Source organism: Lithobates pipiens, unplaced genomic scaffold (assembly GCF_037356315.1).
Source record: "Lithobates pipiens isolate NorthernLeopardFrog02 unplaced genomic scaffold, aLitPip1_a1.2 Scaffold_162, whole genome shotgun sequence".
Classification (NCBI taxonomy): Eukaryota; Metazoa; Chordata; class Amphibia; order Anura; family Ranidae; genus Lithobates; species Lithobates pipiens.
Genome location: NW_027507750.1, coordinates 976,435 through 1,048,523, shown reverse-complemented (window position 1 = coordinate 1,048,523; position 72,089 = coordinate 976,435). Strand labels below are relative to the sequence as shown.

The 72,089-nt window shown below is 48.2% G+C and overlaps 1 protein-coding gene across 1 annotated transcript; it reads right to left on the bottom strand.

Moving 5' to 3' along the window:
- Positions 1-17,485: 17,485 nt before the first annotated feature.
- On the bottom strand, positions 17,486-50,230 carry LOC143986473 (uncharacterized). The gene is made up of 4 exons (XM_077484816.1): positions 50,049-50,230; positions 48,411-48,507; positions 45,517-47,453; positions 17,486-17,651 (listed from the first exon to the last, which is right to left on the bottom strand). Exons 1-4 carry the CDS (start codon positions 50,228-50,230, stop codon positions 17,486-17,488), a joined length of 2,382 nt encoding a protein of 793 aa, XP_077340942.1.
- Between the last annotated feature and the right edge of the window lie 21,859 nt (positions 50,231-72,089).

The following is a 72,089-nucleotide window of genomic DNA, read 5'->3' as shown; positions in this document are numbered from 1 at the left end:
ATAGTCTGGAACCAGAGACAGGAGCAGCAGAGTTCCTGGGTCCAGTTCTGCTGGAAGCGACCCCTGTGTAGGGGCTTTGCCCCTGGAGTAAAACTATTGGAAGTGCCCTAAGAAGACATTGAGATCCCAGCTAAAAGCCTTAGCCAGGGGGCTTTATTTCAAGCTGAGTCCTGGAGTCTGAGTCTGGAGAAGATCACTGGAGAGTGCCAGGAGGAGGTTGGGGGAAAGGCGTTCAGCTGTCCTAAGGTGGTGTGAGTCGGAATCTCTCTCACTAGGAATAGCCTGGTGGATATCACAAGGAGGCAACTGATGATCTTGTGGCAATGTGAGTAGACAACCCCAGTGCTGGAAAATATTTAATGTATGTAGGTTTTGGAGTTTTGAGGAGAAGTCAGAGTCGCCTCTCAGCATTGGAGATTCTGAGGGACATATTTTTTGTGCATTTTAAGCAAGCTATAAGAGTCCTCAAAGTGTTCACTTCATCAGTTTTGGGGTATCCCATACTCCATTCACGCCATCCAAGGTTGCCCTTTCAATAAAACCCTAAAAAACACCCCTAGACTGTTTCTTTGTTCCAGTGGAAGAGTGTGGAAAATTCAGCGTGCCTGGCTGTGTGTGTTTAAATAGCAAGAAATTAAACAAGATCACCAGTGGCTTCATAGGGGGTGTGCTACATACTGTAAGCAATTGTGCAATCATATAAGACAATAGATCCATCCAATCTTCTTCTCCAGCTCACAATTCCAGAGGAGATGATTAGACGACAGTGCTGTGCATGTGGTCATGGTTCTACACCATGCCAAGTCCACATTTGTAGGAAAATCAGAACCAGTTGTGATCGATTATCACATATCACAGGGGATGTGAGAGCGGAGTACAGAGGTGGGAGCCGAGTACTGATGTCAGAGCGGAGTACAGATGTCGGAGTGGAGTACAGATGTTGGAGCGGAGTACAAGGGGCAGAGCAGAGTACGGCGGCAGAGCAGAGTACTGATGTCAGAGCGGAATACAGATGCCGGAGCGGAGTACCAGCGGTAGAGCGGAGTACCGGCGGCAGAGCAGAGTACTGGCAGCAGAGCAGAGTACAGACGGCAGAGCGGAGTACAGACGGCAGAGAGGAGTACAGACGGCAGAGAGGAGTACCAGTGGCAGAGCGGAGTATAGGCAGCAGAGTGGAGTACTGGTGGCAGATAGGAGTACAGGCGACAGAGCGGAGTACAGGCAGCAGAGCGGAGTACCGATGGCAGAGTGGAGTACAGGCAGCAGAGCTGAGTACCGATGGCAGAGCGGAGTACAGGCGGCAGAGCGGAGTACAGGCAGCAGAGCGGAGTACCGATGGCAGAGCGGAGTACAGGCAGCAGAGCGGAGTACCGATGGCAGAGTGGAGTACAGGCAGCAGAGCTGAGTACCGATGGCAGAGCGGAGTACAGGCGGCAGAGCGGAGTACCAGTGGCAGAGTGGAATACAGGTGACAGAGGGGAGTACTGTTGTCAGAGTGGAGTACTGGCAGCAGAGCGGAGTACAGGCGGCCAAGCGGAGTACAGGCAGCAAAGCAGAGTACAGGCGGCAGAGCAGAGTACAGGCGGCAGAGCAGAGTACAGGCGGCAGAGCGTAGTACCGATGGCAGAGCGGAGTACAGGGGCAGAGCAGAGTACAGGCGGCAGAGCGGAGTACCAGTGGCAGAGTGGAATACAGGTGACAGAGGGGAGTACTGTTGTCAGAGCGGAGTACTGGCAGTAGAGCGGAGTACAGGCGGCCAAGCGGAGTACAGGCAGCAGAGCGGAGTACAGGCGGCAGAGCAGAGTACAGGCGGCAGAGCGGAGTACAGGCGGCAGAGCAGAGTACAGGCAGCAGAGCAGAGTACAGGCGACCAAGCGGAGTACAGGCAGCAGAGCGGAGTACAGGCGGCAGAGCAGAGTACAGGCAGCAGAGCAGAGTACAGGCGGCCAAGCGGAGTACAGGCAGCAGAGCGGAGTACAGGCGGCAGAGCAGAGTACAGGTGTCAGAGCGGAGTACAGGGGCAGAGCAGAGTACAGGCGGCAGAGCGGAGTACCAGTGGCAGAGTGGAATACAGGTGACAGAGGGGAGTACTGTCGTCAGAGCGGAGTACTGGCAGCAGAGCGGAGTACAGGCGGCAGAGCAGAGTACAGACGGCAGAACGGAGTATAGGTGGCAGAGCAGAGTACAGACGGCAGAACGGAGTACAGGTGGCAGAGCAGAGTACAGACGGCAGAGCGGAGTACAGGTGGCAGAGCAGAGTACAGACGGCAGAACGGAGTACAGGCGGCTGAGCGGAGTACAGGCAGCAGAGCGTAGTACTGATGGCAGAGCGGAGTACAGGCGGCAGAGCGGAGTACAGGCAGCAGAGCGGAGTACAGGCAGCAGAGCGGAGTACCGATGGCAGAGCGGAGTACAGGCAGCAGAGCGGAGTACCGATGGCAGAGTGGAGTACACGCAGCAGAGCTGAGTACCGATGGCAGAGCGGAGTACAGGCGGCAGAGCGGAGTACCAGTGGCAGAGTGGAATACAGGTGACAGAGGGGAGTACTGTTGTCAGAGTGGAGTACTGGCAGCAGAGCGGAGTACAGGCGGCCAAGCGGAGTACAGGCAGCAAAGCAGAGTACAGGCGGCAGAGCAGAGTACAGGCGGCAGAGCAGAGTACAGGCGGCAGAGCGTAGTACCGATGGCAGAGCGGAGTACAGGGGCAGAGCAGAGTACAGGCGGCAGAGCGGAGTACCAGTGGCAGAGTGGAATACAGGTGACAGAGGGGAGTACTGTTGTCAGAGCGGAGTACTGGCAGTAGAGCGGAGTACAGGCGGCCAAGCGGAGTACAGGCAGCAGAGCGGAGTACAGGCGGCAGAGCAGAGTACAGGCGGCAGAGCGGAGTACAGGCGGCAGAGCAGAGTACAGGCAGCAGAGCAGAGTACAGGCGACCAAGCGGAGTACAGGCAGCAGAGCGGAGTACAGGCGGCAGAGCAGAGTACAGGCAGCAGAGCAGAGTACAGGCGGCCAAGCGGAGTACAGGCAGCAGAGCGGAGTACAGGCGGCAGAGCAGAGTACAGGTGTCAGAGCGGAGTACAGGGGCAGAGCAGAGTACAGGCGGCAGAGCGGAGTACCAGTGGCAGAGTGGAATACAGGTGACAGAGGGGAGTACTGTCGTCAGAGCGGAGTACTGGCAGCAGAGCGGAGTACAGGCGGCAGAGCAGAGTACAGACGGCAGAACGGAGTATAGGTGGCAGAGCAGAGTACAGACGGCAGAACGGAGTACAGGTGGCAGAGCAGAGTACAGACGGCAGAGCGGAGTACAGGTGGCAGAGCAGAGTACAGACGGCAGAACGGAGTACAGGCGGCTGAGCGGAGTACAGGCAGCAGAGCGTAGTACTGATGGCAGAGCGGAGTACAGGCGGCAGAGCGGAGTACAGGCAGCAGAGCGGAGTACAGGCGGCAGAGCAGAGTACATGCGGCAGAGCGGAGTACAGGCGGCAGAGCAGAGTACATGCGGCAGAGCGGAGTACAGGTGGCAGAGCAGAGTACAGACGGCAGAACGGAGTACAGGCGGCTGAGCGGAGTACAGGCAGCAGAGCGTAGTACTGATGGCAGAGCGGAGTACAGGCGGCAGAGCAGAGTACTGGTGGCAGATAGGAGTACAGGCGACAGAGCGGAGTCCGGGCAGCAGGTGGCGGTCTGGCGTGTTCCGCACACAGCTGTCATATTAGTATATTTAGTTACTTTATTTCCCAGCAGTAAATAAATATGTAAGAATGTAAAATTAGGGATTGCAGATGTTGGCGCTCCTCTCCCCGGATTGCAAATAATTGAAGAACTCTAGCCGGCCGCACTCCAAGATAAATTCAAATGCCTTTTATTCGTGAAGCAGAATCACACAAAAGTGGGTCACAGCAAAGCAACAATATCTAACGCGTTTCACACTTCCAAGAGTGCTTACTCATAGCTAACAAACATGAAAACATATGACAAATAAATATAATTCATAGATAAACACACACTGAATTGGTTAATTGGTAAATTAGCTGATTCAACTAAGGAGCCGGCGTGACTCCATCAAACTCATAACTCTAACCCTCAACGTGCGTCACTGAAGACCCAACATTTGTTCCATGTCTGTATCATGTGTGTAAGCAAAAAAGTATATATATATATTTTAGATGCACATTGTTTTGTATATTTATATATATATACATGACATTATAATATGTGTACGGAAAACACTTATGCCGCGTACACACGTAGCCGACTATCCGGCGGACTCAGTCTGGCAGACTTTCCACCGGACTGTCCGCCGGACTTTCCGAAAGAGCTACCTGCCCACACACGGCACTTTTTCAGCAGACTAATACGGCGTACTAAGTCCGCCGAACTATCCGCCGTACTTTTGAAATGAACGGACTCGCCCACGCACGTGGAGAAAAGTCCGCTCATTTTGAGCGCGTCTCCAGGTAGCCGGGGCCAGCGAAGGAGGCGTCGCTGACCCCATCACCTGGTATGGACTTAAAGGAGAACCCCTACGCCGAAAAATCGGCATGGGGGTCCCCCCTAGGTCCATATCAGACCCTTATCCGAGCGCGCTACCCAGCCGGCCAGGAAAGGGGGTGGTCCTCTGGGTCTGTGACATCATAATGGGCGGGGACATCATCCGGTGATATCCCTATATAAGTCGCCGTGCGCCACGTCCCTGCCATTGTGAGCGGAGGATGCGGAGGCAGCGACGAGGCAACATCTGAAGAGAAGAATAGAAGACGGCTACAGCGGCGACAGAAGACCGGGCCACCGCTTGTAAAAGAGCTGGAAGAAGGCGCGGTGGCCCAGCAAGAAGAACCGAAGAAGGGGACAAGACCCCCGAAAGCGGATGAAGAGGGAGGCGGCGAAGAAGAAAGCCGGGCTCCTCCGCTAGCAAAAGAGCTAGAAGAAGATAGCGGAGGAGTCTGGCAAGAAGACCCCCCCAAGACGGAAGACCCCTGGAGCTGTGCAATAAACTATTTTAACCCTTGTGTGTTGTGTTTTTTTTACTTTTTTTTTACAGGTGAATGGGTAGGGGTACATTGTACCCCATACTCATTCACATAGGGTGGGGGGCCGGGATCCGAGGGCCCCCTTATTAAAGGGGGCTCCTGGATTCTGATAAGCCCCCTGCCCGCAGACCCCGACAACCAATGGCCAGGGTTGTCGGGAAGAGGCCCTTGTCCTCATCAACATGGGGACAAGGTGCTTTGGGGTGGGGGGGCCACGCGGCCCCCCCTTCCCCAAGGCACCCCCCATGTTGAGGGCATGCAGCCTGGTACGGCTCAGGAGGGGGGGACAAGGGTAAGGGTCTGATATGGACCTAGGGGGGACCTCCACGCTGATTTTTCGGCGTAGGGGTTCCCCTTTAATTCCATACCAGGTGACGGGGCCATCGACGCCTCCTTGGCTGGCCCCGGCTACCTGGAGACACGCTCAAATTGAGCGGACTTTTCTCTGGGCAGGAAAAGTCCATTCATTCCAAAAGTACGGCGGACTGGCACAACAACGGCCGGATTGTCCACCGAAATGCGAGTCCGGCAGACAGATTGGAGTGCAAAAATACTTTCTTAGTCCGCCGGACTTTTGGGTAAAAAAAGTCAGCCGGAGCCCACACACGGGGGGATTGTTCGGTGGACTTGAGTCCACCGGACTTTTCCACCGGATTGTTTGATCGTGTGTACGCGGCATCAGTGTAATCATACATGAGGTGACTGTGTATATGATCAAAGTAAAAATGATTACAAATCATATATAATGTGCAAAACAGTAAAAAAAATGTGCCTAATAATAAAAGTAAGATGAAAATAATATTTATATGTGTGGACCTTAAATGTATACATATGTAAATAAATAATATAGTGACTAATTAATTATATAAATATATATATAGGTGTATGACAGAATAAACTGTCAATCCGTAAAAATTACATCATTACAATATCATTAACCACTTTCAGCCCCGGACCATTTTGCTGGTCAAAGACCAGACCCCTTTTTGCGATTCGGCACTGCGTCGCTTTAACTGACAATTGCGCGGTCGTGCAACGTGGCTCCCAAACAAAATTGGCGTCCTTTTTTTTCCACAAATAAAGCTTTCTTTTGGTGGTATTTGATCACCTCTGCGGTTTTTATTTTTTGCGCTATAAACAAAAAAAGAGCGACAATTTTGAAAAAAACGCATTATTTTTTACTTTTTGTTATAATAAATATCCCCAAAAAATATATTTAAAAAACATTTTTTTCCCTCAGTTTAGGCCGATACGTATTCTTCTACATATTTTTGGTAAAAAAAATCGCAATAAGCATTTATTGATTGGTTTGTGCAAAGGTTATAACGTTTACAAAATAGGGGATAGTTTTATGGCATTTTTATTAATATATTTTTTTTTACTAGTAATGGCGGCGATCAGCGATTTTTATTGGGACTGCGACATTATGGCGGACACATCGGACATTTTTGACACATTTTTGGGACCATTGCCATTTATACAGCAATCAGTGCTATACAAATGCAGTGATTTCTGTGTAAATGACACTGGCAGTGAAAGGGTTAACCAGTGGGTGGCAGTGTAGGGGTTAAGTGTTCCTAGGGGTGTGTTACTAACTGTGGGGGGGTTGGGCTTTCATTTAGTGAACACTGATCTCTGTTCCAATCACATGGAGCAGGGATCAGCGTCACTAGTTGCTAGGCAGAACAGGGAGATGCTGTTTACAACGGCATTTCTCAGTTCAGCCGCCCCGTGAGACGATCGCGGGTATGCCCACGGCGATCGAGTCTGCAGGTCCCGCGACCGGACTTACGGGGGTCCCGACCGGCGCGCGAGTGCACCACCGGCGGTGCGCTCGCGATGGCAGGGCGGCATTAACCACTACAATACCGGGCACTTTCACCCCCTTCCTTCCCAGCCTAATTTTCAGCTTTCATCGCTCTAGCGCTTTCAGTGACAATTGCGCGGTCGTGCTTCACTGTACCCAAATGAAATTGTTATCATTTTGTTCGCACAAATAGAGCTTTCTTTTGGTGGTATTGATTCACGACTCCGTTTTTTTTTTTGCTATATAACCGCAAAAAAAGCGGAAATTTGGAAAAAAAACAATATTTTTCTTTTTTCTATTTTAAAAGAAATCCAATAAAATCAAATTTTGTCATAAATTTAAGCCAAAATGTATTCTGCTACATGCTTTTGGTAAAAAAAATTCCGTTAAGTGTATAATAATTGGTTTGTGTGATCACGGACATATGTACGCAAATGATCATGTACATATGTGTGCAGATAATCATTGGAACATGTGATTTTAGTGGGACATATGTGGGGGACATGTGTGTTTTGGGGACATGTGTGTTTTGGGGACATGTGTGTTTTGGGGACATGTGTGTTTTGGGGACATGTGTGTATTACACTAGACTGATGATCAGTGAGTAAAAAGCTGTACAAACAGCTCATACTCACTGATCATCAGCCGGCTGCAGCGATCTGCTCTCCTCTCCTCAGCGATGACTTCTGTGTGAGGAGAGGAGAGCCGATTGCCTAGCAACTGGCTGTTTGTTTACATCATATGACGGCCGTGATTGGACACGGCCGTCATGTGATCAGGAGGGCCAATCACAGAGCCCTCCTGCCGATCCAAGATGCGCTGTGTTCGGGAACGTCCAGTCAGAAGGAGGCGGCTCCCACCCGGCCGTATATGTACATTGGCCGGGTGGGAAGTGGTTAAAGATTGGACGTACCTGTACCCCAATATGTCTGCCCGTGCCATTCTGCCCACGTACATCGCCGTGCGCTGGTCGGGAACCGGTTAAGTGAACCACATGTATGCTAATGTAGCGGGGATATAATTGTGTATTAATGCAATTAATTTGAAGTACAATGTAAATCTATGGACAATGTTAATCGTTAGTATTGGATGCCATCTAGTGACCAAAACTGGAAATGGACTTTTGCTATTTTCCTTTTCTATGGTGTTGGAAAGATAACAGGAAGTGACTGTATTGACTTTGGTCATTTGACCTCATCTACCCAGGAGTCTGTGTGACCTACCCATGAACACTTTGATATGCAGTGCATGCCGGGTAGGGTATAAAGGGGACTGCAGCGGCCATATTTGGTCTCTTGGAACCACGTTGTTTGCCTGAGTGGAACTGTGTGTAAGGTTCTCGGACGCACCGGTAGATAGTCACCGCGGAGTGCAAACCGGACTGTTTGCTGGGTGGCTGGACGAAGCCAAGAGCTGGTGATCAGACCGACGGGGATCGGAGACGCTTTTTGGAGCAGCGGAGAGCCGGGTCCAGTCGGTGGAGTGACACGGAGAATCTGGCCTAGTCAGCGGAAGCAAGCTGCAGTTGTAGGACTCAAGCCATCATTCAGAACTCTGATCCGATTGGTGAGCGGGCTGCGGCTCACTGTTTAAGCTATTACACGTACTTAGACTTACTAATAGGCCTTGCTGGGACCTGTTGTTCCACGGAAGCGTAATTGAGCAACTGGCACTTAATAGGCTTGAGGCCTGTTTCACTTTAGTACCTAAGTGTGATTACAAGTTTCTGGAGTTATACCTGGTGTGTTCTAAGTTAACTTTCTCTACTTACCCCTTTGGATTACAATTATTTGAGGAACTATTTAAGCTAGTGAAGAAAGAAGATAAAGGAAGAAATACATTAAGCGAGGCCTCACGTTAGAGTTTAAATAAGGGGAGCTCCCAGGTCTAGATAGTAACATACTTGCATGTTATTTATTGTATTTGACTGTTGACTTATGTTGTGCTGACCTTCTACATTGGAACGACAGTGCAAACTCTGTAACCACCTATTTGCTATATTTTCAGTAAAAGTATTCTTGTTTTAGAGTACAAGTGTGTGGTCTACTGTCTTTCCCCACCAGGTGGAGCCAGAGGATCCTGAGGGATTACACACAGGTACATTATACTGTTTACACTGTATTGTATTATTATTGCACCACAGCTGTGCCAAGGGGACAGAGTCATACAGAAAGGGGGTTTCTCAGTAGAGTGCAGGCCCAATTCAAATCAGCAGCTCCTTCGGAGGTCAGTGCTACACTAACATATGGTGACGCGGGTCAGTGAAATAGAACTATGAAGATATAATATGTATAAATTGAGAAAATAGAGACAAGCGAGCGAACTTGAATATTACCATCTACTCATGGGGGGATAGAATAACAAACCCCCGCCTGAGGCTCTAACACTATGAACACCCGCCTGAGGCTCTAACACTCTGAACCCCCGCCTGAGGCTCTAACACTCTGAACCCCCGCCTGAGGCTCTAACACTCTGAACCCCCGCCTGAGGCTCTAACACTCTGAACCCCCGCCTGAGGCTCTAACACTATGAACACCCGCCTGAGGCTCTAACACTCTGAACCCCCGCCTGAGGCTCTAACACTATAAACACAGGCATGTAAAGTGCCCCGACTAAATTGCAATGCTGCCAGGTCCTATCCCTGTCTTACCATAAGGTACGGCTGAAGCCAATTATTGTGGTCGTCGAAGCGACAGGGAGTGCAAATCACAAGATCTAATCAGTTTGTATCCAAATGTGTGTGTGATAATAATAAAGCTTAGGAATCATTGTGTCGAAATTAAAAATGAAATGACACAAATCAGAGGCGCATGTGTAGCAAGCCTTGCGAGATAAAATCCTGGTGAAATCTATAAACTTTTATACGCAACCATCATGAAAATGCCTAATAAAATAAAAATAAATGAAAATTCTTCATCAGAATGATGTACAAAAAAATTATAGTGGCAAAAGTGCAAAAATATTGATCCATAAACTCCATAGAAGTGAAAAAATAAATAAAAACTATAAGCACAAATATTACTGAGCGGTCCCAATATCCATATCTATTGTTCGATGGATAAACCTGCAATATGGTATAAATTGTAAAGACTTCCATGTAACCAAAATAAATGACTCCTAAATATAATGTAAAAACAAAAAAATGATAGAGGTATCCGCTTACAAAAACTGGATCCAAATGAGTGCCGACTATACCGTCCCGAACCTCATAGGAGCCAGAAAGGTTAAAGGAGAACTCTGCTGAACGCCAGTGAATGTAGCATATAAGTGAATATAAATGAAGACATAAATGGAACAGCTAAGGGCGTAAAATTCAAGTGAAGTGTTATGGTTTACACCAGGGGTGCCCCACCTTTTGAAGAGCGAGGGCCACTTAAGCGACTTTGTAACCGGTCGCGGGCCGCAATGAGCGGAGCAGGCGGATGACAGCGGTCCGTGCAGAGCGGACACAGCCCACTCTATTCTATGGGTCCTCCGATCCGCCCTGACGGAAGGGGATTGATCCCGTCTGCTTTCTTGTGCAAATCAGATTGGAGGTAGGCGGGTGTAAAAGGATACAAATCTGTTTACATCTGCCGTGTCATAGAGGTGAATGGAGGGTCCGATTGAAATGGACCGATTGTGTGGGGCCTTTCACACTATTGCAGAGCGGTGCACCTGTGTCTATCCTGTGGGTTAGCCACACTTTGCCATAGACTTCTATTATATCCTGCAGGTTTGGTGCACTTTCTGAGAGCTCACCAAACCCGCAGGTAATAACAGAAGTCTATGGCTCAGTGCAGGTAACCTGGAGGTGCGCTACACCTGAGGATCAGTATGAAAGCAGCCCAGTAACCACTGTGCAGATATGCCCATATACACTGCAATTTTAGTCATAAGCTGACCTTTAATAACAGTCTTCCATTCAGGTATCGCCTGCTGTTGCTGTCCCCGGCAGAGCACATTTGGCATCACTCCGCCTGTGGCAAGAGACGGCGCTGTACAGGAAGCCTCGGCTTATACAGCTCTTCTCCACAGCTGCTTGCTTTGCCGGCTTCATATACAACACAGATGATCTGGGCTTGCCATCCCACAGAAGGAGGTCGCGGGCCACATCAGAGGGCTCCGTGGGCCACATCAGAGGGCTCCGCGGGCCACATCAGAGGGCTCCGCGGGCCGAAAAAAAGGACAGGCGGCAGAGAGGAGTACAGGCATCAGAGCAGAGTACAGGGGACAGACAGGAGTACAGGCGGCAGAGCGAAGTACAGGCGGCAGAGTGAAGTACAGGCGGCAGAGCGGAGTACAGGCGGAAGAGTGAAGTACAGGGGGCAGAGCGAAGTACAGGCATCAGAGCAGAGTACAGGCGGAAGAGTGAAGTACAGGGGGCAGAGCGAAGTACAGGCGGAAGAGTGAAGTACAGGGGGCAGAGCGAAGTACAGGCATCAGAGCAGAGTACAGGCGGAAGAGTGAAGTACAGGGGGCAGAGCGAAGTACAGGCATCAGAGCAGAGTACAGGCGGCAGAGTGGAGTACAGGCAGCAGAGAGGAGTACAGGTGGCAGAGCGAAGTACAGGTGGCAGAGAGGAGTACAGGCGGCCGACAAAGTACAGGCGGCAGAGAGGAGTACAGGTGGCAGAGAGGAGTACAGACAGCAGAGCGAAGTACAGGCATTAGAGCAGAGTACAGGGAACAGACAGGAGTACAGGCGGCAGAGAGGAGTACAGGCGGCAGAGCAGAGTACAGGCGGCAGAGCAGAGTACAGGGGACAGACAGGAGTACAGGCGGCAGAGTGAAGTACAGGCGGCAGAGCGGAGTACAGGCGGCAGAGAGGAGTACAGGCGGCAGAGAGGAGTACAGACAGCAGAGCGAAGTACAGGCATCAGAGCAGAGTACAGGGAACAGACAGGAGTACAGGCGGCAGAGAGGAGTACAGGCGGCAGAGCAGAGTACAGGCGGCAGAGCAGAGTACAGGGGACAGACAGGAGTACAGGCGGCAGAGTGAAGTACAGGCGGCAGAGCGGAGTACAGGCGGCAGAGAGGAGTACAGGCGGCAGAGAGGAGTACAGGCGGCAGAGCGGAGTACAGGCGGCAGAGTGAAGTACAGGCGGCAGAGTGAAGTACAGGGGGCAGAGTGAAGTACAGGCGGCAGAGAGGAGTACAGGCAGCAGAGAGGTGTACAGGTGGCAGAGAGGAGTATCAGTGGCAGAGCGGAGTACAGGCGGCAGAGCAGAGTACAGGCGGCAGAGTGAAGTACAGGCGGCAGAGTGAAGTATAGGCAGCAGAGAGGAGTACAGGTGGCAGAGAGGAGTATCAGTGGCAGAGCGGAGTACAGGCGGCAGAGCAGAGTACAGGCGGCAGAGAGGAGTACAGGTGGCAGAGAGGAGTACAGGCGGCAGAGAGGAGTACCAGTGGCAGAGCAGAGTACAGGTGGCAGAGCAGAGTACAGGCGGCAGAGAGGAGTACCAGTGGCAGAGCGGAGTACAGGCGGCAGAGTGGAGTACCGGCAGCAGAGTGAAGTACAGGTGGCAGAGAGGAGTACAGGTGGCAGAGAGGAGTACAGGCGGCAGAGAGGAGTACCAGTGGCAGAGCGGAGTACAGGCGGCAGAGTGGAGTACCGGCAGCAGAGCGAAGTACAGGTGGCAGAGAGGAGTACAGGTGGCAGAGAGGAGTACCAGTGGCAGACCGGAGTACAGGCGGCAGAGAGGAGTACAGGTGGCAGAGAGGAGTAAGGCGGCAGAGAGGAGTACAGGCGGCAGAGCGGAGTACAGGCAGAAGAGAGGAGTACAGGTGTCAGAGAGGAGTATCAGTGGCAGAGCGAAGTACAGGCGGCAGAGCAGAGTTCAGGCGGCAGAGAGGAGTACAGGTGGCAGAGAGGAGTACCAGTGGCAGAGCGGAGTACAGGCGGCAGAGTGGAGTACCGGCAGCAGAGCGAAGTACAGGTGGCAGAGAGGAGTACAGGTGGCAGAGAGGAGTACAGGCGGCAGAGAGGAGTACAGGTGGCAGAGAGGAGTAAGGCGGCAGAGAGGAGTACAGGCGGCAGAGCGGAGTACAGGCAGAAGAGAGGAGTACAGGTGTCAGAGAGGAGTATCAGTGGCAGAGCGGAGTACAGGCGGCAGAGCAGAGTTCAGGCGGCAGAGAGGAGTACAGGTGGCAGAGAGGAGTACCAGTGGCAGAGCGGAGTACAGGCGGCAGAGTGGAGTACCGGCAGCAGAGCGAAGTACAGGTGGCAGAGAGGAGTACAGGTGGCAGAGAGGAGTACAGGCGGCAGAGAGGAGTACAGGTGGCAGAGAGGAGTAAGGCGGCAGAGCGGAGTACAGATATCAGAGAGGAGTACAGGTGGCAGAGAGGAGTACAGACAGCAGAGCGAAGTACAGGCATCAGAGCAGAGTACAGGGGACAGACAGGAGTACAGGTGGCAGAGAGGAGTACAGGCGGCAGAGCAGAGTACAGGCGGCAGAGCAGAGTACAGGCCGCAGAGTGAAGTACAGGCGGCAGAGAGGAGTACAGGTGGCAGAGAGGAGTATCAGTGGCAGAGCGGAGTACAGGCGGCAGAGCAGAGTACAGGCGGCAGAGAGGAGTACAGGCGGCAGAGAGGAGTACCAGTGGCAGAGCGGAGTACAGGCGGCAGAGTGGAGTACCGGCAGCAGAGCGAAGTACAGGCGGCAAAGAGGAGTACAGGTGGCAGAGAGGAGTACAAGCGGCAGAGAGGAGTACCAGTGGCAGAGCAGAGTACAGGTGGCAGAGCAGAGTACAGGCGGCAGAGAGGAGTACAGGCGGCAGAGAGGAGTACCAGTGGCAGAGCGGAGTACAGGCGGCAGAGTGGAGTACCGGCAGCAGAGTGAAGTACAGGTGGCAGAGAGGAGTACAGGTGGCAGAGAGGAGTACAGGCGGCAGAGAGGAGTACCAGTGGCAGAGCGGAGTACAGGCGGCAGAGCGGAGTACCGGCAGCAGAGCGAAGTACAGATGGCAGAGAGGAGTACAGGTGGCAGAGAGGAGTACAGGCGGCAGAGAGGAGTACCAGTGGCAGACCGGAGTACAGGCGGCAGAGCGGAGTACAGGCGGCAGAGAGGAGTACAGGTGGCAGAGAGGAGTAAGGCGGCAGAGAGGAGTACAGGCAGCAGAGCGGAGTACAGGCAGAAGAGAGGAGTACAGGTGTTAGAGAGGAGTATCAGTGGCAGAGCGGAGTACAGGCGGCAGAGCAGAGTACAGGCGGCAGAGAGGAGTACAGATGGCAGAGAGGAGTACAGGCGGCAGAGAGGAGTACCAGTGGCAGAGCGGAGTACAGGTGGCAGAGTAGAGTACCGGCAGCAGAGCGAAGTACAGGTGGCAGAGAGGAGTACAGGTGGCAGACAGGAGTACAGGCGGCAGAGCGGAGTACAGGCGGCAGAGAGGAGTACAGGCGGCAGAGAGGAGTACAGGCGGCAGAGAGGAGTACAGGCGGCAGAGCGGAGTACAGATATCAGAGAGAAGTACAGGTGGCAGAGAGGAGTACAGGTGGCAGAGAGGAGTACAGGCGGCAGAGAGGAGTACAGGTGGCAGAGAGGAGTACAGATATCAGAGAGGAGTACAGGTGGCAGAGAGGAGTACAGGTGGCAGAGAGGAGTAAGGCGGCAGAGAGGAGTACAGGCGGCAGAGAGGAGTACCAGTGGCAGAGCGGAGTACAGGCGGCAGAGTAGAGTACCGGCAGCAGAGCGAAGTACAGGTGGCAGAGAGGAGTACAGGTGGCAGACAGGAGTACAGGCGGCAGAGAGGAGTACAGGCGGCAGAGAGGAGTACAGGCGGCAGAGCGGAGTACAGATATCAGAGAGAAGTACAGGTGGCAGAGAGGAGTACAGGTGGCAGAGAGGAGTACAGGCGGCAGAGAGGAGTACAGGTGGCAGAGAGGAGTACAGATATCAGAGAGGAGTACAGGTGGCAGAGAGGAGTACAGGTGGCAGAGAGGAGTAAGGCGGCAGAGAGGAGTACAGGCGGCAGAGAGGAGTAAGGCGGCAGAGAGGAGTACAGGTGGCAGAGAGGAGTAAGGCGGCAGAGAGGAGTACAGGTGGCAGAGAGGAGTACAGGCGGCAGAGCGGAGTACAGATATCAGAGAGGAGTACAGGCGGCAGAGAGGAGTACAGGCGGCAGAGCGAAGTACAGACATCAGAGCGGAGTACAGATATCAGAGAGGAGTACAGGTGGCAGAGAGGAGTACAGGCGGCAGAGAGGAGTACAGGCGGCAGAGAGGAGTACAGGCGGCAGAGAGGAGTAAGGCGGCAGAGCGGAGTACAGATATCAGAGCAGAGTCCGGGCGGCAGGCGGCGGTCCGGCGTGTTCCGCACACAGCTGTCATATTATCGGTTTATTTAGTTACTTTATTTCCCAGCAGTAAATAAATTATTTAGAATGTAAAATTAGAGATTGCAGATCTTGGCGCTCCTCTCCCCGGATATCAATGATTCGATATAATAATCACTTTTCTGATCTCCGCAGACATTTCGATTTGCAGATAATCGCACTCCTTACTATTATTAGAGGAGGAACTTGCGGCGGATCAGGGTCCCTTCATTCAGTAACACGGAGAGGACTCCGCTTTCTATTCCCCCCCCCCCCCCCCCATTGTACAGAACATTATTTTTCATGGTGGCAACATCAACAGACTTCAGCACTTGGGGGAGGGGAATTAAAATATGATGTAACTACAACTCAGTGCCCCAAGAACAATTCATATTCTGCCCCATTTTCACCCTTTTTTTGTGTTGTATTGAACTGCATGACGTTATACATTTTTTGTAGCATGCTGCCATGTAGTGGTGGTTTTAGGACATTGCAACTTGTGATTTTAGTATCTTTCCCTCCTGTTTAGTGCTATTTGGTTCAGTCCTAGCTAGACCCTCCCTGTTTCTTCCATGTTTTCTCAGTCAGTTTTAGTTATTCACAGGGACAGGGCTTCAGGAAAGACATCGGGTTGATTTAATAAAACTGCAACTTCTAACATCAGCTTGTTCAGAAATAAAGCCTGGAAGCTGATTGCTTTCTCTCCAGAGCACCACATTTTGCACTCTCCAGTTTTTCGTAAATCAATCCCAATTTCTTTTTACACTTCAAAAGACTGTAAGAACATCCTCTGTACAGCAATTATTTGAGGTGAAATTGTGTTGGACTCAACGTCTTATTGAAGAGATAAGCTGCCTGTGGATGGCGCTAAGTCAGCAGGTGACCACACTGTCTGGTCAGACTGGGTCTAAGGAAGGTATGTCAATAAATAAAGTGACATTTGAAACAGAACAACAAAGCTGTGCCCATTAGGGGGAGCTAGAGAGACCTAGGGGTACAGAGAGAGTTCCAGAAAACATCTTGAGAATGTCATGTTCAGAATCTCATATTCCTCGGGTATTTCTTGTGGCTTCCATGAAAGATTGGGGTGAAGAGAAAACCTCCAATTATAATATTGGCAAATAGCAAATCCTTTCAAACGCAGCTTCTGTACAGTAGAAATATACAAAATGGGTGGAGCCTTTTGATACAGAGGTGGGGCTTAGCTAGCCTGGATAGGTGGGGCAGAAAGAGGAACTCTTATGCCGTGTACACACGACCGGACTTTTCGACATCAAAGGTCCGATGGAACGTTTCCGGCAGACCATTCGATCGTGTGTGGGGCTGCAGCGGACTTTTGATTTACAAAAATCCGTCAGACTTTAGAAATGGAACATGTTTCAAATTTTTCCGCCGGAACTCTGCCGGACCCAATTCCTACCGAGAAATCCGCTCGTGTGTGTGCTAGTCCGACGGACAAAAACCGACGCGAGGGCAGCTATTGGCTACTGGCTATGAACTTCCTTATTCTAGTCCAGTCGTACGTCATCACGTTCCAATCCGTCGGACTTTGGTGTGATTGTGTGTGGCCAAGTCCGCTCATTCGGAAAGTCCGTCAGAACTCCGCCGAAAGTCTGTCAGACCTACTCCCTTGAAAAGTCCGGTCGTGTGTACGCGGCATTAATGTAAGCGTCCAAAATGTCTTAAAAAATGATCTCTCAAAAAGGTAGTTGTCTCTCATTATTACCGTATTTCTCTTCTTCATATAACTTCTTGTAAAAAGTCCAGTTATGCTCTATAACAAGAAGACCATAAAGAATGAGAAGACCAAAAAGAACGAGAAGATCATAAAGAACGAGAAGATCATGAAGAACAAGAAGACCATAAAGAATGAGAAGACCAAAAAGAACGAGAAGATCATGAAGAACGAGAAGATCATGAAGAACGAGAAGATCATGAAGAACGAGAAGACCATAAAGAACAAGAAGAACATAAAGAATGAGAAGACCAAAAAGAACGAGAAGATCATGAAGAACGAGAAGATCATGAAGAACGAGAAGATCATGAAGAACGAGAAGATCATGAAGAACGAGAAGACCATAAAGAACAAGAAGAACATAAAGAATGAAAAGACCATAAAGAACAAGAAATCCATTGCATGTTCAGAACTCTTACCAATAGTTCCCATGTACACTTGTCACAGGTATTGGCGCCAAACAGCCTATTGAAGCTGGATTGTGACATGGACAGATTGCTGGGTGGTCTTCTGCTAGTCTCTCCCCAATTTATTTGTGACCTGACCTACTATGCTTGTCTTCCTGTGTATGACCTACAGGCTTGCCATTGTCTACATATTGTGTAGTACTGTTTATCTCTTCTTCATTTAACTTCTTGCAAGAAAAGTTCTAGAACTAGAAGACCATAAAGAATGAGAAGATCATAAAAAATGAGAAGGCTGTAAAGAATGGGAAACCGGTAAAGAACGAGAAGACCGTAAAGAAGGAGAAGACCGTAAAGAAGGAGAAGACCATAAAGAGCGAGAAGACTGCAAAGAACGAGAAGACAGTGTGAGGATCAAGGTATAAGAATAAAAATGGTTGACAGTATGTTTCACTAAATGCTTATCTCGTCTGTTTTCAGTTGTTTTAAAAAGACACATCATCCTTAAAGGCCGGATGGGTGCAAGTCACGTACACATAAAGAGGAAACCATGTCGTAAGGGTCAACTGCCGCATCAGCTCTAAAAGCAGAAGACACTTAGAAATTGCCTTTTATAGAAGTTGTTTTGTTTCAACATTTTTAACGCCTGTCTTTTTTTTACTTTCAATAGATTTTTATTGAAATAACAATGAAATATATAACAACAGCAGATCTGTGCTCAAAGTGATAGCTGACAACAATGAGTTTCACATAGATAGAGAGTAAAGCATAAGGTTTGCTAAATAAAGTCTAGAATAGTTGAGATGACTAAGGTAGGCATACAAACTGGTATACAAAGAGTATCACGAGAGATATCTGCAGGGATACATAGCAACACTTGGGATTAAGAACCCATAATACTAACAGCTAAACAATAGTGAAAGATCACTCGTGTCCGACACCCCAAATGGGATCACACTGTGTCGGACACCTGAAGGTTCAGACCCCAAAAAAAAAAAGAAAAAAAGAATACCATAAGCCTGCAAATAACCTATCAACTGGTCTAGGTAGGAAAAAAAAAAAAACCCTTTTGCCTAAGCGAGTGAAAATAACTCGTATCAGATAATTAAAGAGCTGTTAGAGCTAACGAAAGGCAATTGCCCTGCGAAAGTCATGTAACACATTTAGCATGGTAATGTTGCACTCTTATAGAGTATAGAAACCCAATGTTGAACCTAGATACGGTATCAAAGAGAGCACTAGATATAGAAAAAACAGTAAAGAGAAAGAAAAGATGAAGAAAAGAGAGGAAAAGGAAAAGTAGAGATAGTAGGGAACAGTTGAGATAGAAGAAACTATCGAAATGGACCGCTCTCACCTGGCTCACGAACGTTGCTCAGGAGAATGAAGACACTTGGTGGTGTATCTGATCCACGGATCCCATGTCGCTGAGTGTTTATCTACCTTGTCAAGGAAGATGCTCACTATCTTTTCTTGAATCATGATCCATGATATTTTCCTTTTTACCAATCCCAAGGAAACAGTGGGCTGCTTCCAGGCCCTGGCAATGGTAAGTTTGGTACCAATGAGAATAAATCTAATGAGATGTTGTGTTAATTTCGGAACCCCCTGTAGAGGGAAATTTAGAAGGGCTATTTGAGGCGTTTTGTGGATAGGCAAGGTTGTGATCTTCCGGATAATATGGAATACCTTATTCCATAGGTTTCTAATTTTGGGGCACTCCCACCAAATGTGTAACATCGAGCCAATGTGACCACATTCGCGGAAACAGAGGGGAGAAGCGTGTGGGTATATTTTGGCTAGTCTCAGAGGAACCATATACCACCTCATAAGAACCTTTAAGTTAGCTTCAATAAGAGTTGTATTGAGTAAGCCTTTAGCTGCCGCACGAGTTGCCATGTGCCAATCGCCTAAAGACCATTGCTGCTGGAGATCATTTTCCCATTCCCGCATAAAAAGCGTTTTAGATTCTGTTTGGGCAAGCGCGCGATAAATCACAGAAATCCCCCCTCTCTGCTCCATGGCCTGGCCACCCCAAAGTTCATATTCAGTAATTGAGAGAGGAGAGCCTGAGGACAATCCTAGAGATTTGAGGAAATGAGAGATTTGTTGGAATCTGAATTTTTCCGAGACTGGCATGTGCAGTTTCCTCAGACAATGACTTAGAGAAAAAGGACCTGAGGGGGAGACTAGGTGGCCAATCCTATAAATGCCCTTGTCGAGCCACCAACGAAATGCCTTAATGTCCTGGCCCGGAGGAAATAGAGGGTTCCTAAAAACGTGAGAGAGGGGCTTCCAGTTGGAGGTAATATGTGGATTTGCTTTCGTGGAGTCCCAGAGAGCAATTGAGTGTGAGAGTGTAGGTGCTAGTATGGCTGGTCTGATCTTAGGTGCACACCAAAGAAGATAGTCAAGTGTAAAGTTGGGAACTGCCTGTCTTTCCATATTTACCCAATCCGGGTGAGCGATTTTTAAATAAACCGTTGATAATTGGGAGAGTTGTGCCGCCTTATAATACCAGAGAATGTTGGGGACTCCAAGACCCCCTTGATTTTTCATACGAAACATAGTTTCCTTCGATAGTCTGTGGCTTTTGGATCCCCAAATAAATTTCATAATTCTGGCCTGAAAGATACGGATACGATCCTTAGGTACCAGGATAGGTAGAGACCGAAAAAGATACAGGATACGTGGGAGAAGAGTCATTTTTACTGAATTCACCCTACCTAACCAAGATAATTTAAGTGAGTCCCAAAAGACGAGATCTTCCTCCAATTTGCGAAAAGTCGAGGGAAAGTTAGCATTGTATAATCTGTCAATGGAGGCCGTCAGGTGTATTCCTAAGTAAGGGAGGGAAGAGTCAGACCATGTGAACTTGAAGCTAGATTTTAGTCGGTAGACAAGTGATAATGGAAGGTTAATGTTAAGTGCAGAGGATTTCGCATAATTGACCTTAAGGCCCGAGAGTTCACCAAAATCATTGAGAAGTCTGCAGAGAACTGGGAGCGATGTGGTAGGATGAGTAATAAAAAGCAGAACGTCATCCGCAAACAAGGCACATTTATGAGTTTGAGGGCCACACCGTACACCTGTAATGTCTGGGTTCGCTCTAATCGCTACTGCCAGAGTCTCAATGATCATGGCAAAGAGCAGGGGCGATAAGGGGCATCCTTGTCTCGTGCCCCTGAGAATCGGGAAAGGGCTGGAATAGTAACCTTGCATCTTAATTTGGGCTTCTGGGTTTGAGTAGAGAGCATGAATGATATTCATAAATGACTCACCAAAACCCCATCTTTCCAGGGTAGAAAACAGGAAAGACCAGGAAACCGAGTCAAACGCTTTCATAAGATCAAGAGAAAGGAGGCAACCCTGTTGGGGGGGTCCCCCATCCCACTTCGATCCCAGGAGCGAAATTACGTCCACTGCCCTCCTAATCTGATCCGGTCCCTGTCTTCCCGGGATAAAGCCCACTTGGTCAGCGTGAATATAAAGATTGATGAAGTTAGAGAGTCGATTTGCTAGAAGTTTCGTTAGGATTTTAAGATCATTATTTATCAAGGATATCGGTCTATAATTAGCAACACAACTGGGATCTTTTCCCGGTTTAGGTATGACCGTAACGAAAGCTGAGTTCAGGGCTTTATCCAGGGAAGAACCAGACCGAAGGTGATTAAAGAAGCGTGCTAAGTAAGGGGCTAAGACATGAGAAAAGTGTTTATAGTAATGAACAGAGAACCCATCCGGCCCAGGAGCGGAGTTGGTCTTTAGATTTTTGATGACCCCTTCTATTTCCTCAGCCGAAATTGGCGCATCCATTTCATCCCTATGGCGACCTTTTAAATTAGGGATTTGTATCGATTGTAAAAAAGAGTGGACATCATCGGGAGATGAACAGTCAACCTTGCTACCGTAAAGAGAGAGATAAAAGTCGTGGAAAGCGGCCAAAACTTTACGGGGATTCTGAGAGGGAGACCCGTCTTTCAATCTTATCTTGGGAAGAGAAAACAGTCTGGTTTTGGGGGTTAGTCTTTTAGCAAGTAATGTGCCTAATCTGTTACTTTGATGATAGAAGCGTCCCCCTTCCCATCTGAGATCTTTTTCTGCTACAGCTGTTAGTGCAAGGTTTAGATTGGTGCGGGTAGCATTAAGCTGGTCAGCAGTGAGTTTAGAGGGATGAGCTTTATTTAATTTGCTTAAGGAGGAGAATTCCTTCTCAAGCCTATCTATGTCTACTTTGCGAGCCTTGCGAAGTCTAGTGGAGATTTGAATAAAGGTACCCCTAATGGTGGCCTTATGAGCCGCCCAGAGCGACGAAGGGGAGATGTCGTCCACGTCATTGAGGTGGAAATAATCCTGTATGTGTTTCTCTATCTCAGTCACATGAACCGGGTTACTAAGTATGGAAGCATTCAGTCTCCAATGAAATCCCGATCGCGGGAGTGAGCCACCCTGGAGAGAGAGAAGAACTGCGGAGTGATCCGACAAAGCAGAGTCTTTAATGATTGCCCTTTGAACCAGCGGAATATGTTGTTGGAGGACAAAAAAGTGATCAATTCTAGCGAAGGTTTGGTGAGGACTAGAATAATGAGTATAGTCCCGAGTTCTAGGATTAAGTTCCCTCCATATATCTACTAGACCATAATGAAACAGTTGTCTAGCAACTTTCAGACTCTGCTTGGTCGGACGGACCCTATCCTTTCCTGGGGGACGTGATTTGTCGACACCACAGTCGAACGCAAGGTTAGAGTCCCCACCATAAATGACAAAACCTTCTGTTATTGGGGTTAGGGTATTGAACATGGATTGAAAAAACTGCGCTTGTCCTTTATTCGGTGCATAGTAGGAAATAAGAGAATAAATTTGATCATCTATGAGAACCTTAACAAGTAGGAATCTGCCTCCAGGGTCTCTAAAAATGGAGACCTCCGAAAACTGAACCCCACGTGCAAAGAAAATACCCACCCCTTTCGTTTTATTGTCAGCGTTGGCTAAGAAAAATTTGGGAAATTTGGCAAGAATGAAAGATGGTTGGTACGATTTAGGGAAGTGTGTTTCTTGAAGGAATAAGATATCAATTTTTTGGCCGTAATATTGTTGGAAAATTTTTTTACGTTTGACCGGGGAATTAAGGCCTTGGGCGTTATGAGAAGCTAGGCGTAATGAAGTGCTATTACTGGGGGGATTAGCCATGGAGCAGAGAGGTACCGAAGGCAGGAAATCTCTGTAAGCCTACCTTCGCGCTATATGCCAGATGCGAGTTCCAGAGAATCCATGAGAACCACCAAGCGTCATTTCGCGTGTCACAGGTGAGGGGGTCCACTTCTAGAGCTGCAAAAAGGGAAGAAGAGAATGGGTAAAGAGAGAGAGAATAAAAAGAAGAGATAAAAATAAAAGAAAAACAGTGGATTCGAGACGGAGGAGAGGACAGAATCCCTCCGCCCGAAGCCACCAACCACATAATCCCCCCAAAGGAGGAATGACCCATCCTAGATAAGAACACTCCACTAGGGAATCTCTCACCCAGGATAGAGTGAGTGCGCAGGAGAAACGCCCCAACCCCCACAACACTAATGAATAAGCATGCATTAAAATATAGAAAAACCGAACACCAATAATCAATTTTTAAAAAACTGAAGACCAAATAACGCAAATTAAAGGCCTGAGATAAGGCCTGCACTAAGGTGTAATAATGTCCAATGGGCAAAAACCCAAAAAAAAAAAAAATAATTTTTCAAAAAGTTTTCAACTGGCCCTGAGGCCCCTGGTCAGAGTGAACTCTGCCCAAAAAATCGTATGACAAAAATAGAAACCCGGAAGAGGAGAGTCACAAAATCATGGAGGAAGTCCATCCTTTGCTTTCTTGTGCTTGGGCGAGACCCAGAGGGAAGTGAGTGGGCTAGATGGTGGTGGTCGCTTGGACATCCCAGAAGAGGAGGTCTGCATGGGTGAAGGAGGATCCGTGGGAATAAGACCCAGTTTTCGTAGCAAATGTTCCCCGTCCTGCAGTGAAGAGAAGCGATAAGGTTTACCATTAAAGTCAAATTTCAGACCAAACGGGAACATCCACCAGTATTTGATATTCTTCTGCGTCAGGATCGTTAACAAAGGTTTGAGGGAACGCCGCTTTTGAATGGTGGAGGGAGAGATATCTGCGTAAATTTGTATTTGATGACCCATTAACTGAATTTGAGGCGAAGACCGGGCCCTCTTCATAACCTCTTCCTTAACGCTGAAATAGTGAGGTTTGACTACAATATCGCGAGGGAGTCCATCCTTGCGGGGAGGGCCCAGAGCTCTATGTGCACGGTCTAATTCCAATCTGTGTGATCTTATGTCAGGTATAAGGGACTTGATAAGAGAATGCACTGCTTCATGCACATCAGTGACGGACTCAGGTAGTCCTCTGACGCGAAAGTTCAGTCTGCGCGATCTATTTTCCAAATCATCAATTTTGGCGTACGCCCCTTCGAGTTGCTCATGTAATTCTTGAAATCGATCAGTATTCTGGTTCACCCGGTCAACTGTGGCGTCCAATTTGAGTTCAATATTTTCAATTCGGTTCCCCAGCATATGAAGATCAGCTTTGATATCAGAAGTGATTACAGATGCAGTCTGTGCTAGCCCTCTATCAAGCATTTCAGCAAATTTAGAAAAGAGCACTGACATGTCCTGTGCCTGAGGAGACTGGGATGGCTGAGGGATGAGCAGGGCTGCCTCCTTGTAAGATAAAGCACTCTGAATCCTGCCTGTGTGTTCCCCTCCAGGGGAAAGCCCCTGAATTTCCTCCAGCGTCTGATTAAGCAGGGAGACAGTGGTAGCAGGGGATAAAGGCCCTCCCTGGGATAAGTGTGAGATACCCTCTCCGCATACCTCCTCATGCAGTCTGTCACGCCAGGGAGATGAGCCTGAGGAGCCTGTGTGAGCCTCGTGAGGCGGCCGCTCCGCCGCCATCTTGGATTTTTCGGCCGCTCCCGGGAGTCCCTCAAAACGGGATTTTAAACCCCTCCTGACGGCCCCCGCGTACATTAAAAAGTGCCCCCGTGTCAGCGGGCACCTCCGCAGGCACTTTGGTCCCGATCCGCTGCGGTGTTCGGCCGCTAAGTGTGCGATCTGGCTGGGGCGGTGCGGAGCCCTGTGTTCAAGCGTCCATCACAGGGCGCCGCGCATGCGCACTCCCACGCCTGTCTTTTTTAGTGTATAAAAAGAGCTGTGTGATAATAAAGGACCTCAGAGTGAGTGAGTGCGACCGTCTGAGCAGACATACTGAGAACTCTTTCCGTGTCTCCTTGCTTAGATAAGACTCTAATAATAATTGGGAAACGGTAACATAACTTATGAATAGGTGACTTGTAGTAGTCACACCTAACATTTTTGGCGCACGAACAAGGGACTTTGCTAAAGAAACTACAAGAGGCGAACGAACATAAGGACGGAACGAAGAGGTCGGGCACATCAGGAACCACAGACAAAACCTGCGCAGGTAAGAAAAGCTTTATTTTCTTATAAACTCTGTGCTTCTTAGATTTGTGCCCACCCGATCTGTCTGTATTGTTCTTCAGGTAAAACCAACCTCTGTAGTAAGCGAGTCTTGAATTTAATATTTGACTCATGTTACCGTTGTTTCTTGTCTGTCTCCTTGTCATCTGTCTGTTGTGACTGAGATAAGCCCTGTTTGTATGGTGTGAATTGAAACATATATCATCCCAATGAGTAACGGAATGCGCCCTTAACTCGTAAGAGTACTTGGGGGTCCGACACTTAAGTTTGATATACGCTTTTTGATTCATGAGCCTAAAAACGGGTTGAAAGTATAAGTCCTGACTGCCTCAATAAAGCAGGAATAAGAAACGATTGCTGAGAGATTCCATGGTAATGGGAAGGGAATAAGGTCTCCACAAAGCCCGGAGATCTAGTTATATGTGTTTGGCCACCAAAAGGAATGCTTGTATATGTTGTAGCTGTCAGTCTGGTCATAATATTTGCCAGTTGGCTAGCATATAAAGTAATTCGATTTCAGAAATCTCATATAGGAGAGGGTTTTTAGTATTTTGGCACCCTAGGAGGAGAAGGCAACGAGACACTTAGTAAGTGATCCAAACGCCACCTAGGCAGGACTGTCAAAATGGGCCAGACACATGGTAAACCCCAGGAGGAATCTCAGAAATGTTATGCTGTTAAAGACATAATTACAATGTTGTATGGGAAGGACAAGGCACAGGGCACGAATAGGGTTCTCAAGAAATTTGGAATGGATGGAGAAAATGGGCTAAGTGTAGAAGGTTGGGAGAATATAAAGAGAGACAGACAGGGGGAGGTCCTGCAGAACAGATGGGTATCACAAATACAATGTTTAATTAAGGTTTCCAACAGGGCTAAAGAGGAGGGATGGAAGTATTGTCATGAACAGGGTGGATGGGACATGAAGGTCCGACGCAAGAGTCTTCCTTCTGCTCCCGAGGATGGAGTAAAAACGGAAGGTACTCCACCTCCTTATACCACTACCACACCAGGTAGCGAAAGACCAAAACTTTATCCTTCCTTAAGAGGAAGAGGATGGGTATGCCGAGTATGCGGTACCCAGAATACAGACTGGGCACAGGAATGTGTACATTGCGGCGCTCAAAGACCAGAGCCCCTAGCTCCAGTCCACAGTCGGACTAGGGTAATACAAGTAAATAATCCAAATGCGGGTCAAGCAGGACAGCCACCTACAGTGACTCGACAAGTCGTTCTGAGGACATGGACACCTTGGTCGGCTGACACTCTTATGGCATTAATACAGAATGCTCCTGATCCCGTAGCAAAACCTGCCGCATTCTGTAGATTCGTGACACAATTACTAGACACACATGAAGCAACTTGGCAAGATGGGGAAGATTTGTGTAGACATAAAATGACACTAACAATGTTTAATCAATTTATGAATGAAATTGCTCCACATAGACCACAAGGGGATCCAGCGGCAGATCCACCAGGAATACACCCCCGTCATATAGACTCTAGACTCCTGTTTATTAATCAGTTACGAGAATTTTGCCAAAGGAAACAGCAGGAAAGGGGTTCGACAGCGCCCATAAAACAGGCCCCAGGTCAGACTGTTACAGAATTTTACCTCAACATGGAAAGCATGATGGCTGACGAAGGTCTAGATTTAGCCTTACCCGTCACCATTAGGGCTTTCAATCGACAGTTTATGGAAGGACTAGTACCCCAAATAGGTGACAAACTGAAGGCATGTACTCCCGAATGGAGAGCCATACGGGACAGAGGAACATTGTTGCAGAAAGCACAAGGCATAGAGGCTGATTTAGCAGAAACTAAACCCAGAAGGACACCGGGAGTTAACACTGTTGCCCGGGTCAATGAAGGAGGGAATTCCTCCCGTAAACCTCTTACCTGTTATTACTGCAACAAGGTGGGACATATAAAAAGAGACTGTAGGAAAAGAATAAAAGACGAACAGGAAGGAAACACGGACAGAGACACGAGGGACTACAGACAGAGGCGTACCAATGATAGGGACGATCCGACCGCATGACTTGCCCCAGTCCTAGCTGAATCAGAGAATAAAATGCTCCACATGTTGATGAAGGTGGAAGGTAAACATATTCCTTGTTTAGTTGACACAGGAGCATCACGCAGCTTATTATCTGATTCAGTAGTCCCTCCACACATGACATCCCGTGACACCATACCCATAAGTGGTTATGACGGTCTTTTGTCCGATGCCCCACTGACTAAACCTTTAAAAGTAAAAATAGGGAATCACATGTTTTTGTCACGCTTTTTGATTTCCAGAGGAGCCCCTACTAATTTATTAGGAGCAGATATTCTTCAGAAAATAGGAGCAAACATTACTTATCATCCAGATGGTATGGTCACCTTAGCAATAAGAGATGACCCAGAGGGTATAGAAATCTGTAATAAAATACAATGTTTGGAAGTAGAACCAGAACTGTCCAATACACCCTCGCCGGAAATAGATCAAATTCTGTCTAGCCTTCCGGAAGGACTATGGGAAACACATCCAGCAGACGTTGGGCTTTTGCCCATACCCCCGGTTACTCTACAGCTGATTCCAGGAGCAGTTCTCCCCCAGCAGAAACAGTACCCACTCAGTGCGCCCCAGGAAGCAGCTATAGAACTACAAGTGGAGGCTCTACTTAAAAGTGGAGCATTAAAAGAAATACAGTCACCAGCCAATACCCCATTGTATCCGGTCAAGAAAAAGACATTGGGGGATGGCCCAGTAAAGTATAGAATGGTACAAGACCTAAGGGCGGTAAACAAAATATTGGTCCCAATAACGCCACTAGTACCAAACCCGCATACTTTACTTTCAGAAGTACCATCAGATAGCTCCTCATTTACTGTTATAGACTTGGCTAATGCTTTCTTTTCTGTACCCCTGGCGGAGGAATGTCAACCGTGGTTTGCGTTCCGTCTCAAAAACCGCCAGTTGACCTGGACACGCCTACCGCAAGGAATGGCGCATTCGCCAACTCTATACTCGCAAGCCCTACAGACAGTGTTAGGAGAATGGCTACCGCCTGACACTTGTGTATTGTTGCAATATGTAGATGACCTATTGTTATGTTGTCCGGATAACGATACTTGTTTAAAAGCCACTCTATCATTGTTACAATTCCTGGCTGAAAAAGGGTGCAAAGTGAATAGAACTAAGTTACAGGTATGCCAGAAAAAGGTTGTCTTTTTGGGCCACTGTATATCCCAGGGTACTCGACACCTCACTGAAGAACGAGTCCAGGCCATAAGACAAATGAATATCCCACGCAACTTTAAGCAACTTCGTATGTTTCTGGGAATAGTGTCATATTGTAGACAATGGATACCACATGCCAGTTCTCTGATGCAGCCATTATATGATTGCTTGAAAATAGTACCCTATGTACTCACAGAAGCAGGTCATAAGTCTTTTAGCACCTTAAGAAAGTTACTAATTTTGGCACCTGCGATCGGGATCCCTGACTATACCAAAACATTTCATTTGTACATTGCTGAAATCACGGGACACGCAACAGGGGTGTTGACACAACAACACATCAAACAAAGGCCGGTAGCATATTTCTCAGCGGCTCTCGATCCTGTCTCTAGAGGATCACCGTCCTGTGTACGAGCAGTCGCAGCAGTGTCAATTATCATTGACAAATCCTCAGAAATTGTCTTAGACAATCCTGTAGTGGTACATACCACACATGACATACACGCCATCTTGTCACAAGTTCAGCCAAAGCACATATCAATGGCGAGGCAGCTGCGTCTGCAATGCACCTTGCTCCTACCTCCCAATGTTACCTTCCAGCGATGCACTTCCTTTAACTTAGCACAACTTCTACCCTTACAGACAGATTTGACAGGGGGGAGTAATGGTGAAGGCACAGCACAAGAAACTCAGGATTCTGACACACTTTCATTTCATGACATAACATCTGATGAACACGATTGTTTTCAACTTATGGAACAAGAGATCACGGGGTTCCCACATGTCACAGACACACCCATTGCAAATGCAGAACACACACTGTACATAGATGGTAGTAGATTTGCCGATGACAAAGGTAAATATCACACAGGTTATGCTGTGGTAACGGACACACAGGTAATTGAGGCAAAGTCATTACCAGCACACATGTCTGCACAAGAAGCGGAACTAACAGCTTTAGAAAAAGCCTTAGAACACTTAGAGGGACAAGAAGGGAACATTTACACTGACTCTGCCTATGCTTATGGTGTTGCACATGATTATGGCCACATATGGAAAGCTAGAGGTTACCTTACAGCAGCAGGCACACCTGTTAAACATGGTGAAGGAATCAAAAGAGTCCTGAACAATCTTCAAAAAGTTAGAAGAGTAGCCATTATGAAGATAGCGGCACACACGAGCGCAAAAACAATTGAGGCAAAAGGAAATGCATTTGCAGATTTAACTGCAAAACAAGCAGCTCTAGGGGAAGTAAGCCCTGAGACCTTAGCAACGGTAAAGGTGAGCATCCCAGAACCGACATGGCAGCAGATGAGTAAACTACAGGAGCAAGCAGGAGAGAGCGAGAAAGATAGATGGGTAAAAATGGGAGCAGCACCAGGCCTTGACAATATATGGAGGGAAGGAGGCAGAATATGCCTACCTGCCTCTCTATACCCCGCAATGGCAGCGGCTGTCCACTTGCCCACTCATGTCAGCTCCAATTCTATGTATAGGATTGTAAGCCAAGGATGGCTAGCCCCTGGATTCAGTAGTACTGCAAGGAACTACTGTGCTGCATGCCAAATCTGTCTGTTAAATAACCCAGGACAGAGAGTGAAAACCCCACATAAACATCAGGTTCGGGCCCAGTATCCCTTTCAGAGACTGCAAATTGACTATATCCAAATGCCTAAGAGCGGCCCATTTGAATTTTGTCTCGTGTGCATCTGCTTATTTTCAGGCTGGCCAGAAAGTTATCCAGTGAAATCAGCTACAGCGAAAGCCACAGCGAAGAAACTGATCACAGAGTTAATACCTAGGTTTGGTCTTCCTGAAACCATAGAATCAGATAGGGGAACACACTTTACAGGAGAAATCATGCAGAATGTAATGGCTATGTTAGGGGTTCAACAAAGTTTCCACACCCCTTACCACCCACAGAGTTCAGGATCAGTAGAAAGAGTAAATGGGACAATAAAGTTAAAAATACAAAAAGCTATGCAAGAGTTAAATAAACCTTGGCCAGAATGTCTGCCTTTAGCTTTGTTCTCCATAAGGTATACTCCAACGGGAAAAACAGGGTTATCCCCATATGAAATACTTTTTGGGAATGCACCCAGACTAGGTTTATACTTTCCACAGAGTATGCAATTGCAATGTGATAGTTTGACTGCATATGTGATACAATTACAACAGCATCTAACTAAGATCCAAAAAAGTGTGTATTCTTCTCTTCCAGACCCTAACTCAATAGCAGGTACTCATTCGCTGAGCCCCGGAGATTGGGTCTATGTAAAGAAACATACCAGAAAAGCTTTAGAGCCACGGTTTGAAGGACCATATCAAGTACTGCTGACCACTCCCACATCGGTCAAGTTGGAGGGTAAAGCAGCCTGGATCCACGCTTCACACTGTAAAAAGGAGCCAGTTGGCAAATGACAACATGTATCTTTTTATTCTTTTTGTTTCAGTAATCCTGACCAATAGTTTGGTTACCTCACAGAATGAAATTCACAAGGATGAAGGATTTTCTAAAAAAATGTTATTACTGAAGTTTAAATATGCTTATGCTCGGAAGTCAGGATATGAGAAATGTTGGGTTTGCAGTAAATTACACCCCAGTACAGCAAACATACCACTGATGGCAGTTCCTATAAATTATACTGACCTTGCTAACAGTAGCATTAACATAACTGGAACAAATACCAATGAGACAGTAATGTTTAAATCAAATGGTTTCGCCTTTCCCCCTGCCTGGTGTTTCAACTTAGGGAACACAACGGGAGGAAATAGAGAATGCCAAGACAGCAAGTTTAATTTGTCCATTGTCATATTAAATGGAAGCTTCTACCCCAGTAATTCCAGCACACACCAGACATTATCTGACTTCCTCACTAACATTGTGGATAATAATGTTAGGTGGTTAGTATCCAACTTATCCCTCTATGGATACACCTCTCGTTATAGAAATGATATCAGTTCAAGATCAGTAGCTCTAGGAAACAATATATACATCTGTTGTGGGGATAAGTGTTATACCTGGATACCTAGAAGGGCTCAGGGATGGTGCTAACTCGCAAGTTTGGTACCAGTAATGGGAGTAGTGGGTGATGAACGAGGTGATCACCTACTAGAAGCTAGTATGCACCCCAGATATCCCCTCAGATATCGTAGCAAGAGAGAAATATTCTTAGAGCAGGACATGGCATGGGCTTGGTTCCCGTCCTGGACAGGATGGGGTATAGACTTAATGAAGCGACTAAATAACTATACTGGAATAATTAATGATATTTTGGAGAAAAACTCTGATGACATTACTAAGTTAAATCTAGAGACCAGAGCCATCACAAAACAAATAGAATTACATGAGTTAGCGATTGAAAGTATGAGTGCAGCATTAACAGGACTCTGTGAGACCACAGAAGACTATGAATGTTGTACTTGGATACATAACACCAGCATCGAAGTACCCGATTATTATGACATCATTGCACAACACCGCACGGAAGTAAAGGATCTACAGGAGAAGGCCCGTAATATTGGCCGTGACTGGGATCCGTTTGGTGGAACTTTTAGCTTCTCAGGGTTATTCTCTTGGCTTAAGAAGGCAGCGATGACAATTATAGTGGTGCTTTTATTTGTATTTCTTCTTTATGCGTGTTTTAAACTGCTCATGTGCTTTTGCAAGAAAGCCAAGGTAAATTCTGTAGAAAAGATGGAACTTTTGTAAGTTGATAAGTTGGATAAGATAGGTGGATTTGGTTCCTTGACATCACCCATCTGTCTGAAAAGCCACTCTTCCTGAATTTTAGATGTTGGTACTATCCAGGGGGATGGGTGTATACCCCTCTGACAACTCGCGGTCAGGGAGAGTACTTTGGACATAGGCCGACTAGAACTTGTTCAGGTGGACCCAGGGTAAGAGGGAAGGGTGATGTCAAAGGGGGAAATTGTGAGGATCAAGGTATAAGAATAAAAATGGTTGACAGTATGTTTCACTAAATGCTTATCTCGTCTGTTTTCAGTTGTTTTAAAAAGACACATCATCCTTAAAGGCCGGATGGGTGCAAGTCACGTACACATAAAGAGGAAACCATGTCGTAAGGGTCAACTGCCGCATCAGCTCTAAAAGCAGAAGACACTTAGAAATTGCCTTTTATAGAAGTTGTTTTGTTTCAACATTTTTAACGCCTGTCTTTTTTAGTGTATAAAAAGAGCTGTGTGATAATAAAGGACCTCAGAGTGAGTGAGTGCGACCGTCTGAGCAGACATACTGAGAACTCTTTCCGTGTCTCCTTGCTTAGATAAGACTCTAATAATAATTGGGAAACGGTAACATAACTTATGAATAGGTGACTTGTAGTAGTCACACCTAACAACAGTAAAGAATGAGAAGACCATAAAGAATGAGAAGACTGTAAAGAATGGGAAACCGGTAAAGAACGAGAAGACAGTAAAGAATGAGAATACCATAAAGAGCCAGAAGAACATAAAGAGACCATAAAGAACGACAACACTATTGCATGTTCATAACTCTGAGCAATAGCTCCCATGTACACTTGCCACTGGTATTGGCGTCAAACAGCCTATTGAAGCTGGATTGTGACATGGACAGATTGCTGAGCGGTCTTCCTCTAGTCCCGGATTTACCTGCGGCCTGACCTGCTATGCTTGCCTTCCTGTGTATGACCTATAGTTTGGACTCTGTACTCCATTTCCTGATTTGGTACCTTGGTGCCCATGTTGTGAACTGGCCTCCGCATGTTTCCTGCCTCTGCCTTATGTTCCTCTTTGTTCCTCACTGCTGTCCTGTCTTTGCTCCTGTCTTCTCACAGAGTGAGACCTTGTCCTGGCCTCTGCTCCCTGTCTACTCCTTATCTGATGGTCCATAGTCATCTGTGTCCTGCATCCAGCAGCTGGCGCTGCCCACAACATGATCCTCATACCACCATCTCACATCTCCTGTCACCACTACCAGGGGCGTTGACAGGGCTGGACTGGGACAAAAATTTGGCCCTGGACTTCATCCAGACCGGCCCACTTTAATTTTGCAAACACGCAAAAAACAGTATATAAACTGTATGCAATTGCACAAAAAAGCCCCTAGAGAGCCCCTCTTACATCAGGGTCCCCAGAGAGCCCCTCCTTACATTTGGGTCCCCAGAGAGCCTCCCCTTACATCAGGGTCCCCATATAGCCTTCCCCTTACATCAAGATCCCCAGAGAGCCCCTCTTACATCAGAGTCCCCAGAGATCATCAGCCTTACATCAGGGTCCCCATATAGCCTTCCCCTTACATCAGGGTCCCCAGAGAGCCCCTCTTACATCAGAGTCCCCAGAGATCATCAGCCTTACATCAGGGTCCCTAGAGAGCCAACCCCTTACATCCGAGTCCCCACAGAGCCCCCCCTTACATCCGGGGTCCACAGAGAGCCTCTCTCTTATATCAGGTTCCCCAGAGAGCCCCTGGCTTACATCAGGGTCCCCAGAGAGCCCCTCCTTACATCAGGGTCACCAGAAAGAGGGCAGGTAGTGGGTTGGGACCCTGTGGTTGGGGACTCCTGGACTGACTTGGGGCTATGGGCCCTAGATTCAGGGCTATAGCCCCAAAAGTCCCCCCCCCCCCAACGATGCCACTGGCTGTCACTGAAACCGGCCCACTGAGCCATCGGCCCACCGGGAAACTCCCTATAGTCCCTATGGCCAGTACATGCCTGGGTGTTGAACAAGAGATGAGAGAGAAGCCCCCTCTCCAGCTCAATCTCCACCAGGTACGCGACACTTTTTGAACAATACAGTACAAGTTTTCTTTAACTTCAACTTACTTACGTATCTCAGGATGAGAAGACCATTGCCGGCTCATAATTTTGAGCAAGAGTGTATTAACACAAACGCATGAGCGTGCACGCCACGCAGCGTGTGCGGAAATTCATGCGATCACTCGTCACTGGTATTTGTGCCAAACTTCCCATTCACACTCTTCCCTCCTATCACGATGCAGAAATGGTTTATTTATACAATTTCTCTGAGTTATAGAATGCGAAGCCTAAGTGACGCCGTCATGTACGGGTAACACGGGTCACCAGTCGAGAAGAAGGCAGCTGTAGGTGTCAGGAGCGCATCGTGCCAATAATTGGCCATCGGGGATTTGCACAATCTGAATTCTTCAGGAATACGAGAGTGGAGCGTTCTTCACACTTCTTCGGAACCCGGCCATGCAACAGAGTCATTAATTCGGCATGTTTAGAGGAGCCATAAATAACTTTTGATCTTGTCTTCATAAGGTGGCGTTTCCAGAAGACACGAGACCCCATTTATCACCCCGTCTGTCTCATTTGCTAGATAATAACCAAGATGCCTCTTAAGTAGAAGCTGCAAAGGGGTCAGAGATGTGTCTGTGTGATCCTGAGAGATGGACAGATACATTAACCCACCAATTCTTTGTATTTAAGATAGCAATCATTCCGGTTAGCGATGGGCGCACTGACTCCATCTGAAGACCCCGAGGACGGGAAGTTTATTAGGTTCAATTTCCTCTCGGAGGCAAGATCCCGGCCAGATAATTACATGTCTCCTGCTTGTCAGTTTCCTTGAGCTTCTTTGACAGAACTGATGCCAATTATATTGGCAGAATGCGCATGTGAGGTCCTGTGCGCTCCTCTAGGCCCCAACCAGCAGACATCACCTGCCGAGATTCTCATTATAGGGCAGGAGAGGAAAGATGGATGAAGAAGCGCCAGCGCTGGGGGCTCCAAGTAGACCATTGTTTATCAGCCATATATAGATTAGGAGATCTCGGCTCTCTGCTCCTTCACTTTAATTCTTTGTATTTTTTCTGGTCTGCAAGTTGACATTTTCTTTCTTGTATATGTCATGTAAGCTGTCTGCATACAACAGGAACTCTTCTTTGAAGTTTTAAAGCTCAACTACGGCCATGTTATTTTTCCTTTTTTATTGGTATTGAACATGGGGGGTGGGGAAGGGTTCGTACATCCGTCAGATTTTTATTACGGAGGAGAATGAGGGTCACCAGGACGGAAAAAAGAAAACCTCATGGAGGTCCTAACCCTTTCCCACTCTGCTGTAGTTGTGTAGATCGGTGCAGATTTTCCTCTGTCCAGTAGGTGGTGCTGTGCCATTGTACATGTAATACCCTCCTAGCGTAGGCCGCTATGTACATTTATTTATTCAGCTCCACTGTAATGAGCGGAGCAAGGAGTTCATTGAATACGGACGCTCATTTTTTCACAGGATGCTGCTCGGTAACTTCCCCCAGTCTTCAAGAGGATTCCAGAACCATAGTGGGGGAAAAAAACAGGGTACGCAGCCTGAATATTTATGGAACTCCAGCCAATCCCTGGGAGGTGTGCCCAGTAGGGGGTGGAAGAGCACATAAATAGTCTGAGTACTGCCATACTGTACAGATACCAACCGCCCGGTCTATAGGAACGTCTTATTTCATGACTTCTACCCAAATACAATGTACAAGATCATTCACAACATGAAGGACCGTTTGTGATCTCCCCCAGTCCTAGGCCCCCTTATGCCGCGTACACACGATCAGACTATCTGGCGGGATTTAGTCTGGCGGACAAACCGCCGGAGAGTCCGCCGGACTTTCGGAACGAGCAGACCTGCCCACACACGACTGGACTTTTCCGGCGGTCCGCCGGACTATGGCGGGAGTCTGCCGTACTTTTGAAATGAACAACTTGCCCGCACACGGAGGAAAGTCCATTCATTTTGAACGTGGCACCAGGTAGACGGGACTAGCGCAGGAAGTCAATGTCGCCGCCTTCGACAGCGAGATTGACACAGCGCTGGCCCCGTCACCTGGTATGGACTTAAAGGGGAAGCCCTATGCCAAAAAAATGGCATGGGGTCCCCCCTAGGTCCATATCAGACTCCTATCCGAGCACGCTACCCGGCCGGTCAGGAAAGGGGGTGGGGACGAGCGAGCACCCCCCCCCCCCCCCTGAGCCATACCAGGCCGTGTGCCCTCAACATGGGGGGTACTTTGGGGAAGGGGGACCCTGCGGCCCCCCCACCCCAAAGAACCTTGTCCCCATGTTGATGAGGACAAGGGCCTCTTCCCGACAACCCTGGCCATTGGTTGTCGGGGTCTGCGGGCGGAGGGGCTTATCGGAATCCGGGAGCCCCCTTTAATAAGGGGGCCCCCAGATCCCGGCCCCCCATCCTATGTGAATGAGTATTGGGGTACCATGTACCCCTACCCATTCACCTGTGAAAGAAAATGTAAAAATAAAACACAACACGTTTTTAAAATGATTTATTGCAGAGCTCCGGTGGTCTTCCATCTTGGGGGGTCTTCTCGCCGGACTCCTCCGCTATCTTCTGCTCTTTTACTAACTCTTTCACTAGCGGAGGAGCCCGGCTTTCTTCTTTGTTGCCGCCGCCGTCTGGGGGTCTTCTTCGCCGTCCGGCGGGAGCGAGGAAGAAGAAAGCCGGGCTCCTCCGCTAGTGCAATAAATCATTTTAAAAACATGGATTCCGACAAGCCCCCGCACGCTGACCCCGACAACCAATGGCCAGGGTTGTCGGGAAGAGGCCCTTGTCCTCGTCAACATGGGGACAAGGTTCTTTGGGGTGGGGGGGCCACAGCCCCAATGCACCCCCCATGTTGAGGGCACGCGGCCTGGTACAGCTCAGGAGGGGGGGGGGGCGCTCGCTCGTCCCCACCCCCTTTCCTGACCGGCCGGGTAGCGTGCTCGGATAAGGGTCTGATATGGACCTAGAGGGGACCCCCACGCCGTTTTTTCGGCTTTAAGTCCATACCAGGTGAAGGGGCCAGCGACGTGTCAATCTCCTCCTGCGCTAGTTCCGTCTACCTGGAGCCGCGTTCAAAATTAACTGACTTTTCTCCGTGTGCGGGAAAGTCCGTTCATTTCAAAAGTACGGCGGACTCGCACACAGACGGCTGGATTGTCCGCCGGACTTTGAGTCAAAACTACTCTCTAAGTCCGCCGCACTTTTGGGAAAAAAAGTCTGCAGCAGCCCACACACGCCGGATAGTTTGATCGTGTGTACGCGGCATTACTGTCATCAGATTCTCTCCCTTGGATCCCACAATAGTCTAATGTCATCAGAGTCTCTCCCTCCAATCCCACAATGGGCTAATGTCATCAGAGTCTCTCCCTCCGATCCCACAAAGGTCTAATGCCATCAGAGTCTCTCCCTCCGATCCCACAAAGGTCTAATGTCATCAGAGTCTCTCCCTCCGATCCCACAATGGGCTAATGTCATCAGAGTCTCTCCCTCCGATCCCACAATGGTCTAATGTCATCAAAGTCTCTCCCTCCGATCCCACAATGGTCTAATGTCATCAGAGTCTCTCCCTCTGATCCCACAATGGGCTAATGTCATCAGAGTCTCTCCCTCCGATCCAACAATGGGCTAATGTCATCAGAGTCTCTCCATTGGATCCCACAATAGTCTAATGTCATCAGTCTCTCCATCCAATCCCACAATGGGCTAATGTCATCAGAGTCTCTCCATCCAATCCCACAATGGGCTAATGTCATCAGAGTCTCTCCTTCCGATCCAACAATGGGCTAATGTCATCAGAGTCTCTCCATTGGATCCCACAATAGTCTAATGTCATCAGAGTCTCTCCTTCCGATCCAACAATGGGCTAATGTCATCAGAGTCTCTCCATTGGATCCCACAATGGGCTAATGTCATCAGAGTCTCTCCCTCCGTTCCCACAATGGGCTAATGTCATCAGAGTCTCTCCCTCCGATCCCACAATGGGCTAATGTCATCAGAGTCTCTCCATTGGATCCCACAATGGGCTAATGTCATCAGAGTCTCTCCCTCCGTTCCCACAATGGGCTAATGTCATCAGAGTCTCTCCCTCCGATCCCACAATGGGCTAATGTCATCAGAGTCTCTCCATTGGATCCCACAATGGGCTAATGTCATCAGAGTCTCTCCCTCCGTTCCCACAATGGGCTAATGTCATCAGAGTCTCTCCCTCCGATCCCACAATGGGCTAATGTCATCAGAGTCTCTCCATTGGATCCCACAATGGGCTAATGTCATCAGAGTCTCTCCCTCCGTTCCCACAATGGGCTAATGTCATCAGAGTCTCTCCCTCCGATCCCACAATAGTCTAATGTCATCAGAGTCTCTCCTTCCGATCCAACAATGGGCTAATGTCATCAGAGTCTCTCCATTGGATCCCACAATGGGCTAATGTCATCAGAGTCTCTCCCTCCGTTCCCACAATGGGCTAATGTCATCAGAGTCTCTCCCTCCAATCCCACAATGGTCTAATCTCATCAGAGTCTCTCCCTCCGATCCCACAATGGTCTAATGTCATCAAAGTCTCTCCCTCCGATCCCACAATGGTCTAATGTCATCAGAGTCTCTCCCTCTGATCTCACAATGGTATAATGTCATCAGAGTCTCTCCCTCTGATCCCACAATGGGCTAATGTCATCAGAGTCTCTCCATCCAATCCCACAATGGGCTAATGTCATCAGAGTCTCTCCCTCCGATCCAACAATGGGCTAATGTCATCAGAGTCTCTCCCTCCGATCCCACAATGGGCTAATGTCATCAGAGTCTCTCCCTCCAATCCCACAATGGGCTAATGTCATCAGAGTCTCTCCCTCCGATCCCACAATGGTCTAATGTCATCAAAGTCTCTCCCTCCAATCCCACAATGGTCTAATGTCATCAGAGTCTCTCCCTCCGATCCAACAATGGGCTAATGTCATCAGAGTCTCTCCCTCCGATCCCACAATGGGCTAATGTCATCAGAGTCTCTCCCTCCAATCCCACAATGGGCTAATGTCATCAGAGTCTCTCCATCCAATCCCACAATGGTCTAATGTCATCAGAGTCTCTCTCTCTGATCCCACAATGGTCTGTTGTTATTGGGGGCACACAGTATAAATGAAGCCAGTGTATAGTAACCTGTGCTCCCTAGAATGGATATTATCATGTATGGCGGAGGAGAAGTGAAGTCTCATTATCTTCCTCCCACATATCACACATATGCTCGGCATGTTTGCTAAATATCCTCATGATTGATTCCTGCACCCATTAAGAGCGTCTATTCTAATCATCAGAACATCTTACAACAATTACTTTTTAATAGATTTTGCTCTCACTACATAATATACAACTTTAATTATCATTTTCTATTACATTAACATAAAATAAATTACATTGGAATCAACTCCCCCCAAATATATATAAATGTGGCGGACACAACACAATTCCATCGCACGTATCTCGGAATGAATGATCCTTTGATGGATACAATGTATCTTGTTGACTAATAAAAATATTCTGTAGGAAAGCTTTTATTTTTGCTTTATTTGATATCTCCCCTACGAGCGGCCTGGAGGCCACATTCCATCGTCTTCACCTGTTCTGGCAGCTCTGCCGGCCTTCTGGAAAATAATTATTAACTACAAACATTTTTCTTAATGGAATTTTTTTTCTCTTGAACTTTCTTCCAGAGTGGTGACAGCTAAAGCGATCGTTCCCAACAATAGAGAGGAAAACCTTCACTGGGACCAGAAAACCGACCGACTATATTGGCACCACGCCGGAGAATTTTAAATAAAAACAAAACAAGTTTATTACAAATTTCCTTCAAAATAATAAGATAAAAGAAAAGTGGAGACAAAGCTACGTCTCCCCAAGAGAAAAAATACATTTCAATACCCAACGCTGGGCTGGAAAGTGAATACCACTGCTTAGATCGATATAGTCTTCAATTGTTACATAATCAATTGAACAGGCGAACAAATCCATCCATGATCCAATTTATTAATTTGGCATTAATGTCACGATTGGACGGCGCACAGCCGAGGGCGGGCTAAGGGCGGGCATGTCCGATTCCTCTGCTGTGAGCATCTTCACCCTCCCAGACACTGAACAGCCTAAGCCCAAGTTCACATCATGTCAAATTGCATGTAAAATCGACGGCCATTGCCGGCAACGGCACCATCCGAATCGGTGCAACGCCAACTTTGGGTCATCGATTCCCAAAAGTAGTTCCTGACCAACTCTTGGCGACTTCAGGGGGTAGGCGATTTGAATAGACACCTGTGCATGAACCCGCACCAACGTCTGTCAAATCGCCCCCGATGTCGCACTGCATTGCCCTCAATGTGAACCTGGATGTGGAGAACACAGAAAAGCCCCTCTAAGTTCAGTATTTATTTAGTACAAGGGCAAGCAGTCACGTGACCACTCACATCAAAGTACGGCAAAGCAGGCTCATCTTAGGATGGACACCCGGTGGAATAAGTCCTCAACACCTCCAGTCCGAGGGTTTAGCAGCCGTGGTAGCCACGGTAGACAGGAATGTGCCCTGCAGGTCCTGAGTCGTTCTGGGTACAGCTAGATGGAAACCAGCTTGAGCCGCGGCGCCAGTAAGCGTGTGACGTCACCAAGAGTGAGGGGAAAGAATCACAACGCTTTCGGAGCATGCCAAAAGCTCACACGGAACATGTGTGCTTCTTTCTCAAGTTGGCTAAATGGAGAGGCCAAGGTTCTGCCACTCGGAGGTGTTAGGTGGTGAGCCAACATACTCCTCCTTCTTCCCCTCCTCCTCCCTTAGTCAATTGTCTACCTGCAGTTATATTATAGATCAGGTATTATTACATTACAATAGCAAAGGTCGCGAAGGCTGCAGAGTGCACGGCATTGGTAGATCTTTAACCAAACAAAAAAAAAAAAAAGGACGCTACCCAGTAATAGAAACCTTGGGGTTCATGTAGGGGCCAAGGTATTACTATACAGCGCCTTGAAAAAGTATTCACACCCCTTGAAATTCCCCACATTTTGTTACAACCAAAACCATAAATGTATTTTATTGGGATTTTATGTGATGGACCAACACTAAGGCCCCTTTCACACATGCGGATGGTATGTCCGTATTTCATCCATCCGTTTGCGGATGAAATACGGGCCATACATTCATCCCTATGGGATAGCGGGTGTCTGCGGATGAGCATCCGCAGACACCCGCTATTGTCCGCCTCCGCAATTGTCCGATTCTGCAGACGGAGGAAAATCCTATTTTTCTGTCCGTCTGCAGAGCGGATCGGATGAACACGGACACACGGTCCGTGCTCGTCCGATCCCCATAGAGGAGAGCGGAGAGCTGACAGGGCGGTCCCCGCACAGTGTGCGGAGACCGCCCTGTCCGCAGCCGGCTCAGCTGGGACAACGGAGCGATCCCCGCTGAGCGAGCGGATCATCACGGGGCAGATCATTACTGATCCGCCCCGTGTGAAAGAGGCCAAAGTGTCACATAATTGTGAAGTGGAAGGAAAATGATAAATGATACAAATAAATCTGTGAAAAGTGTGGGGGAGGGGCATTTGTATGGCGCCCCCCGGAGTCAATACTTTGTAGAACCCCCTTTCTCTACAAGTCTTTTTGGGGGTGTCTCTACCAGCTTTGCACATCTAGAGAGGACATTTCTGCCCATTCTTCTTCTTTGTAAAATATCTCAAGCTCTGTCAGGAATGGGGGGAGAGCAAGGGGGCGGGACTTTAAATGAAGCATGTGGTAGCAAAAGAGTAATTTGGTGAACATAATTGGAATTTATTGGTTGCCATAAAATACAAGTTGGATACACTGAATATAGACATATTGAGGTAATACAATACATCTGTCAAAACATGAATGTCACATAAAACAGCAAGCAACAGCTTTCCAAAGTGCACCAAAACCATGATAAGAGTAAAATTGTAAAGTTTGGATGATGCCTGCAAAGACTCGGGCCTCTTGGATCTTGAGTAAAATATAGAGTTATCTGGTAAAGTTGAATGGATATTGATGAATAGCAAGGTGTATGGCAGCTTTACGCGTTTCGTGTCTGGGGGCCACTCGTCAGGAGCCATTACTTGATGTCTCTAAAAATAGGGATATTGGCATTAACCTACTTAATAGAATAAATGTAAATATGGGCAGAGGTAATACTGAAAACCCCCGTACCAAATACAATTAAACTTACTCGAGTTAAAAAGATGGTGGTGTGGTGCCAGGCGACACTAGCCATCGGAGCTGCAATCTCAAGCTCTGTCAGATTGTTTGCGTCATCTTTCCGGGTTTATATTGGGGTAAACACCCCGTATGGCTCAGTATAGCTTTTATACTTTCTGTACAACAAGCCCCCATTTAGAACTCCCCCCCCCCTTCCCCCGGCTCGAAAAACTAAACATGCGTTTTTTAATTTTTTTATTTTAAACATAAATCAGAGACGGAAGCCCTGATATTGAGTTTTCCCCGAATGTGCAGCTGAGATTTTGTCCCTCGGAGTGATTTATTTTTAAGTTGTAATAAGAGAATTGTGCGTTTTTCCGGCAGCTGCTCCGGACATGTTCAGAATTTACCATTAAAGGCCGATGCGGAGCCGCTGTGCCGTATTGGCAGCTCTGCCAATTCTAGAAGGTCGTCTTTACAGATCCCATCTATAAATATTCCTTCATGTTGATTCCTGCAATGGCATCATTAGAAGGCTTTCCAAGAAATGCGCCCCCTCCCCCCGCCCTCCCCCCCCACTGGCCCCCACTGGCCCCCACTGGCCCCAGCCACCCTCTCATTTCATGTAATTAAAAAAAACAAGTGCAGATTGGAAATACAAAGATGCAGACATTGGTGACACTTGGACCGGGGTGCGTCTCTGTCCGCAGAGAGGAACTCTTCCACCACCGCGAATAGAAACACAAGAATCAATATCACAGAGAATTCCGGCTCCTCGTGTCTGTCAGGATGTCCTGGGGGGACCGAGGGGATGTGTAGTTCTGATTACAGGGGGCATCCAGGAGGGTTTTAGTGGTTGACTACAAACATTGAGGGTCAAGCTGCTTACTCCTCCACCAATCAGCTGTGTGCAATCCATCACTGGAGCACATTGACCAGCTTTGGGATCGTCTCATGGATATCAGTTTGTAAAGCTTCTAAGAATGTTCATAATACAATGACATCTTCATCTGACCCACCAGCTGGTGACCCTCAGAAACGTGTCTTCTGAATGTGTTGTGGCTTTGGGTCTGCCAGACCTCCTCCTGTCAGAGTTTCCTCCAGTTTCCAATTCCTTTTTGATGGTGTAGGAAACTGAACTCGCTGATGCCTTGGCCTTCTTTGTGGTGCCTCACCAATTTGACAAAGACGTTTCTGCACCATTTTTGGTGATTTCAGGTGTGACTTGTGTAGCACGGCCCCCTTGGGGACTGCTTGGATTTATCTGTTCATCTGCATCACCATGACCCTGTGAACCTTCCAACCCACCTGACACTCTGGGTTCAGACATCTTTCCACAAGCACCTTTAAATGACATGTCACACAAGTCAATATATTTATGGTATCTTAGCTTTTACTTGAGTAGCAAAGTAGTATTGGATTGTAAAGGAGGGCAATAGATCAACGGAGTCCTGAATAACAGCACGACTCAGTCCCCAAAGACAGCTTAAAGCGGAGTGCCACCGAAAAATGGAACTTCCGCTTTAAGTGATGGCGACCCCCTGACATGCCACATTTGGCATGTCATTGTTTGGGGGGAGGGAGCGGATACCCAGTTTTTATGGGCACTCAGCTCCCACCCCCTCCCCGGGCTCCGTGGCACTGGAAGGAAGTTCACCTCTCCCCCCTCTCTCCCTGCAATCTTCCGGGATACGTCACAGGTCCCAGAAGATTGAATGACCATTCACAGTACGCAGCGTGGCTCATGCATGCGCAGTGCGTGCCCGGCTGTGAAGCCACAGCCAGGCGCCTACAGTTAGAATATCGGCGCCGAGGAGAGGAGGGGGAGAGGAGCGGGGCTTTGTGCGTCCACATTGGTGGACCGTGGGACAGGTGAGTGTCTGTTAATTAAAAGTCAGTGGCTACACTTTTTGTAGCCGTGACTTTTAAATGGGCGGGACTCCGCTTTAAGACTGGTTTAACAACAGATAGATACAATATATATATCTACAATGGCATACAACCTGTAGCATGATCTGAAGGACAATGAATGGTTAAATGTTTAATGCAAGTAGTTACACTCTAAGGGGAACCCCAGGCCGGCCTATTCAACCTTAATGGGAGACCAGACAGAATAGGGATAGTGTAGGGCCCTTTAATTAGTGACAAAAGCAATGTTCCAGAAACTATGAAATCAGACCAAGACAGAAGTACAGGTAAATCACACTTGTTTAATAATAAAAGTAAAAAGAACAAACATAGTAAAACATAGCCAAAGTTCAGTAACCGGAACGGATAATCAGCCAAGCCAGAAGTCAGGGATCAATGTAGTTGAACAGCAAGCAGGATCTGGAGCCAGAAGGGATGTCAGCAAAGCCAGTCTTTAAGCAGGATAGCAGGAGAAAGCTTCTTGTGATGTAACCAAGGGGAAGGCAGAGCTTGTCTGGACTGCACGGCTTAAGTAGGCAGGACTGACGAGCAGGATCATCAACAGGTGAGTAACCGTGGAGAGAGATGGGAGCCGGCAATTAGCCATCAGCTGAGCGGCCAGCTCAGAGAAGGAAGGGTTGTGCCCAGCCTTGACACAATGTCCGTGGTGCAGGTCTGATAGTCTTCACCGGCAGTTGGAGCTCATTAGATTGTATCCAATAAGGTGCAGTGATACATTAACAGACTGACTGGCTTAAACAGGGTAATGGTATTCCTTGAAATGGTTGTAGGTAAAGGTGTCTATGCACAGTGTTCAAATAGAAGTGCAGTAAAGTGTTCCCAAGGTAAAGGTATCTGTACACAGTGTTCCAATACAGTAACCAGGGAAATAATGACGAAGGTGGGTGGTTGCCCTCTCACCCACGACTGATCCAAACTAGATGCCTTGAAATCAGCAGAGAAGCAGGGAGAATCCTTCCGTCTATGGAGCCATCAGCAATGAAACACGCATGTGGAGTGTGAACGAACAGAATGTCGAGTTTCTGCTTTGGTGCCGTGGAGATGTCTGCCGAGCAACTGCAGTGATGGGCCCTACGAGCCCAGGCTGGAGTTTCTTGAGACCGCGTGGTAGGCCACAACCTCTCCTCCCCATCACGGAGGGGTATGCATTAAACAAGGCCCAGGAAGAAGAGAACGTCAGGTGGAACTCCTGGATCCTTTATAGTCTCTCTCAGAAGTCTCTTGGATAGTAGTAAGGATCCCTGGGATATGTAGTCCTGGTGTATAGTTATGCAATGGGACCACCCGTCGCAAAGAATACTAGTCCCACAATCCAGTGGGTTGGCTCACAAATATGATAACAGTCACTAGCATCAGCATTAAAGGGGATACTATAGATGATAAATGATGATGAGGGCACATAATGTTACACTTATAGTCTGCCATCGCTACATCCTCCCCCCACTCGAAAGTCTTTGGTCCCTGAAGATAGAACACAACCTATGAGATCACTTTACTGTATCATAAGAAAGTAACAATTAGTTATACTATAAACAGTCAGCAACTGATCCAAAGAAGGATTTTCCAGAAGCAAAATATATACATTTGTCAGGCAAAGTCATATCAATTTTGTGACAGGCCAGTAAAAAAATGAGTGACCCACCCAGTAGTGTCAGGAGGCGGATCAGGGTCATTCTCTATCAAAGGCTCAATAAAGGAGGAAAGTGCTTGACTAGAACATTGAGCAGTAGGAATAAGTTCTTCAGGATTATCTCCAAAGGTGTCATGAATTAATCTCTTGGGAGGGCAGATTTTCTTTCTCAACCTAGAGTAGATGCTTTCCAGTGGCTCCAGTCCACGAACTGTTCCCCAGAAACGACATCTGGATTCACGTTCAAGTTCTGGCTCACATGCTGGCTCAGGATCTGGCTCAGGTGCAGTCTCTGATTCTGGCTCAGGTGCAGTCTCTGATTCTGGCTCAGGTGCAGTCTCTGATTCTGGCTCAGGTGCAGTCTCTGATTCTGGCTCAGGTGCAGTCTCTGATTCTGGCTCAGGTTCTGGCTCAGGTGCAGTCTCTGATTCTGGCTCAGGTTCTGGCTCAGGTGCAGTCTCTGATTGTGGCTCAGGATCTGGCTCAGGTGCAGTCTCTGATTCTGGCTCAGATGCAGGCTCAGGTTCTGGCTCAGGTGCAGTCTCTGATTCTGGCTCAGATGCAGGCTCAGGTTCTGGCTCAGGTGCAGTCTCTGATTCTGGCTCAGATTCTGGCTCAGGTGCAGTCTCTGATTCTGGCTCTGGTGCAGTCTCTGATTCTGGCTCTGGTGCAGTCTCTGATTCTGGCTCAGGTTCTGGCTCAGGTGCAGTCTCTGATTCTGGCTCAGGTTCTGGCTCAGGTGCAGTCTCTGATTCTGGCTCAGGTGCAGTCTCTGATTCTGGCTCAGATGCGGGCTCAGGTTCTGGCTCAGGTGCAGTCTCTGATTCTGGCTCTGGTGCAGTCTCTGATTCTGGCTCAGTTTCTGGCTCTGGTGCAGTCTCTGATTCTGGCTCAGGTTCTGGCTCAGGTGCAGTCTCTGATTCTGGCTCAGATGCGGGCTCAGGTTCTGTCTCAGGTGCAGTCTCTGATTCTGGCTTTGGTGCAGTCTCTGATTCTGGCTCAGATGCTGGCTCAGGTTCTGGCTCAGGTGCAGTCTCTGATTCTGGCTCAGGTGCAGTCTCTGATTCTGGCTCAGATTCTGGCTCAGGTGCAGTCTCTGATTCTGGCTCTGGTGCAGTCTCTGATTCTGGCTCTGGTGCAGTCTCTGATTCTGGCTCAGGTTCTGGCTCAGGTGCAGTCTCTGATTCTGGCTCAGGTTCTGGCTCAGGTGCAGTCTCTGATTCTGGCTCAGGTTCTGGCTCAGGTGCAGTCTCTGATTCTGGCTCAGGTGCAGTCTCTGATTCTGGCTCAGATGCGGGCTCAGGTTCTGGCTCAGGTGCAGTCTCTGATTCTGGCTCTGGTGCAGTCTCTGATTCTGGCTCAGTTTCTGGCTCTGGTGCAGTCTCTGATTCTGGCTCAGGTTCTGGCTCAGGTGCAGTCTCTGATTCTGGCTCAGATGCGGGCTCAGGTTCTGTCTCAGGTGCAGTCTCTGATTCTGGCTTTGGTGCAGTCTCTGATTCTGGCTCAGATGCTGGCTCAGGTTCTGGCTCAGGTGCAGTCTCTGATTCTGGCTCAGGTGCAGTCTCTGATTCTGGCTCTGGTGCAGTCTCTGATTCTGGCTCAGGTTCTGGCTCATGTGCAGTCTCTGATTCTGGCTCAGATGCGGGCTCAGGTTCTGGCTCATGTGCAGTCTCTGATTCTGGCTCTGGTGCAGTCTCTGATTCTGGCTCTGGTGCAGTCTCTGATTCTGGCTCTGGTGCAGTCTCTGATTCTGGCTCTGGTGCAGTCTCTGATTCTGGCTCAGGTTCTGGCTCAGGTGCAGTCTCTGATTCTGGCTCAGGTTCTGGCTCTGGTGCTGGCTCCCCTTGTATGTTAGGAACACTCTCACTTTCTACTTTGTTATTAGCAGAAACAGGGGTTTCCTCCACATTAGATGTTTCACTGAGTTTCATCTTAAAGAAGAGTGCCACCTGAAAAAAAAATCTTAAAAGTCAGCAGCTACAAATACTGCAGCTGCTGAGTTTTAATAAATGGACACTTACCTATTCCAGGGTCCAGCGATGTCGGCAGCAGATGACGAGCAATCGCTTGTCTCTCGGCTGCCCCACCGCCATCCTCTGTCAGGGAATCAGGAAGTGAAGCGTTGCGGCTTCACTGCCCGGTTCCCTACTGCGCATGCTCAAGTCGCGCTGCGCGTCTCCACTGGTCCCCGTTGTGTCCTGGGAACTGTGTGTTTCCCAGAACACAAGGGGGGGGGGGGGCAGGGCTTCTGCGGCTAGCTGCGGCTAGCTATTCCTGGGAAGTGGGTGCAGATACCTGAATTATACAGGTATCTGCACCCCTCTCCCGCCTGAAAGGTGCCAATTGTGGCACCAGAGGGGGGGAGGGTTCCGATGAGTGGAACTTCCACTTGAGGATGGAGGTCCGCTTTAACTCCCCCACTTTCCTCTTGTCAGGGGAGGCCTCAGCCCTTCAACTTCAGGCCGGAAAACCCGGGACTTCCTCTCAGAATATGCTTCCCCGCTATCTTCCCTTGAAGTTTGAAGAGGGGTAGGATTGTTTTCAGAGGGAGGAACCCATAACCAATTAAGAATTAGGTCTTTCTCATCATCTGGGGGCACGGATTCAAGACCCCGATCAGTCCTAGACCTCAGGGCAGGAGTCTGATAATCCTCTGGGCAAAGGGATGGAGGCACTCTGACAGCTTCGGATATAGGTAGCAGATCATTTCTATGTTTTTAGAGGGCCGGTCTGACCTTCAGGGCGGATCAGATATACAGGAAGCAAGGGCAAACGATCAGCCAGATTATGTTTCCCTGGCACTCCCAGATTATGCAACAACACCCGATCTCCAGGTTGCAGGTCTTGAACCCTTTAAGATCAAAGCTTTTTTTTGCTTCCCTAGCTTTTTCATAGACATTTTTTACATTTTTCTGAAGTCTGTTGAGGTATACTCGGTAAGAGGCCTGGGATGTATGATCTAATGATGTTCCAAAAGCCAAATCCACCGGCAAGCAAGCTTCCCTGACAAACATCAAGCGGTAGGGGAATATCCATCATTTGCTGTGCTATTGTTAGCATGGACCACTGCAGCAATATAATCTCCCCAATGTTCTTTCTTCTCCAAAGGGAGAGTTCCTAACATATTCAATAGAGTACGGTTGAAACGTTCAGGTTGTGGGTCTCCTTGGGGATGATAAGGGGTGGTTCCGGATTTTGTTTATATTTAAGAGTTCACACAGTCTTCAGATTAGCTTTCTCTCAAAATCCCAACCTTAATCTGAGTGTAGACGCTGAGGCAGTTCATAATGAATAAAGAACTTCTCTAATGGGGTCTTTGCTACAGTACTGGCTTGTTGATCCCTAGTGGGGAAGGACTGAGCATAACGAGTAAAATGATCTGTCACAACCAGGACATTACTCCCCCACTCAGGTCAGGTTCCAAGCACAAGAAATCAATGCACACCAACTCCATTGGTCCCTGACTCTGTAGGTGGCCCATTGGGGCTGCCCTGCCTGGTAAAGTCTTTCTTTGGATGCATCTAATGCAAGAGCGGCAGTAACTTTCCACTTCAGCCCTCATAGATGGCCAATCAAATCGATCTTTGACAAATTTAAAGGTCCTATCGGGGCCTAAGTGACCGTGATCATCATGAAGAGCGGCCAGCACACTTAATTAGTGTTTCTCAGGAAGGACCAGTTGATGGAAACCTTCTGGTTCCTCCGATGGGCTTTCTGGTATACAACTCTGTCTTCTATCCACATTAGTTTCCATTCTTTATGGACTACTTTAGCTCCCTCAATTGATCTACTTAACAGCATCTGAGGGTCACAAACTGATAAGGATTTCTTTATAAGGTTACCCAATAGGTCCTGCCGTTGGTCCCAGTCATATCCTCTCTAGTTAATTGAGGCAGCTCTTGACTAGGCACTTGTGTCAAATCACAGTAGTATCTGGGCACTCCAGCAGGGGTGACCCCCACAGCTTCTGCTCCTGTCACCCCTTTGTAGTGGTGTTCTATTCCTTGACCTACAGCCAGTACTCCTTCCAGGGGCAAATGCATCCAGCTCTTCTGGCCAGTGTCCGTGGCATAAGGTCTTCAAACGAGAGCATTGGCATCTCAGTTTCCCACTCCTGACCAATATTTCAAACTAAAAGGAAACTCAGACAGGGTGACCAACCATCGGTGTGCAGTGGCATCCAGTTTGGCAATAGACAGCAAGTAAGTTAGCAGGTTGTTATCTATTTTCCCCACAAACGTGGCCCTATATAGATAATCTTGTAGCTTGTCCACTACAGCCCACTTAAGGGCCAGGAACTCTAATTTGTGTACCGGATAATTCTTTTTGGAGCGAGTGAGACTGCGACTCACATAAGCCATCGAGCGGAGTCTTCCTTCATGATATAACACTATAAACTAAGCCATTGCTACTGGCATCCACGCGTAATTCGTAAGGCTTTGAGGGATCAGCATAGGCCAACACAGGTGCTTCAATAAGACTCCCTTTAAGGCGTTCAACGGCTCCTTCACACTTCACTGTTCATTGTCCTTGGATAGACTCACGTGGCTTTCTGCAGGTCCTCACCCGTGTGTTTCTGCAATAGCTCATTCAGAGGTTTGTTAATCTGTGAAAAAATCTTCACAAATCTTCTATAGTAGGAGCAGAAACCCAAAAATGACCTCAGTTCAGTGACGGTGTTTGGGCGAGGCCAGGAAGAAACAGCCTCCAACTTCTGAGTGTCCATAGCTAAACTCTCGGCTGATACTACATGTCCCAGATAAGTGACTGAAGTCTAATAGAATTGACACTTCTCTAACGACAACTTCAACCCCTCGGCATTTAATCTTTGCAAGACTTTCTCCAATCGAGCTTCATGCTCCTCAAATGTTTTGCAAAAAACAATGATATGATATGATGATACACTAGCCCTTCAGCTTCCACTACAAACCCCAGCTTAATTCCATCCCGTATGGCCAGTACATATGTGCCAAGCGTAACTGATGCCCTCTTTGAAATAGAAGCAATGAACCTGATAACAAGATTACGAGTTCCAGGCTAATCAAACTCAGTGCTCAAAAAAACATCATAAGGCAAAAAAAACTAAATACGATCAGATGTACTCTTTCAACAGAAAATAGCTGAGACTGATAATCCAATCCGAGTCATTACTCATGACATCTGTAGGACTCAACCCAGTGTTATATTTTACATTACCTCGGAACCTTCATAACCCGACTTCCCGCCCCCTCCCAAACCTTGTCCCTCTTAACAAACGACTGGACAGATTTTTGGAGTAAATGGCCATCAGGCCTAAACTTTTTATTAACCAAAATATAATCTTTAATAAATACCAACATTTAAATACGATAATAAACTTTCCCAGCCTTTCCAAGGGGTCCTGGGTACGTAGCATCACAACATAAAATTGGTCACTGCCAACAACTTCAACTGTAACCTCTTGACCTCCAGACGGCAACCCCTGTCTCGGAGGCTATAACCAACTGTAGCAGTGACCTACCCGTTTTAAACCCTTCCAGGTTAAACCCTCGTAACCTGGAAGTACCTACAACCACTCCCATCCCATGGATGGGTACAACAGGCCTTTTACCTGTACCTCACTTCCTCATCTAAAGCCCCCTGAACCGCCCCAATGAAACACACTGTCACCCGAGACCGAATCCCCGTACCAAACCAGGGAGGGTGGGTGGGGATTGCTTCCTCCTCCGCTCTCCAACTGCTAGCACTGACCCTGCTAGCACGAGATGGACGCCATGGCTCCGCCCACCCCAAATCCATAAAGCGGCCATACCTCCCCTTAAAACGGCGACTGTGCAGTCCAGCACATGTCATGCCGTCCCTGCGCCTACCTCCCCCTTGTGGATGCTAGCTGCAGGACTCACTATATATCTCTCAACATCAACAAATCAGGAAGATTTTGTAAAAACATTGGCATCTTCTCCACACTGATGCAACCTTGGCACCGCTTGTGAGGGAATGTCCCCCGATTACATTCAAACGGGCCCTTCACTTAGGGATAAATTAGTACACAGTGAACTTACTATCAAGAAAAACATTAAAGCCCCATACACACTATCAGTATTTCTGCTGAGTTTTTCCTTCAGATTTACCAAAACCATATAATACGAGGTCAAACCTTAGGAGTTTCAATGTGTATGCAATCATGACTAGTGTAGCCCAGATATGACCAACTCTGTTGTAACCGACCCTTTTACTCCGAGTCCTAGCCCTTTACCCCTTACCATTAAGAGACCACACCATTCTTTTGGACTAAAATGGCCACAACAGCCTTTATTAAAACAAACAAAATAAAACTCCAAAATTTTATTTTAATTTTATAAAAATTTTCCACAACATGTGGAAACCACATATGATAAACAACATGTTTTACCCAAATTGTTGTTGGTCAGTGACGGAGCTACTTTTTCCAAGTATACATATCTGTATACACGCCAGGGGGCACTGCGGGACCTTTACCACAACCTTACCGGCCTCCAGCTGTGCCGCTCGGAGACAACAACCTTTCCCGCAGTGCAACAAAACCATTAACATCAAAACTTTGATGTACACACCAGAGGGGCCATCTCCCGATGAGCCCCCCACCTACTTAACCACCTCTTTTTATGCTACCATCACTGACCAACAATAAATACCGCCAACCCACAGCTGTCGTGACGACCCACAATATTCCAACCTGAAATGACAAGCAAACCATTAAAACATTCAAAACTAAACCACAACCAACTAGGGAGAGTGGGTGGGAAAAAACTGCCTCCTCGCGCGTTCTCCCTTCCCGACTGTACGTTCGTGGCTCCGCCTACCTTCTCTAAACCCCACCCCTTAGTGTGTCACTCGACACACTGCCGTGCCCGGCCCTCCTCTACATTCCTCCCAGATCCATTCTCGCTCCGGTCCTCTCTGGCTGGCTTGGTTTTTGTAAACATGAAGGAACAAAATCTGCAGAAATCTGATGTGTGTGTATGGGGCATAAGAAATATTGCAGCACATTCTCATGTGGTCACTGTGGTTATTGAAACTACATGGACACTCGTAAAAACATTATCCTACCGAATGGTGAAAACTTTCAATCCAAAACATTATACTAACTGCCGCACAGCAGGAATAGTATATCTTCTCACCTGCGACTGCGGCAGTTTTTATGTGGGAAAGACCAAATTAGAGTTTTGGAGCCGTATTTACCGACATATCACAAGTATCCAAAAACAAGATCCATCTCTTCCCCTAGGTAGGCATAATGCTTTAATACATAAGGACAAATGCCTAAAAAACAAATTCCTTGCATTAGATCACATTGGCCCCACCTCACGTGGAGGCGACTACAACAAACTGCTATTGCAGATCGAATAGAAATGGTTATTTCACCCGGGGGCCTCTACAGCTCCAGGACTCAACGAGGCCTTCAATTTTAGGCCCTATCTTCCAGGGTTTGAGTCTGGAGTTTGGGAGTTGGATCTTTAGGCCAAACATCTTCACAGGGTCTCTCATCTTCATATGGTTTTCCAAATAAATATCTCAGATAAATGGTCCATTTAATCACATTTGTTATGTTAGTAATCAGTATTGTGAGATATACACACATCTCTACTTGTATGGATTGATTATAAACTATTTGTTTATATACCTGCCTTGCCTCTTTGGATCTTTGTTAAACATCAATTTATGCTGTTTAGATGATATTGCTCAATTACTATGTATAAGTAAAAATTTTATTGGCTCTTTATCTTATTAGGAATGCGTGCCGATGTGTATCAAAAATTATGTATTGTTCTCCCCAAGGTCCAGTATGGCCATATGATCTAATCCCTTCCCTTTTTGCCCTCCCCCATTTCAATCATGTTATGTATGTTTGTTGCCTTTGTCATCGTCTAACCTCTACTCAAGAAACCAAACCTGGACCCTCAGGATCCAAACAACCGTAGGCCAATTACAAGCCTCAACACCATTTCTAAGATTATGGAGAAAGCTGTAGTACATCAGCTACAACTTCACCTGGATACTCACAAACTCCTGGACCCGCTGCAATCAGGCTTCCGCCCGGGGCATGGAACAGAAACAGCTCTCCTCAAGATTTGGGATGACGCCCTTGAAGCAGCAGATGACGGAGAGCCGTGTCTCCTCGTACTGCTAGACCTAAGTGCAGCGTTTGATACAGTAGATCACAATACTCTACTCGTCCGCCTCACAGAAGTAGACGGAGTCCAAGACATAGATCTCCAATGGTTCGCGTCCTTCCTAGGAAATCGGTCACAGACAGTGAAACTAGGAAAATTCCTCTCCGAAACTCGGGCAGTCACCTGCGGAGTCCCTCAAGGCTCTCCATTGTCACCCGTTCTCTTCAACATTTACATTCGCCCACTCCTTCAAATCATCAGATGCTCACATCTCTGCTTCCACTCTTACGCTGACGACACGCAACTTTATTTCCGGATCAATGGAAAAAAAGATCACCAACAACAACTTGAAAACTGCCTCAAATCAATAGAGGACTGGATGACCACCAACTCCCTCCAGCTGAACCAATCAAAGACAGAGCTTCTTATCTTACACCCAAATCATAAGCCCGCAACCAAAACCTCCTGGTCTCCACCAACCGTCTTTGGGCAGACTATCTCCCCAAAGACCAAAGCCAAGAGTCTCGGGGTTATTTTTGACCCACAAATGTCAATGGATGCGCAAATAGGATCTGTAGTCAGTGGATCTCACCATCTGCTGCGCATGCTTCGCAGACTCATCCCTTTTATCCCAAAGAATGACAAAGCAGTGGTAGTTGGAACAATCATTAATTCACGACTGGACTACGCAAACTCGCTTTACAAAGGATTACCACAATATCAACTTGCGCGATTACAACTGATCCAAAACACGGCGGCAAGGCTGATAACAGGAAAAAAACCCTGGGAATCCATCTCTCCTTCACTGAGGAGCTTACATTGGATAAGCGTAAAAAATCGGATCACGTTCAAGACCCTTTGCCTCACCCACAAATGCGTGCATAGAGAAGCTCCGCAATACCTAATGGAGAAAATAAAGCATTACACACCAAACCGCAGTCTTCCACCCGCCAACAAAAACCTCCTCCTCGTGCCCAAAGCCCGGTATAAATCCAAGGGGGATCGGAGATTCGCTGTCCAAGGGCCTCGGCTATGGAATGCTCTACCAATCAGCATCCGCCTGGAAGAAAATCACCTGGCTTTTAGGAAAAGACTCAAGACCTTCTTCTTTTAGCAGATGATCAAAGCTCTCCACAGCGCCTAGAGGCGATTCAGTTCGCATTGTGCGCTATACAAGTATTTCATTCATTCATTCATTCATCATTTTCAACATTATTTTGTGCCTCCTGTTCTAAGACATTCCATTCATGACACAGTCATGTCTCTCTCCCTTCCATCCATGCAGAATTGGGTCTGGGCTTGGCCTGCTTCGCTCCCGATGCATGGGAGTCCCCTGCCAGTCTCCCCATTTGTTTGGTAGGACAGCTTGGGACCCTTCCGGTGTCCACAGTGATGTGTGCTCCAACCTGAAGTGCAGGCGGTACCATGAGCGCGTCGGTGGCATGATGATGAGTGACATGGCCCCGCCCCCAGTGGGCGGGTCCACACCGCACACTGTCTTACTGGGGGAGTCTGGGAGGACTTGGTTCGGTGTAACATGCCGGTCCACTCCCCCCTTCCACTGTGCCAGCTGACGCCCATCATGATTATTATCGTGATTGGCCATTAGCCTCTCTACAAACTAGCTAACAAAAACATCCTCCTCGTGCCCAAATCCCAGTACAAATAGAAGGGGGATCGGAGATTCTCTGTCCAAGGACCTCGGTTATGGAATGCTCTACCAACCAACATCCGCCTGGAAGAAAACCACCTGGCCTTTAGGAAAAAACTCAAGACCTTCCTCTTCTAGATGTTGGACAACCAAGCTCTTCCCAGTGCCTTGAGGCGATTTAGTTTGCGTTGTGCACTATACAAATACTTCATTCATTCATTCAACCACTCATTTGCCGGCTCCTCTGGCCTCTTTGGCAGCCGCTGAAGGAGCACAAGGCACATGTGCAGCACACTCTCTTTCTGAGGTAGGTTCACTTTTATTACCCTGTCTATAGCAGACTACAGCTACACAGCCACAATCTTTTTGGTATGTCTGCTATCCTAGTGCTTAATCCTTGCGCTAGGTATGGTGGGTAATTATTATACTATTCCATACCTCCCATATAGTTGCACTGGGCCAGCACTAGTTGGAACAATGCGGATCTACTATCTGGAGTCCTCGCAGCGAAACAGGTTATCTGCTCTTCCTTTGGCCCTGAATGCTGCCGTGCCTTGGAAATAGATGTCCCTGCTACTCCTGATCATCTTGTTCTCTTCAGATGTGCTTTGTCTGAACTGTTTACAATGCAAGTAATCCATCCCCATGACTGACATGCCTGCTGTGTTAAGTTACTGTATAGGGTGATCAAGCTGACACAATATTAATTCTCATTACCTTATACTTATTCTGTATTATTTGCATACTCTCTTTATTGGAGAGAATTCATACCTCTCTGAATCTCAAAATCTCTGAAGAAGGACTTGTAGTCCGTAATATGTAAGGTGTTATATGTTGTATTGCCCGCCATTAGTCCACTCTGCACCAGGACAGTGACCAGTTCATACAACTGTAACATTTTGGGTATCAGATATTGTTCTTATGTCCAATGTATTTTTTCTACATGTATATTTTTATCAATTTTCCATAAATTCATACTTTTTATACTTCATGTTTTGGTCTGTCTATTAAAGACCCTAAGTCCTTGTACACACGGTCGGAGATTCCGACGGAATGTGTCTGATCGGAGCGTTTTGTTGGATATTCCGACTGTGTGTTGGTCTACATCGGACTGTTTCCGTCGGAATATCCGTCGGACCAAATTTTCCAACTTGTTGGAAATATTTCCCGACAAAATGCTCCGATCGGACATACTCCGATCATGTGTAGAGAATTCCGATCGGACAAAGTGCCACGCATGCTCAGATCAAATTACGAGACCAAAGCTATTGGCTACTAGCCTGAACGTAGTCCCGACGTAACGAAATAACGTCCTCACGTTCTGAACGATCGGATTTTCCGACAACTTCGTCCGACCGTGTGTATGCAACAGTTTCGGACACAATCCGTCAGACAAAATCTGACGGATTTGGTTGTGGGAATCTCCGACCGTGTGTACAAGGGCTAAGAAGTTCTCTGCACCTTTCCCTTGGCACCAGGCGTTTTTGCTATTTGTTTGATTTGGGTCAGACAGACCAAATCTTGTTCACACATAGCCCATTCCCTCTCTTAATCTTGGTTCTAGCCCTTCTATGAAATTCACGTCTCCCACTGTGTTCTCTATCGGTCCCTGAAAGGTGGCAGGAGCCCCCCGTTAATCCTTGTGGCATTTGGTCCAATTCAAAGAAGCCTAGAGGGCTAATAAAGGCCATCTTCTCTTGGTCATCAGGGTGCATGGGTATCTGATAATACCCATTCTTCAGATCCAGAACACTGAACCATTTAGCTCCAGATAAGCATTGCAGGGCCTCTTCTATGCGAGGGGTTGTGTACTGATCTGGAATAGTTCTCAGATTCAGAGTTCGATAGTCAATACACATCCTGAGAGACCAATTTTTCTTCCTCACAACCACAATCGACGAGACATCAGGGCTCCGGGGTTCCCTGATAACCCCCGACTTCTTCAGTTCAGCCAACTGCTCTCGAAGGTCCTCCAGATCACACAGAGGGATTCATCCAGCTCTTTCTCTGAAAGGCTTATCTTCACTTAACCAAATTCGGTGTTGGGCACTCCTGGCACAGCCCACATCAAAGTCATTCTTGGAGAACATTTTCTCCCATCGGGTTACCTGAGCTTTGATTCTCTCTTTCCATCTGGGGGACAGATTTGGGCACTGGACAGTGGCCTCTCTTCCATTTTCCTTCTGGGTTAATTTGTCCCCTGTCACTGGGGTGTCAGCACTTACTTTTTCAATCACTATATGAGGCTTCAGGCTGATTGGATGGCTTGTGACATTCCTCACACTGACAGGAATTCGGTTCCCACTTCTTAGTAAGTCCCTAGTAGGTATGATCTCCGGAACCAGTTATATCCCATTATCTTCCTCCAGTGGGTCAGCTTCTACCACCACATAAGAGCCCAGTTGTTAACATGACAACTTAACAGTGGCTTTCATGCCGGTTCTTTCCCCAGGTCGCAGCACTTTCTTTCTGCGTTTCAGACGCAAAACGCGGCTAAACGCGGCTAAACGCGGCACCCGCGTTTAGCCGCGTTTGCGTTTATATGCGTTTTTAAAGGTGACCTTTTTTTTTACATTAAAAATCTCAAAAATGATTGCAAATGATGAAAAACCATTAGAAAAATATTTTAAACAATTGCAATTGCAAGTGGACAATCCACAACTTGTGGCAAGTGACGTGGCAAGTGGACAATCCACAACTTGTGGCAAGTGACATGGCAGGTGGCAAGTGATGTGGCAAGTGGACAATCCACAACTTGTGGCAAGTGACGTGGCAGGTGAAGTGGCAAGTGACGTGGAAAGTGGACAATCCACAACTTGTGGCAAGTGACGTGGCAAGTGACCTGGCAGGTGACGCGGCAAGTGACTTGGCAGGTGACGTGGCAAGTGGAAAATCAACAACTTGTGGCAGGTGACTGGCATGTGACGTGGCAAGTGGACAATCCATAACTTGTGGCAGGTGACGTGGCAAGTGGACAATCCACTTGTGGCAGGTGATGTGGCAAGTGACGTGGCAAGTGGACAATCCACAACTTGTGGCAGGTGATGTGGCAAGTGATGTGGCAAGTGGACAATCCACTTGTGGCAGGTGACGTGGCAGGGGACGTGGCAAGGGACGTGGCAAGTGGACAATCCACAACTTGTGTCAGGTGATGTGGCTGGTGACGTGGCAAGTGGACAATCCACATCTTGTGGCAGGTGACGTGGCAGGTGACGTGGAAAGTGGTGTGGCAAGTGGACAATCCACAACTTGTGGCAGGTGATGTGGCTGGTGACGTGGTAAGTGGACAATCCACAACTTGTGGCAGATGGCATGGCAGGTGACGTGGAAAGTGGACAATCCACATCTTGTGGCAAGTGACGTGGCAGGTGATGTGGCAAGTGACGTGGCAAGTGGACAATCCACAACTTGTGGCAGGTGACGTGGCAGGTGATGTGGCAAGTGATGTGGCAGGTGATGTGACAAGTGGACAATCCACATCTTGTGGCAAGTGACGTGGCAGGTGACGTGGCAAGTGACGTGGCAGGTGACGTGGCAAGTGACATGGCAAGTGGACAATCCACATCTCGTGGCAAGTGACGTGGCAGGTGATGTGGCAAGTGACGTGGCAAGTGGACAATCCACAACTTGTGGCAGGTGACGTGGCAGGTGATGTGGCAAGTGACGTGGCAGCTGACGTGGCAAGTGACATGGCAAGTGGACAATCCAAAACTTGTGGCAGGTGACGTGGCAAGTGACGTGGCAGGTGACGTGGCAGGTGACGTGGCAAGTGATGTGGCAAGTGGACAATCCACAGCTTGTGGCAAGTGACGTGGCAAGTGGACAATCCACAACTTGTGGCAGGTGACGTGGCAGGTGACGTGGCAAGTGAACAATCCACAACTTGTGGCAGGTGACGTGGCAAGTGACGTGGCAGGTGATGTGGCAAGTGACGCGGCAAGTAGACAATCCACAACTTGTGGCAGGTGATGTGGCAAGTGACGTGGCAGGTGATGTGGCAAGTCACGTGGCAAGTGGACAATCCACAACTTGTGGCAGGTGATGTGGCTGGTGACGTGGCAAGTGGACAATCCACAGCTTGTGGCAGGTGGCATGGCAGATGATGTGGAAAGTGGACAATCCACATCTCGTGGCAAGTGACGTGGCAGCTGACGTGGCAAGTGACGTGGCAAGTGGACAATCCAAAACTTGTGGCAGGTGACGTGGCAAGTGACGTGGCAGGTGACGTGGCAAGTGATGTGGCAAGTGGACAATCCACAGCTTGTGGCAAGTGGACAATCCACAGCTTGTGGCAGGTGGCATGGCAGATGACGTGGAAAGTGGACAATCCACATCTCATGGCAAGTGACGTGGCAGCTGACGTGGCAAGTGACGTGGCAAGTGGACAATCCAAAACTTGTGGCAGGTGACGTGGCAAGTGACGTGGCAGGTGACGTGGCAAGTGATGTGGCAAGTGGACAATCCACAGCTTGTGGCAAGTGACGTGGCAAGTGGACAATCCACAACTTGTGGCAGGTGACGTGGCAGGTGACGTGGCAAGTGAACAATCCACAACTTGTGGCAGGTGACGTGGCAAGTGACGTGGCAGGTGATGTGGCAAGTGACGCGGCAAGTAGACAATCCACAACTTGTGGCAGGTGATGTGGCAAGTGACGTGGCAGGTGATGTGGCAAGTCACGTGGCAAGTGGACAATCCACAACTTGTGGCAGGTGATGTGGCTGGTGACGTGGCAAGTGGACAATCCACAGCTTGTGGCAGGTGGCATGGCAGATGACGTGGAAAGTGGACAATCCACATCTCGTGGCAAGTGACGTGGCAGGTGATGTGGCAAGTGACGTGGCAAGTGGACAATCCACAATTTGTGGCAGGTGACGTGGCAGGTGATGTGGCAAGTGGACAATCCCCAACTTGTGGCAAGTGACGTGGCAAGTGGACAATCCACAACTTGTGGCAGGTGCCGTGGCAAGTGACACGGCAAATGCAAGTGTACAACTGCTCTCTATGCTGCTGCTGCTCACTCTGATCAAAATAGCAGAAATAGTTAAAAAAAATGCTTTGAGAGCTTGGGGAGGGTCTACATGATGTTATCTTTATAAACGCGTTTAAACGCAAACGCGTCTGAACGCGTCTGAACGCGTCTAAACGCGTCTAAACGCGGCATGCAAACGCGGCAAAACGCGCGTTTCTAAACGCGCGTTTCAGCTTTTTTTTAACAGAGGTTTCATCTGCGTCTCGTGTGCATGAGGCCTTAGGTGTCTAATGCTGCGTACACACGATCGAATTGTATGATGTACTTAGTCCATTGAAACACATTTCAATGGACAATCCGCTCGTGTGTGGGCTTCAGCGGACTTTTTCAGCGCGAAGTCCGGAGTACTAAGAATTTCGGTTTGCACAACAATCTTTCCGTCGTACTTTGGTTTCAGCGGACAATACGGTCTTCAGTATGCTAGTCCGACGGACTAAGAATGGCGCATGCCCAGAAAGGATTTACAGAGCAGAAGCGCTCTGTCTTGTAAAATTAGTGTTCGTATTGAAGCTAGCATATTCGTCATGCTGCTAATTTTGTGATTTTTTAATATAGCACATTCTTTTCTTCTTCATAATGCAAGAAAAGTGAAGTTGCTTTGCTGCTTATATTCACACAGAGTTATCACAAATGTCTTTATTCATCCTCATCCTATGATTAATATTCCAATTTGAGAATAAATAAAAAAAAAAAAAAAGGACGAAGTAAGCTGAAGTCTGAAAAGCGCGAATCGTCTCTAACCAAACTTCCACTAACGCAAAGTCAGCAGAAGGAGCCCAAAGGGTGCTTTGCTGTGTCTTGGACTTCCTATTTCTAGTCCCGTCGTACGTGCTGTACGTCATCGTGCAAGCTTTCGTCGGACTGTTTGTGTGGTCAAGTCCGTTCAGTAGAAAGTACGCCGGATTGTCCGTAGGATTGTATGACGGACTAAGTACGTCATACAATTCGATCGTGTGTACGCGGCATAACCGCCACAGTCTTCCCACACCTTCCACAGGGGCCTTCTTCTCCTGCACTATTCGCTGAAAAGCCTGCCGCAACTGAGGATGGATCTTCCCCATGGGAGCACCCTCCAAAGCTAGGGGCATGAGTAATCTCCTTACACGTGCAACAGCCTGGGGTTTAGTCAGGGAGCTCCTCACAAATTTACTTACCAAGAGTAGTTATCTTGGTCGATTGATAGAGAGCTATTGATTTCTAAGTTTGGCCTTGTTGCACTTTTCTCTTTTACCACTAGGTGGCCGGGTACTTGGTGGTACTAGATACGAGAAGGGCAACCCAAGGTCAGGTTATGAGTATAGGGTGTATCTCAGACAATGAGCAGGGGTTTTCTTGAATCCCTTGGCCTGCTGGGAGAACCTATATATTTGGATGAGCTTAGGTGATCTGTGTTCTGTGCCACCTGGACGGCGGCTGTCTGGGTGGACGTGGTGTCATCTGCCCCGGGCTTCTAGACCAGACATTGGGCCTATCCCGGAGGCATCAGGCTGCCAGGCCGTGTGAGGGCCTATCCAGAAGTAGGAGGGCAGCACAAGGTTGGGACTGCGGCTTGCAGTCCAACCAAAAGTGATGGTTTTGTCTGACGGAGAACCTGTCAGTGGTAGAAGGAAAGCTGTTTGCCACAAAGGGACCAACCACCTTTACCAGGGACTACAGCGAGTAACTGAAGCAAGTACTGGAACAGTATTCTCATCAAATGGGCATGGTAGAGAATCGGGAAACTTTAGGCGGTGATCAAGTCAGGGACTCAACCAGCTGAGGAAAGGCTTGCAGAGCAGCCTTCTGAGTCAAGTCAGGGACCTCGCCGGTTAGCAGGGGTGAAGCTTGAGAAGTATCTGTAGTGCCAAGCTAGGGACCCAGCAGAGAAGCGGGGTGATGCTTGAGGGAGATACCACCGCGAACCTTGGAGAAGCTCAAGGGATTCAGAGTCAGTGAACCAGAGGGTCTAGTGAAAGACCGGGAGCTCAGTGTTGAAGAACTACAATAAGCAGTTGTAGTGGAGCTGAAAGAACTGTTACATTTGAGTTACGAACTGTTAAAGGCTGTTGCCATAGGAGACAGCAATCCTGCAAATGTAGATGTGGCTTCTTGCTGGAGCCTTTCCCTGCACGGCTGTCCTCCTATTGAAGTCCCGGAGTCTGCCAATTGAATTAGCAACTATCTAAGTACTGGCCCTAACCCTCTTTTCCCCCAAAATACAAAAAGGACAGTCGAGAGAAATAAAAACCTATTTTCCACCAAAGAAGTGTCTGGCGCCCAATAACTTTGTCCACCTTACACCCACTATGCCTCACAACCAACCACATACAAAAGAATGTCAGCTATTGTACCTTTGGCTTGGAAAGTTCTCATTAGACTGGACATGGCCAGAGACTTTGCTACACAAGGTTAGTGTTGGTGCCTATCAACAAAGAGTTTTGGCCGGCTCCAGGAGGTCGGGGACAGATAACGGCCAGAGTGTTGAAAGTCTCGGGCTTTCCAGCCAAGGAAGTATCAAAGGTTATCTTGATGGGTATATAACCGTCATATGGACACTTTTATGTTCCTATATCCTAGATCTCCAACTCTTCCAGTTTACACAAAGGGATGTGCTTCAAATACTTGTAATAGAAATTCCGATACAACAACGTCGCTTGGGCTTCGGTATCCAACAAGGCTTGTGTATAGATACCCTCTACTTGTATAGGAACTATGGGAGAAGGTCCTACCAGGTCCTTTGGCAGACTTCCAGCTGGTGATTCTATAGTTTGGGGCCTAATTAGCCTCTTTTGAGGCAGTGAAGTCTAACAACTTGCTCAGGAGGGTGTGCATTTATTTCCTGCATTTGTATTTCCTTCCCTGGGGGAATGTTTAGCAGACAAGGGAGGGGAAGGGTCAACAAACGACTTTTGTTCCTTCCTCTTCTTAGCCCTTGTACACACGGTCGGACATTCCGACAACAAAATCCGACGGATTTTGTCCGAAACTTGTGTTGCATACACGCGGTCGGACAAAGTTGTCGGAAAATCCGATCGTTCTTAACGAGGTGATGTTATTTAGTTACGACGGGACTACGTTCAGGCTCGTAGCCAATAGCTTTGGTCTAGGAATTTGATCTGAGCATTGTAGAGAATTCCAATCAGACAAAGTCCGATCGGATCATGTTGTCGATGTTGATAATCGATATTGTTAATCCTACACACAGTCGGATTATCCGTCGGAATGACCGACCGTGTTTACAAGGGCTTAGATGTTTTCTTAACTTTGGAGTGCAGTTTTCCCCGGAGCCCTCAACTAGCTCCTTCACCGAGGTCCCCTGAAGCTTCCCACCGGCTTTTGGAATAGCAACGTCTGTAAGTCTTTTAAAACTTCAGTGATCAATAGTGGGCCGATACCAGCTTTGGGGCACCCAGCCCGGAAGTGTCCAACCTGACAGTTCCTTTCCCGCCCTCAGCTCGGCGGCCCGAGTTCGCTCACTGCTTTGTTAGTATCCCAGCTGGTTCTGACTCAGTTCCTCTGCCATCATCTGAGAAACCTAAAAAAATATGGAAAAAATACCACGCTAAGCGCGCAATACACATAAAGAAAAAAGAGCAGCAGCAGCTCAATATGAGATACGAATATAAACAGATAGAAATAATAAAATGGAGCTGCACTAAATCAGAAAATGTGTTAACCATAAATTAATACAACACAAAAAATGCAAATAATGTGCATAAATCTTGGAATTACTCCCAACACCACAAAGTAATATTACAGATTAGTCCATAAATCACAGCCACACATGTGAAATCTTGGTATGACTTGTCACAACTCCACAAACTCCACAGCTCCTCCACCACATAAAATCAGTGCTCACCAGAGGCAAGCTAAAATGGGCTTCCGTCTGTGAACCCCGCCAGGGCCTTGATCCAAAGAAGTGGCGATGACGCCTCCCAAATGCTTGATATAATGAAGCAGGAACATGCAGCCAAGGGGACCCGATCATTCAGTGGTCTCAATTGAGGACCAGAAGGTAACCCTGTCTTTCCAGCCTCCTCTCTATTTTTCCAATCTGCCATTTAAAGTGTTTGTTACCCCGACATCCCCTCCCCCGGTATGTGGCTGCTGTCCCAGGTACTGGTCTCCTGTTCTCTTTGTATTGTTTCATTTGTGTGAGATCCCTGGTGATCCTGCCAGTCCCTCTGCTTTCCTATATACACTGACTGACCTGTCCCCCAATGGTAAGACTTGTGCTGACAGTCCCTACACAGCCTTCCTGTCCCCCAATGGTAAGACTTGTGCTGATACCCCCCATACCCAGCTTTTCTGTCCCACAATGGTAAGACTTGTGCTGATACCCCCCCATACCCAGCTTTTCTGTCCCCCAATGGTAAGACTTGTGCTGACACTCTCCTACACAGCCTTCCTGTCATTCACTGGTAAGACTTGTGCTGACATCCCCCCTGCACAGCTTACCTGTCCTCCAATGGTAAGAGTTGTGCTGACACCCCCCTGCACAGCTTACCTGTCCTCCAATGGTAATACTTCTGCTGACACCCCCCCCCCCCGCACACCCTCCCAGTCCTCCAATGGTAAGACTTGTGCTGACATCCCCCCTGCACAGCCTTCCTGTCCTCCAATGGTAAGACTTGTGCTGACATGCCCCTGCACAGCCTTCTTGTCCTCCAATGGTAAGACTTCTGCTGACACCCCCTGCACAGCCTTCCTGTCCTCCAATGGTAAGACTTCTGCTGACACCCCCTGCACAACCTTCCTGTCCTCCAATGGTCGGACTTGTGCTGACACCCCCCCTGCACAGCTTTCCTGTCCTGCAATGGTCGGACTTGTGCTGACACTCCCTCTACACAGCCTTCCTGTCCTCCAATGGTCAGACATATGCTGACATCCCCTCAATTCACTGTGAAGCTCATTGTGCTGTTGTTTCTTCTCCCCCAGCTCTTATACAGCTGAGAACAGAGGTCATGTGATCTCTTATAAACTGAAATAAAAGTGTTTCTAATGTTTTTATATTTATATACAAATATTTTCCTTTCCATGGTATACTGAATGGGTTGTTTTACAAGGTGAGGATTACATAGACTTTAGCATGCGTTGCTGATGCTCTGCGTCTCACAAGGTGCTGAGAACAGACGAGTAATCCCTCCGTTGCTCCCGGTTTGGTATCCTTGTTCCAGTAATTACACTCACAATGTACAATGTAACAATGAGACGCAATTTACATGAAGCCTTTCCCATAGGAGGGAGGAGACGATCCCACCGCCGGCATTCATAAGCAACCATTGATTTCCACATAGATTTTCATGTTTCTCCAGAAGAGTCAGAGAGAGGAGAAGTGGTCGGGGTCCTTTGATGAGGAGGAAGGGATCGATCACGCAGGACAGGTACAATTTAATTGGCGGTGTATTTTTAAATAAAACAAGTGTATTTCCAAGAAGAAAACCATTCGATAGAACGTCTGCAAATACCTGGAGAACGAAGGTCTTTGGCGAGGAGCTGATTTGCATGTAACAAAACAAATCTCAGAACAAAAGGAAAATCCTGCTGATTCCAATCAATTCTGTTCTCTATTGTTTTCTTCCTGTCTGCACCGTCTCTTCTACGGCTTATACCGGCCGCATGCTGCAGTGCCGCGCCACCAATTCCCCACACCCATCGAGCGCTCTTTAAACCTGAACTCCAGACAAGCGTAAAAAAAACTAAATTTAATACACTTGTTTATCCCCATAAAGGAATTTAATCAGCAAGGAAACCCGTCCGGGGTGGTGGGACTGAAATGTTCAGGTATGGATTAGTGCCGGTGCTCCCCCGGTTCCTGGAGGTCCCGGGATAGTGCCTAGACATATGGAGTGTGTGATGGACCCCCTGTCTCAACAGGAATATCTCCGCCGTAAAAGAGAGTCCCAGAGCAGAAGGAGAGAAAAGGATAAGCGTAGGGACGGCGTGACAGGTGTGGACAGCACAATCACGCTTGTGGGGAAAAATAATTTGTCACCTTTAGGAAAAGGGGAGTGGCCGGAGCAGGGGAGGCACTCGGGTTATAAAACTAGTAGGAAGGAGGGAGAGTGACGTCAGTAGTGAGCGGCGGAGGAAAAGATTACCACCCACCCTCCAGAGTATGGTTAATTATAATAGGGGCTGTACGGACAGCCCATGGCAGTGGTTGGATCTTTGAAGGAGGAGAATATGGATGTTATATGCATTTATAACATGGTTGGTACCCATCCGTGGTATGGGGTTAACATGGTTGGTACTCATCTGTGGTATGGGGTTAGCATGGTTGGTACCCATCTGTGGTATGGGGTTAACATGATTGGTACCCATCTGTGGTATGGGGTTTAACATGGTTGGTACCCCTCTGTGGTATGGGGTTTAACATGGTTGGTACCCATCTGTGGTATGGGTTTAACATGGTTGGTACCCATCTGTGGTATGGGGTTAGCATGGTTGGTACCCATCTGTGGTATGGGGTTAACATGATTGGTACCCATCTGTGGTATGGGGTTTAACATGGTTGGTACCCCTCTGTGGTATGGGGTTTAACATGGTTGGTACCCATCTGTGGTATGGGTTTAACATGGTTGGTACCCATCTGTGGTATGGGGTTAGCATGGTTGGTACCCATCTGTGGTATGGGGTTAGCATGGTTGGTACCCATCTGTGGTATGGGGTTTAACATGGTTGGTACCCCTCTGTGGTATGGGGTTTAACATGGTTGGTACCCATCTGTGGTATGGGGTTTAACATGGTTGGTACCCATCTGTGGTATGGGTTTAACATGGTTGGTACCCCTCTGTGGTATGGGGTTTAACATGATTGGTACCCATCTGTGGTATGGGGTTTAACATGGTTGGTACCCATCTGTGGTATGGGGTTAGCATGGTTGGTACCCATCTGTGGTATGGGGTTTAACATGGTTGGTACCCCTCTGTGGTATGGGGTTTACCATGGTTGGTACCCATCTGTGGTATGGGTTTAACATGGTTGGTACCCATCTGTGGTATGGGGTTAGCATGGTTGGTACCCATCTGTGGTATGGGGTTTAACATGGTTGGTACCCATCTGTGGTATGGGGTTAACATGGTTGGTACCCATCTGTGAATGGGGTTATCAGGTACCTTCTGGTTAACAAGGGGTTAACCTGGAAGGGGTAAAAGGTGGGTCACTGCGAAAGTACCGTCTCTGGGTCCGGGGGCTTGCGACTGGAGGCCTAAAGTAAAAAGAAGTTTGTCGCAGTGACCAGTGGGGTGGGCTCCCCTCAAAAACCCCAAAAGTACAAAAAAGTTGGTTAAGAGTTATTTAAAATGTTGTTTATTTAATCTCAAAGTAATTGTTAATAAAAGGCCATCAAGGCCATTTAATCCAAAATCTTGTCATGTCATTTGTGAGGGGATTTGGAGGGGGTTAGATATTATGGGTAACGGGCGGATGAAGTGACTGTGGGTTAGGTCCTTCACATGTCAAGCTTCCTTTGTCTGGAACCAGCACAATCCCAGATCCCTCCAAGCACCCAGTCATTAGCTGTAACTCAATGTAGGGTAAAGAACATCAAACTGTTTATTCAAACACAGGTACAGAGAGGATAGAAAAGATGAACCACCGCTCCAAAGTAATCCTCGAGGACTGAAGCTCTGTCTCCTATTGATGAGCCCCAGGTGCTGACCATTACACACACCATGAGCAAACAAGCAGGACAAAACTCTGGATAGCCGCACACTGGAAAAAGACTTGAAATCCCATCTTTAATTAAAGCAATGTGGGTCACATCAAAACGATATAAAAAAATCCACAGCAAAAGGAATAACAGGGTACAGGAAAATGCTGACGCGTTTCGCACCTTAATCAGTGCTTACTCATAGCTTGAGCGGCTATCCAGAGTTTTGTCCTGCTTGTTTGCACATGTACAGAGAGGTAACACTCAGGGACAACCCCTCCCGTTGCATTCAGGGCGGGGTCAAATGTCCAATAACAATAGACACACAGGTCAGGTCTATTCAAACTTCTCTACAGTAAACAGCCTTAGCAAGGAAGGGCTGTTCAAGGAATTCCCCCCTCCACATAGACATACAGTGGTGTGAAAAAGTGTTTGCCCCCTTCCTCATTTCCTCTTCCTTTGCATGTTTGTCACACTTAAGTGTTTCGGAACATCAAACCAATTTAAACAATAGTCAAGGACAACACAAGTAAACACAAAATGCAATTTGTAAATGAAGGTGTTTATTATTAAAGGTGAAAAAAAATCCAAACCATCATGGCCCTGTGTGAAAAAGTGATTGCCCCCTAAACCTAATAACTGGTTGGGCCACCCTTAGCAGCAACAACTGCAACCAAGCGTTTGCGATAACGTGCAATGAGGCTTTTACAGCGTCCTGGAGGAATTTTGGCCCACTCATCTTTGCAGAATTGTCCTAATTCAGTTACATTAGAGGGTTTTCGAGCATGAACGGCCTTTTTAAGGTCATACCACAACATCTCAATAGGATTCAGGTCAGGACTTTGGCTAGGCCACTCCAAAGTCTTCATTTTGTTTTTCTTCAGCCATTCGGTGGTGGACTTGCTGGTGTGTTTAGGATCATTGTCCTGCTGCAGAACCCAAGTTCGTTTCAGCTTGAGTACACGAACAGATGGTCGGACATGACCAGGGTAGTCTAAAGGTCCCCAATATTACCTGTTACCCATTCCACTCCAACCTTCACCCCCCATGTTCAACCCATAATTAAGAGACCACACCTTGCTTTGGAGTAAAATGGCCATAACAGCCTTTATTACAATACTCAAAATACTCCAACCAAAATATATAAATATATATCTCCATATAAATAGGTAAACGAATAGCATATAGCTAACATGCCCGGTCTGGTGATCTCTGACGGTAACCCATAACTTTTACCAACCCAACAAGTCACTGCGGTACCCACTTCCCACTTCTCCAGGCCTCCAGCTGTGACCGCTCGGAGACAACCTCCGCAGTGACAACCATACCGGTATTCCCTCCAACGTTCAGGAATACACCGGAGGGACCCATCTTAGCAATGGGCCCCCCACCCCATATCAGATGACTTCTGATTTTTACCACCAACCGTCAAAGACCACCAGACACACACCGCCACGGCCCAAAAGGGTGACCCCCTTACCCTTGCGGGCCACCCCACACCTGCAAAGCCCATCGGATACCCTCCTGCAAACCCAGGGACCACAAATCAATCCCCACATCGGACAAGAGCACCCCATCCCGCCTCAGGTACATGCCCACATTGCATTCCAATTCCCGGTGGCGAACCACAATCCCGCCCTGTTTGGCCACGAACCGCCCCACAACGTTGTTAACCCTAATGCGGGTCTTCTGAATGCTCGCCACCGAACGAGCCCAACGCCAGGTCGTCCGCGCCACGATGCCCGACCACACCAGCACCGCACCCGAAAAATGGAAGCGCAGCCGCAGGAAGTCAGACTTGATGTCTGCCAGCAAATCCCTAACCTTCCGGACCCCCAGGTCATTCCCCCCCGCATGAATCACCAGCACCGCCGGGGGACCCCCCCGAGACACATGTCTCTCAACCTCCTCCACCAAACCACCCCAGCGCATCCCAGGGACCCCAACCAACGTAAACACGCCTCCCCCCTAGAGATCCCAAGTTGCCTGCCCTCCGGACGCTGATCTCCTCTCCTGGCCCCCCAACACACATAGGAGTGGCCCATGATCCAGACGAGGCGAGCCGGACCTCCATCTGAAAGAAAAACCAACAGTGTAAAAAGCATCCCCACCCAAGCACAGCGCAGCCACAGCTAAAAGGACAACCACCTCAACCACCCCCAAACAATCCACCAAGGAAAATCCCAAGGGAGGGACACGAAGGCAACAAGCAGAACACACCCCACAGAGCGCAGCTGCGATTGTAACCGTGAAACATTGAGTTCCATTTATTTATTTATTTATTTATTTATTTATTTTTTAATATTTTTTTTTTTTTAATCAAAGCAATACCAAGTGCGGCCGAACATAAGAACGGAAACACACCCACCTCCCAATCCTGCGGACCGCCGCCTCGTCCAGACCGCACCGGGCCGCCTCCGTGGCCGCCCCGATCCGGAACGAATGGGACGCAAAGTCTCTTCCCATTCAAACCCACTGCCCGCCCACACTTACGGAAAACCAAAACAAACTGGTATCTTGACAAAAAGGAACCCTCCGCGTGACACAGGAAAGGACCCTCCCCCCACAACGGACAGCGCGAAAATCCCACACCGCCGCCACCGGGCACCCCCGGATCCTGGCAAAGCAAACAGCGACACCAGAACCCCTCTGCCCAGCTGATCCGTTTTGGACCTACGCAGCCAGAGTCCAACCCTCTCCGCACCCAAGCGAACCTCCCCATCCAACAAAACCCCCAGCCATGCGCTTGGACGGACTACCCAACTCCCCAATCCGAAAGGCCCCATAGAACGCCAAGGAAAAAGCCGCCCGAAACAGCCGTACCTCATATTCCGAAGAACATACCAACCCCAACTGAGCACAGATCACCTGCAAGGTAACAAACGTAACCGGCCTCCGCGAATCCTTTGTCCTGCAGCGCCTGCGATAACCCTACAACGCCTGACGTACCCAAAAAATCCTTAGTCCAGTCTTCCACCCGCAACAGCTTAAACAAAAATGCCATATTCCGGGCCACAAAATAGATCACCAACAACTGCCAATCGGAGCCCCGATCGACCACCCCCGCCTCCCGAACCAACCCCGACCATTCAGACCAAACCTTGGAATAGGCCAACCAGGTGGGCCCACTCACTGACTGCCGAATCCATCCGGCGGCGGCTCCAATGGCAGCCTCCAACTCCACTCCGGGCAAGGGGCCCCGTCCGCTTCCGCGCCCGGCGCCAGCTCCCGGAACCTGTCCCACTGAAAACGAGACAGGGAGTCAGCCAACTCGTTTTCCACGCCCGGTATGTGGACAGCGTAAACAAAGACATTCAGCCGCAAACAACGCAGGACTAACTGCCGCAGCAACTGTGTAACCGGAGGGGAAGAAGCCGACACTCGGTTCACCACCTGCACCACCCCCACGTTGTCGCAATTAATGTGCAACTTCAGATTCCGACACTCCTCCCCCCACAGCTCCATCGCCAACACGACCGGAAAAAGTTCCAACAGGACCAGGTTGCCCAGGAACCCCGCCGCACGCCATGCCTCCGGCCAAGGCTCCGCGCTCCATCTGCCCTTAAAAACGCCCCGTAACCCGAGGAACCCGCAGCGTCCCTAACCAGATCCAAGTCAAAGTTACTGACAGGACCCGCCATCCACAAGGCCCTGCCAATGTAAGAAGCCAGAAACTCGTGCCAGACCCGTAGATCCGCACGGTGCTCACTCCCCAGCTGCACGAAGTGAGGGGTAACGCTGATACCCGCCGTCGCCGCCGACAGCCGTCGGCAAAAGATCCGCCCCATGGGGATGATTCTGCCAGCGAAACTCAGTGAACCCAAAAGCGACCGTAAGGTCCGCAACTGAACCTTACGTCGACCCTGAATCTCCCGCTGCAAATCCAACAGCTCGGCCTCTGGCAGCCGGCACTCCATAGCCTGGGAATCGATCACGATCCCCAGGAAACTCAGCTCAGACGTCGGACCCTCCGTCTTATCAGCCGCCGGAGGAACCCCAAACCTGCCTGCGATGCGCTGCAACGTGGACAACAAAATCGCGCACACACAGTGGAGGCAGGGGGGGGCCCACACAGAGAAAGTCATCCAAATAATGACTGACCGACTCCAGACCCGCAGCATCCCGCACCTCCCATTCCA

What these genes read in the sequence shown, in the direction of transcription:
- LOC143986473 (XM_077484816.1), bottom strand. Translation starts at nt 50,230, where the DNA reads ATGGACACTCAGAAGTTGGAGGCTGTTTCTTCCTGGCCTCGCCCAAAC. An exon ending in GAGGACCTGCAGAAAGCCAC is followed by an intron (nt 48,508 to 50,048) that starts GTGAGTCTATCC and finishes GATGTTTGTCAG; the next exon opens with GGAAGCTTGCTTGCCGGTGG. An exon ending in CCGCCTCCTGACACTACTGG is followed by an intron (nt 17,652 to 45,516) that starts GTGGGTCACTCA and finishes CGTTCTTTGCAG; the next exon opens with TCTTCTCGCTCTTTATGGTC.